This window comes from Lissotriton vulgaris, chromosome 2_1 (assembly GCF_964263255.1).
Source record: "Lissotriton vulgaris chromosome 2_1, aLisVul1.2, whole genome shotgun sequence".
Lineage (NCBI taxonomy): Eukaryota > Metazoa > Chordata > Amphibia > Caudata > Salamandridae > Lissotriton > Lissotriton vulgaris.
In genome coordinates, this window is record NC_141687.1 from 762570978 (window position 1) to 762643066 (window position 72089).

Consider the following 72089-nt stretch of genomic DNA (forward strand, 5'->3'; position numbering starts at 1 on the left):
ATGTAAGGCACTATACAAAAACCAGACTGCAAATGATGTTAAAGTAGCTACAGTGGAATGTACAAGGTTAAAATCATCATAAATAGATTTCATTAATGTACACATTCATATCTACAAAAATATACATTTTATAAATATATACTTATAAAGTTTATATAGAACTCCTTTGTTTACTTTACGAAGTTTCAAACATATTAATTATTATGTAAAATAGCCATTGGCCACACAGTTTGCGTACCTAAGTACAGTCTGTAAATTGCTGCTGAAATAATAAAGCCCAAGTGGGCAAGCACTTCAGATAGGCAACCAAATCCAAGAACTGTTTGATCGATTATATCAACTACCAGAATGTCAAAGGCGAGAACTACCGTGATATGCTCAAAAAGTGAAAAGTGAACCCGAATTAAATCATAATTAATTCAAACATATAGACACCCACGTGTAAACTGCATGAAGAATAAGTGGAAGTGTACCATTAAAAACAGTACATAGTTTCAGTATATAAAGCGCAGATGTGTATGTAGGGAACATATAAAGACATATGGATGGAATTAAACTGATGCAGTGCCACTGAATAAGACTTCAACTACATATATAAGATATCCTAATCTAGTTGGCATTACATCACTATGCAGGTCTCTGTATCCCATAGTGTAGGTTTAATCAAAATAACAGGAAACCATTTCCTAACAGTGCAGAAAAAATTCTGATTTATATACAAGTATATAAATCCTCCGTGGTGTTAAGGCCCATAGGAGATTTGGAATTTAATTCCAGGATATATTTGGTCTCCAATACCCGTAAGGCACTGCCTCTATTCCCACCTTTGCGTGACGGCGGTATGCAGTCAATGGCAAAGTACTGGAGAAGAGTATTGTCACTACCATGTTTGGCCTCAAAATGCCGTGCAACGGGGTATGACTGATCCTTGTTATTAATTGCCCGGAGATGTTGCAGGATCCTCATGTGCACGGGTAGTTTAGTACTGCCAATGTAGCGTAATGCGCAAGGGCACTCCAACACATAGACAACGTATTCAGTTTTACAAGTAATACGTCGTTTGATTTTAACAGGTTGGGGCAAGAAAGGGGTGTTATATTCCTTGACATTTTTAGCATGTTTACATGCTTTACAAGTAAAACATTTGAAAAAACCTTTTTGCTTGGAAAGCCAATTAGAGGGGGGCCTGATTTCAGGATTGCACTTATCAAGGCAATTACCCATGGACCTGGCTTCGCGAAATGTCATTTGTGGGGTATGGTTATTCTTAATCAAATCCTCACCAATGACTGGATCCTTTAACAATAAATCCCAATGCCTCCTAAGTATTTTTCTTATGGCCGCCTGTTGTTTATTGTAGGTGACAATGACCCTCACCTTGTTAGTGGCACCATTACCAGTAATTGGGATTTTAGGGGCCAAAGCACTTTTGCGAGTCAAAGACTCGGTCTTGCGAATAGCTTTCTCTATAATAGATAGACTTTAGCCCCTTGAAAGAAACCTTTCTTTGCAGCTATTTTGTGCCAATTTGCATTCCTCCACACTGCTACAGATACGTTTGATCCTCACCATCTCCCCATATGGGATGCTATTAATCAAATGTTGGGGATGGTGACTGGATGCATGTAATACCGGGTTCCCGGCAGTCGGTTTATGATGTATTCTAGTACAGATACTGTTATTGCTTATGTACACTTCAACATCTAGGAAGACTACAGACGCCTTGCTCATGTGAGCGGTGAACTCTAAATTCAGTTGGTTTAAGTTTAACCTGTTGATGAAGTCTCTGGCTAGGTCCTCTGACCCCCTCCACAGAAGAAAGAGGTCATCAATATACCTCAGCCAGAGAGGGACATGTGCCTTCAAGGTTGCCTCATGCTCTATTTTCAGGACCTGCTCCTCCCACCAGCCCATATGTAGACAGGCGTAGCTGGGGGAGAAGCAGGCCCCCATGGCAACCCCCTTATCTGCTGAAAGACAGTATTGTCAAATGTGAAGTAGTTGTATTCCAAACACATTTTGATCATATCAATCAACATTTTGTTATGAAGCGTAAAACATGCAGGTCTGCGATTAAGATAATGTTCAACCGCCTTGATCCCATCCCGATGACTAATGGAGGTGTAGAGGGACGTAACGTCCATGGTAATTAAAATCAAGTCATCAGACCAGTGGTTGTCATAAATGTTTCTTAGGAAGTCAGAGGTGTCCCTAACATAGGATGGTAATGTGAGCACCCATTCCTGTAGAAAATAATCTACGTATTTGGAAGTATTTTCAGTTAAACTCCCAATAGCTGAAATTATGGGGCGACCAGGGTTTTTTTGGCTGTTCTTATGCACCTTGGGAAGAAAATATATAGAAGGTACAGTAGGATAATCATTGTGCAAGGAAAGGTATTCATCATTGCTAATTAACCCACTGCTTTTCCAAGCTAACAACTTGCCATAATAATCCAACCAAGATGACTTCATCATTTGTAAGTTACTATGTTTATAGCAAGATACATCATTTAGTTGACTGTAAGCCTCCTCCATATACATGAGTCGCGGCCACAGGACAATATTGCCCCCCTTGTCTGATTGTTTGATGACAAGTTCCTCATTGGCCTGTAATTTCTTCATCAGTTCAATGTAGCACCGTTGTTTACAATTCATTTTGGTGCCACCATGATTAGTGACTCTATATAGATCTTTCAAGTCAGAGGTAACAAGTTCATGAAAACGATCCAAGTTGTCATTCATCATTATGGGCAAAAAGATAGATTTTGGTTTAAATGGCGTTTTTGTGGTGCTACCAAAATCCATACCTTCCAATCCCAATGCCCCAATGGGTTCATTTTGATCTTCCTGTAATTGCTGTAGATCAAAGAACAAATCCACATCTCCTGCGGATAATAACGGTGGACTAGTTGCTTATTGAGAAGTCTTGGTTTTCTCTTTATTAGCCTTTGTTTTATGATATTTCTGCAATTTCAATTTACGGATAAATCTGAACACGTCCATCCGGGTTTCAGAATAGTTGAAATTACTTTCAGGGCTGAAAGAGAGGCCAAGAGACAGTATTTGACATTCAGCCTTATTTAATGCGACATCAGAGAGGTTGATTACTGTATTGGCAGTGTACTCAGAGTTTATTTTCGATTCCATCTGCCTCTCGTTGCTTTTTTGGGCGGTTTGTTCACGTTTGCGCTGCCTGTAGCACCTCCTCCTAGCTCCCCGCTTGGCATTTGCGCGCCTTTTTGCTGTGGCTGCTTCTTCCGGGGTCTTAGCGTGTCCCTCCTGTCTTGGCACAGGACATTCATTTCCTCTGCCCGAGACATGATTAAAACCCCCTCTTTTGGCAAATTAGACGGGCCGCCTTCTTCTTCATTTTCGCTTCCACTGATGGCGCTTTGCTCGGAGGTAGATATTAGGGAGGGTGTGCTATCCCCCGCAGTACCTTGTTTCTTGCTTTGATTGGCCACATTGCCCTTGTTTTTAGCAACGCCGTATCTTCGGGCAAATGTAAAGACATTGCCATTTTGATAATCTAGTTTGTCTCTGTTAAATTTAAATGCTTTACGTTTTTTTATTGCATCTTCATCTTTTTGTAATTTTGTCAACATATCCTGTCTCATTTTTTTAATGTTTTCAGTTTCCTCGATAGCAGCAATTTCCACATTGAGCTCATCAATCTGTGCCTGCAGCTTAAGTCTGTCACTAGCTGCATACTTCACCAGAATTCGTAACAGTCTGGCCGATGAATCAAGATTACAGTCTGCCCATTCGCCCAACATTGCAGGGTCCGGATTTTCATAACTTGGGGCCAGGGTGATCCGCAACCCCCTGGGGACCCTGCCCACTTTCAAATATCGAGTAAGCGACTTCTCCTCCCACCATTTTGCTTGCTCGGCACGCATTAGTTTTTCCAAGCGTCTAAATAAGTTCTCTTGCACTTGAGTTCACTAACGGTGCAGCGTCCTGTTGCTGCACCGCCACAGCTGACCCCCCAGCCGGGGAATCATCAAAGATATCGATCGCAGCCTCCTCGGCTTCGTAACACCTCCGCGGCCATGATGCAAATCGGGTGATAAGGAATTTAAACAGTGGGAATTTTTGCAACAAAATTGAAACTCCACACCGAGCACTCTCCTTAGTGGATGATCCGGTAATCTCCTACCTTGCCAGATATCTTCCGGTCGCTCGGATTCCCACACTCCGGCCACCTCGATTCCGGTATCCCAGGCAAGAGTTCATTCACGGTATCCAGGGGCTTCCGTGTGGCTCGCTCCTCACCGGAGCAAAATGAGTACGTCCCGCCGAGACGGGACCAGCTGCTTCCAATGCTGCAACGCCCAAAATCAAGGAGGGGTTATCCGCCAGTGTCGATGAAGCAGTTCGACACCAAAATACTGCAGTACTCTATCCTTCAGGAATCCAATGGACAACACGGACTTAGATAGACAAACTGACCCAATTTCTTTGTGCGTTTTTCATTTATTTAAAGTTTTCCGCCCCGCATCTCATGCCGCCATGACGCGTTTCGGTCCGACCTGGACCTTGATCACATGACACGTTACCCATGGACAGGCGCCAAATTTAAAGTGCATAGTTCACAAGATTACAAGCAGCAGTGTCATCACATTTATAAAACTGGAAGACAAACTATGTAATGCACTATACAAAAACCAGACTGCAAATGATGTTAAAGTAGCTACAGTGGAATGTACAAGGTTAAAATCATCATAAATAGATTTCATTAATGTACACATTCATATCTAAAAAAATATATACATTTTATAAATATATATTTATAAATAAAGTTTATATAGAACTCCTTTGTTTACTTTACGAAGTTTCAAACATATTAATTATTATGTAAAATAGCCACTGGCCACACAGTTTGCGTACCTAAGTACAGTCTGTAAATTGCTGCTGAAATAATATATATTTGTGTATATATATATATATATATATATATATATATATATTCACTGAAAAAACCATAGGTTAGAGACCATATATAGTTAGCTGGACATTTTATTGACATAAAACCAATGAAATTTCATATATAGTTAGTTGCACTAACTATATATCGCGCACCCGCAATCCACTGCTGATGATGTCACATATTACATCATTCATGACATGGTCAGTGACATCACTGATGACATCACTGATGACATCTCAAATGACATCACTGATGACATCACTGATGACATCTCAAACGACATCACTGATGACATCATCTAGTGTCTGTGTGTTTTTGTAAAGTTTAAATATGTTTTACATATTGAAGAATGAGTGGATGTATGGAAGACTGAGTGTGTGTGTGGCTGGCTGGGAGGTGTGTGACTCTGTGCATATCAATGTGTACTTGCATCAGTGATTGTATAAGAGAGTAAGTATGTGTTAGTATATGTGTGAAAAGTATGGTGTTCTGTGTTTAACTGTATAGATGAGGAAATCGAAGTGTGATTGATTCTTCACAGGACTGACTAGGTGTATGAGTGCATATGATAGTGTTGTAATAATGAGTGACTGTATGTATGAGTGATTGTATGGGTGAATGAGTGAATGTGTGTGTAGACGTAGGAATCAGTGAGTGCGTATGTAGTAACTGGTATTGGTGTGTCATGATGTCATCAGTGATGTCATTTGAGATGTCATCAGTGATGTCATTTGAGATGTCATCAGTGATGTCATCAGTGATGTCACTGAAGTATGGTGTTCTGTGTTTAACTGTATAGATGAGGAAATGGAAGTGTGATTGATTCTTTACAGGACTGACTAGGTGTGTGAGTAACTCCATGGATGAGTGGCAGTGTGTGAGTGTCTGCATAGGTGTATGAGTGCATATGATAGTGTTGTAATAATGAGTGACTGTATGTATGAGTGATTGTATGGGTGAATGAGTGAATGTTGGTGTAGACGTAGGAATCAGTGAGTGCGTATGTAGTAACTGGTATTGGTGTGTCATGATGTCATCACTGATGTCATTTGAGATGTCATCAGTGATGTCATCAGTGATGTCATTTGAGATGTCATCAGTGATGTCATCAGTGATGTCACTGACCATGTCATGAATGATGTAATATGTGACATCATCAGCAGTGGATTGCGGGTGCGCGATATATAGTTAGTGCAACTAACTATATATGAAATTTCATTGGTTTTATGTCAATAAAATGTCCAGCTAACTATATATGGTCTCTAACCTATGGTTTTTTCAGTGAATTTTCAAGGTTTTGTAAATGCAAATTCCTAACTATATATGGTCTATAACCTATGGTTTTTTCAGTGAATTTCATTGGTTTTTTAAAAGCTAATATCTATAGCTGTAAAATATATTCTTTATTACGTGACGTATCACGTAGCCACGTGAGACGCCTCATGACGCGTCGCATAACCGTGACGTATCGGTTCTGCAGCGCAAACAAAACCCGTAACGTAAGCGTGCCGGAGCACGCTTACAGATATATATTTTTTTTTTAACCTTAATTAGACAAAATCCACACGTGCACATATCTTGAGGCCTTGCAAAGGCACATCAAACAAACAGTCCCTTCAATTTTGCCAAGTTTGCTGGAAATCTATTCCCTTCATTTTTTTTTTACTGTTTCTCTTGGTTTTCCCCTTGTTACGCTTACCGGGACGCTACCCGGTACGCGAACCGGACGCTCCAAAAACACAAGATGGCGGACTCCCGTTATGCTGCCGGTTAGCTGCCCGGTTCGCGTACCGGGAAGCGCCTCTACCGCGAAAAATCGCGGGGGACTTTAATATCCCCCTCATCAATCCTAGGGGGTCAGGAGGGGTTTACCTTGCCCCCTTTCCTTCATTTCCCCCTTCTTTTTTCACCACATCTTGTCTCTCGAACCTACCGAGAGACAAGATGGCGGCCGCTCCGGACTGTTTACAATGTTGACAGCTACGCTGCCGGTTAGCTGTCCGGTTAGCTGCCCGGTGAGCTGCCCGGTTCGCGTACCGGGACGCGCCTCTACGGCGTAAAATCGCTAAATTTTTTGCCCCGCGGGGCACTTTAATATCCCCCTCATCAATCCTAGGGGGTCAGGAGTGGTTTACCTTGCCCCCTTTCCTTCATTTCCCCCTTCGTTTTTCACCACATCTTGTCTCTCGATCGTACCGAGAGACAAGATGGCGGCCGCTCCGGTTTGTTTAGAATGTTGACAGACACCAGAGACCCAATCAGATTCGCTTCGCGAAGTTCCGTTACGCGTCAGGTACGCGAACCGGGGCGCTAACCGGAGCGCTGTCACAGATATATATATTTTTTTAAACGTTAATTTCTCAAAATCCACTGGAGCACATATATTGAGACATAGCAAAGGCACGTCGGGCAAACCATATCTACAATTTTGCCAAGTTTCATGTAAATCTATTCAGCCGTTCGAGCTAAAAGTGAGTCCAACCGCCCTATGGAAAAATGAATGGGAAAAACACGTTTTGGGACCCCCCTTTGTTCTCAGCCCCCCCTTGACGAAACCCCACCAAATTTTCAGGGGCTGCTCAGAAAAAAATGTGCCATTTTCCTGAAAATTTCAGCCAATTCCGTCCACAAACGCCAAAGTTATTAGACATAGAATTTTCAGAAATCCCATAGAGAAAAAATCCTAACTATATATACCCACTGGCTATCGCCAGTAGGTAATATACATATATAAACATATGTAATTTGCATATCTATATAAATATAAATGCATGCATACATATACATATATGCATACATATGCATGTTATTTACATGAAAGTTTTAAAAACACTAATAAAAGCAAAGCTAAAAAGCCACCTCATTACAAACAGAATGGCTTTAACTTAAACGAGGGCGAGATCTATTGCATTTTCAATGCTTGTTTACTTTGGTTCTATCAAGAAGGCATTCAGATGTGTCACACATTTGCCATAAATTCTGAATGTTAGCACTCTAGTTGCTCATTAGATCACTGTAGTAAAGCTAGTGCTCACCAGGGAAGTCTGCTGCTAATCATGGTTTGCAGCCATTTCCCGCATTTTTTATCCCGCAGACTTTCAGTCCGCATACCATTATCCCGCAAGGTCATTGAGCTCGCATACCATTATCCCGCATTTTTTCAAAACGCATGTGCATTTATCGCGCATGCCTTTACAAAGAATTACGTTTTAAAGGCATGTATGGTAAATGCATTTGCGTTGTGAAAACCACGATGACGAGAGAGGTAAGTGGGTTTGTGTTAATTTTTTTCGTGGGTTAGTGATTGTGTAGTGTAGTGTAGTGTTGTGTAGTGTAGTGTTGTGTTAGTGTAGTGTAGAGTTGTGGTGGTTGTTTAGTGTAGGGTCATGCTGGGGGTAGTGTTTTAGGGTTTACGGTTGTGTTGTAGTGTTTGCTTAGTGTAGGGTCATGCTGGGGGTAGTGTTTTAGGGTTCAGGGTAGTGTTGTAGTGTTTGCGTAGTGTAGGGTCATGCTGGGGGTAGTGTTTTAGGGTTTAGGGTTGTGTTGTAGTGTTTGCGTAGTGTAGGGTCATGCTGGGGCTAGTGTTTTTGGATTTAGGGTAGTGTTGTAGTGTTTGCGTAGTTTAGGGTCATGCTGGGCGTAGTGTTTTAGGGTTTAGGGTAGTGTTGTAGTGTTTGCGTAGTGTAGGGTCATGCTGGGGGTAGTGTTTTAGGGTTTTGGGTAGTGTTGTAGTGTTTGCGTAGTGTAGGGTCATGCTGGGGGTAGTGTTTTAGGGTTTTGGGTAGTGTTGTAGTGTTTGCGTAGTGTAGGGTCATGCTGGGGGTAGTGTTTTAGGGTTTTGGGTAGTGTTGTAGTGTTTGCGTAGTGTAGGGTCATGCTGGGGTATAGTGTTTTAGGGTTTTGGGTAGTGTTGTAGTGTTGGCGTAGTGTAGGGTCATGCTGGGGGTTGTGTTTTAGGGTTTTGGGTAGTGTTGTAGTGTTTGCGTAGTGTAGGGTCATGCTGGGGGGTAGTGTTTTAGGGTTTTGGGTAGTGTTGTAGTGTTTGCGTAGTGTAGGGTCATGCTGGGGGTAGTGTTTTAGGGTTTTGGGTAGTGTTGTAGTGTTTGCGTAGTGTAGGGTCATGCTGAGGGTAGTGTTTTAGGGTTTAGGGTAGTGTTGTAGTGTTTGCGTAGTGTAGGGTCATGCTGGGGGTAGTGTTTTAGGGTTTAGGGTAGTGTTGTAGTGTTTGCGTAGTGTAGGGTCATGCTGGGGGTAGTGTTTTAGGGTTTAGGGTAGTGTTGTAGTGTTTGCGTAGTGTAGGGTCATGCTGGGGGTAGTGTTTTAGGGTTTAGGGTAGTGTTGTAGTGTTTGCGTAGTGTAGGGCCATGCTGGGGTGTAGTATTTTAGGGTTTTGGGTAGTGTTGTAGTGTTTGCGTAGTGTAGGGTCATGCTGGGGGTAGTGTTTTAGGGTTTAGGGTAGTGTTGTAGTGTTTGCGTAGTGTAGGGTCATGCTGGGGTGTAGTGTTTTAGGGTTTTGGGTAGTGTTGTAGTGTTTGCGTAGTGTAGGGTCATGCTGGGGGTAGTGTTTTAGGGTTTAGGGTAGTGTTGTAGTGTTTGCGTAGTGTAGGGTCATGCTGGGGGGTAGCGTTTTAGGGTTTTGGGTAGTGGTGTAGTGTTTGCGTAGTGTAGGGTCATGCTGGGGGGTAGCGTTTTAGGGTTTTGGGTAGTGTTGTAGTGTTTGCGTAGTGTAGGGTCATGCTGGGGGTAGTGTTTTAGGGTTTTGGGTAGTGTTGTAGTGTTTGCGTAGTGTAGGGTCATGCTGAGGGTAGTGTTTTAGGGTTTAGGGTAGTGTTGTAGTGTTTGCGTAGTGTAGGGTCATGCTGGGGGTAGTGTTTTAGGGTTTAGGGTAGTGTTGTAGTGTTTGCGTAGTGTAGGGTCATGCTGGGGGTAGTGTTTTAGGGTTTAGGGTAGTGTTGTAGTGTTTGCATAGTGTAGGGTCATGCTGGGGTGTAGTGTTTTAGGGTTTTGGGTAGTGTTGTAGTGTTTGCGTAGTGTAGGGTCATGCTGGGGGTAGTGTTTTAGGGTTTAGGGTAGTGTTGTAGTGTTTGCGTAGTGTAGGGTCATGCTGGGGTGTAGTGTTTTAGGGTTTTGGGTAGTGTTGTAGTGTTTGCGTAGTGTAGGGTCATGCTGGGGGTAGTGTTTTAGGATTTAGGTTAGGGTTGTAGTGTTTGCGTAGTGTAGGGTCATGCTGGGGGTAGTGTTTTAGGGTTTAGGGTTGTGTTGTAGTGTTTGCGTAGTGTAGGGTCATGCTGGGGGTAGTGTTTTAGGGTTTAGGGTTGTGTTGTAGTGTTTGCGTAGTGTAGGGTCATGCTGGGGTGTAGTGTTTTAGGGTTTTGGGTAGTGTTGTAGTGTTTGCGTAGTGTAGGGTCATGCTGGGGGTAGTGTTTTAGGGTTTAGGGTAGTGTTATAGTGTTTGTGTAGTGTAGGGTCATGCTGGGGGTAGTGTTTTAGGGTTTAGGGTAGTGTTGTAGTGTTTGTGTAGTGTAGGGTCATGCTGGGGGTAGTGTTTTAGGGTTTAGGGTAGTTTAGTTGTTTAGTGTATGCTAAAGGCATATTCGTTCTAAAAGTTTTCGTTATTTTAATTTGCGGCCTAATAGTATATGCGGGATTTTTTTTGCGGACTGATGGTATGCGGGATTTCGTCATATATTCGCTAATCATACTTTCTATGGCAAAATGAACCCCCTCATTTTGTTCCTTTTTAAATTAAATGTTTTAAGAGTTACCACTTTATTCCAATCAAGATGGCTTCAGGTGTGCCATACCTTTGTAATAAGTAGGACTGTTAGCACTCTAGTTGTTCTTTAGAACACTCTGGGACAATCTGTCATTGGGCTATAGTTGGGCTACATCTGGTGATATTTGGGCTACATTTGTTTTTTTTTATCTCTGGCGGCCATCTTTGGGCTACATTGGGCTACATTGGGCTACATTTGGGCTCCAACATATATATAGCCCAATGTAGCCCAATATATATTTTTCAAAGTTAATTTTCGTAAAAACCACTGGAGCCTATATCTTGAGACATAGCAAAGGCACATCGGGCTACCAGTCCCTACAATTTTGCCAAGTTTGGTGTAAATCCATTCAGCCGTTCAGGCTAAAAGTGAGGCCAACCGCCCTATGGAAAATTGCATGGGAAAAACACGTTTTGGGACCCCCCTTTTTTCTCGGCCCCCCCTTGACGAAACCCCTCCAAATTTTCAGGAGCTGCTCAGAAACAAAATGTTCCATTTTCCTGAAAATTTCAGCCAATTCTGTCCTCATAAGCCAAAGTTATTCGACATAGAATTTTCAAAAATCCCATAGGAAAAAAATCCTAACTATATATACCTACTGGCTATCGCCAGTAGGTAATATTTGTATATATATCCACAAACAATGCGCTCCTTCCAGGAGGCCAGGCCCTTGGGAGGTGGTGTGTAATGCTGGCGGAGAAACCAGCAATCAATCCAGATTATGTAAGCAAATATTCACGCACTCAGGAAACCAAGCAGATCGATATTAACTTGTTTTATTTCTTCATAAATCGATACGTTACGCATTTCGGCAGTCCTGCTGCCTTTATCACACCATGGTATCGATCTGCTTGGTTTCCTGAGCGCGTGAGTATTTGCTTATGTAGTCTGGATATATATATATATATATATGTACCCTTATTACTTGCACAGGCAAATAAATACCTAAGCAACACAATCTAAATAGACAAAATCTACCATGCTTCAAATACACTCAGTCACCGCATGAAAAACAACCTACAATCTGCTTCAGCTGATAATAAGAAACAACCGTATTATGTGTCTACCATATCCCAATCAGTCATTTGTATGTCTCTAAACAAATCTATTAGTCTGTCCTAAACACCTAAAATGGCCGCCCATGCATCACGTGATGCATGAAGCAGGTGTGCCCTACAACAATTTAGCCCTTCATTTATATCTGTACTATTTCATAATGTACCTAATACTTCCTGTCCAGTGAACCCAAACTCAGTGGGATCCAACATGCGGCAGTGGGAAGCTTCGAGCCCCTTGGCAGAAGCTCGGGACCTCGGTGTTACCCGAGCATTAGCTGTGCGACTCTGCGATAGCCTACGTTTGTCACGCTGCCCGCGACAATTTGGCAAGGTGCTCCGGTCCTCAGGCCTCGCCCAGCCCCAGTCGTGCACATGCTGCCCGACTCAGCAACAGGCCCATGTGCCTCTTAAGGCAGCCCCTCACAGGAGTCCAACGGCCTGAATGCCGCTACAAATTCTGCTACAACCAATGGTGACTACTTCACAACCTTATAAACAGTCTATAACCAAATAAATAACTGCAATTTAACCACACTTGATGTTTTTATCAAACTGTAACTAACATTCATTACTGAAAACTTCCTATTTATATTCATACACTCCAAATACAATTTATTGAATATAATTATTACATGTTCTCAAACCTTATCAAAAAAGAATTTTATATTTTCTAGTCAAAAAGTTGGTACAATCAACCAATTACCATACATCAGATTACATTGAAAACATACTTATCTGCATTTAGCATAGCCAAAAAAGATGGAAGATGGCTGGGAGTTCAATCATTTTATTGTGCTAGAACTTTATGTTAGTGTTATAGGTTTTTTGAAGGGGCTGCTGAGTGCTGGCCATATTGTTAGCCTCCGGTCTTGCCATAAAATCAAACTTTCAGGACAAATTCTATTGCTTCATCAGGCTGCATCATATGGTGGCTCAATACACAAGTAAGTACATCATGCATGAGCATACCTTGGAGACCCTGAGGTAAACGTCATAGTGCAGACGCGCCATATTTCTTCATCTGCAATCAGTGTAAAAAAACTGTATTTTGTATCTGCCATTTACGTGATAAGTGATGCTCTCTCTGACTAAAACTGAAGCATGTCATCAGCAGAACTACATTTCAGAAATCTAGCAGGACTGATCACTTACATTTCTGCAAACTAATGAGTGGAAAATAGCTTTGGGTCATATTTTCCATTTAAACTTTTTCGATGCCTTCTGAATATGTTGAGATGATTGACTACAGACTGGTCTAAGAGAAATGAAAGGATTCTATAGATGGAAACAACTTCAGGGTGCCTGCGGTGAGGTGAGATTGGGTGACAGTATGGCAGACAAGGGTCATACATACATCATTTGAGAGCAAACAAGGGGGGAAATCCGCCACAGCATTTATGAGTACGGAAACTTGTACTACAGGATTTCTCTTGTAGATACTCTAGTATGCCTTTGTGAATTGACTCCAAAGCATACAACTCCCTATTAGTCAAAGTGCAGAGGGCCCAGTCCTTACTGTTTGTACTGACTGTATCTGATCATAACCCGAATCTTCCCATTTTATTTCCATTTAAGAGACTTTAGGCCAATTCACAAAGGCATGAAAGTGTACATAAAAAAGTGAAATTACTACAGGGCCCATATTATACATTGTGCCCCGGGGGCGCAACAGGCTTATGCGTCTGCTTTGAGCACCCCTGGGGCACAATGTTACAGAAGAGGCCGTAGGCACTTGTGCGTAGCCTTCTGTATTACAGATAGTGCTGGCGCACATGTTGGGCCAGCGCTATCATCAGAGGGCGTTCCCTCATTTGCATCAGGGCGTGGCCTAATGCAAATGAAGGAATCACTTTGCTTCTGTGCCCGCGCCATATTACTGACGTGTGTGCAGAGTGAACCATGCCTTTAACAGGTGTACTGAAAGTGTGCCACAAAAAGGTGGCGCACTTTCAGTGTGCCTCCTGAAGGCAACCCTCTAAGGGGGAGAAATATGGTCCCATGGAACCCTCAGCCACCCCCCTGCAGGCGGGTACAGTCACTCACTGCACCCGCCTTCAAAGGGATATCTAATCTCCTTAAAAAATGAAGGCAGGTTGCCACCTGCACAGTAAAACACGGGGCAGCTTTTAAACAGCTGCTTCGAATTTCTGTTGAATGCGCTGCCCTGGGGACAATAAATGTAGCGCATTCATTCTAATAAGGCACACGTCCTTTGTTTGTGCAAGATGCACCTTTTGAAAGGTGTACTGTGGGGCAAACAAGAAAAGTGTGTTGTGTTTGTAATACAGCCCCAGGAGTACTGTTAAGTACTCAACAAGGTCTTTATGGATATCCAAGTAGTCTTTTGACAGGTGAAACCGAATTTGAACAGCCAGGAAGATAAAGACAGTTGGCAGGTACGAAACTGATGCGCAAAAAAGTATCAGTAAAAGTACAAATGTAATTTTTCCATCTGCGAGTGTAATTGTCTTTGATACAGGTACTCACAGTTTAATTAATCAAGTCTAATGATTCATAATAACTATTATTATTATTATTTAGCAGCTATTACCTGGCACATGCTGGCAGACACCAGACACAGTCGATCAATCTATAGATGATTAGAGCTTGGCTTCTTCCATGTTGCCTGGACAGATCTACTGCATTCCACCTACAATCTATTCATCTGAATTGGCTGAAGCACACATTGTGTTCCATGACACACCTCAGAGCATAGGAGTGACAATGTCTGGCCGCGTACTATATGAGTGTATAAATGATGGCTGGAACGCTACAGACCCAGGCAGATCACTGCCTTCAAATTAGCTGTAATTGCTCAATGATAAACAAAGACTGGAACTGATTGATTAATTAATGTTGACAATCTGGTGTTCATTGTTCAGCACCTCTCACAATACACAAAATTATGGCCCTGATCAGATGTTCAGAGGTAAATTCAGAGCCCTGTACTGACAAGAGTTTGCACAGGGATCTGAATTATGAGATGTGAAATAAGGGTATATATCGGAGGTGGTGGCTACCCCACCCTACTTCACGCAACTCGTAAACAGGGCCACGTGGTAGACATGTGGCCTTTAAACACTGGGCAAACCCATGCTGTAGCACATAACTGAGTTACACAGTAAAACCTGATGGTATGTGTGGCTCTTATTCTCAAAAGTTCATGGTGAACAGTGCAACACTTCTAAAGGCGCACTGGCTGAATGAACATTGATCAATAAACTTGATTTTAAATGTATTAGTAAATAAGAACACAGAACTATCTCAGGAATATTTCTGAATTTGATGAATATGCTTAGACGTATCAACTATTCAAAGGCAAAATCAACTGGTCGTCCCTATATCCTTTCTTAAACAGTGGAAATGATAAACAATGCTGGCTTGGAGTTACACACAAGAGTGCTTCTTTTACATGACCAGCTTGTGTGAGCTTATATTGAAAGCTTTATTATTGTACTTATAGGTTTGTTGGCTTAGAACTATGTTTATTGTGTTTAGTCTGGTGAGTTCTGACGTGTTAGTCTTTCTTGGTACAGGTGCATGTATGTTTTAAGGCTAGTTGTTATTTCTACAGGTTCCCACAACTATATACTCAGCTAAGTGTTATTGAATGAATACATTAATTAATAGCATTTCTAAAGCACATTGCTACCCCAGAAAGAGGCTCATGGCTCTGAAACCCTGAGGATGAGCCAAAACATTTAGGACCAGATGTATCAAGACAACGTGCATTCGCAAACTGTGCAAGTCGGTAAATTTAACCATTTGTGAATGCAAAATAAGCTGTCCACATGTATGAAATGCATTCACAGTTCAATTTTAGGGATTCCCAATTTTTGTGATTCCCTAAAAATTGCAACTCCATATAGGGAATCGCAGGTATCAATTCGCAAATAGGTAAACGCTAAATCTATGTAAGAAGCATATGCAAATTGCAAATAATCACACAATGGAGATTTTGCATGTGAAATTAAACACCAACTGATATCAGGTGGTAATCAGGTATAAACTATATAAACAGGCCCAGGGTCATCTGCATTTCCCACAATGGCTGCTCTCTACGTCATGGTGAGGAGGATGAAGATCCTGGCAGGTTTGCAAAGAAGAAGCAGGAGACAGGAGTGCATTTTTAGAATGTGCATTATTATGTTTGATCAGAACAAGAACTCTTTGATCAATACAGATTAAATTCTGCCATATTATAGATTTAATTTCTGAACTTCACCCACAACTGCTGCTCACACTTGCAGGATCAATGCAAATCCAACCCATGTGCAGGTGTTATGTTTCCGGCACCTCCTACTCTCAGGAAGCTATCAGGGTGGGATAGCTGCAGCAGGATGGTTTCCCAAAGTGCACTTTAAACCTTTTCCCATGAATTTATGGCTGCAATGCTCGCGAAAATCAATGATTAGATCAAATTTCCAACCACAGCATAGGAATTGCAGCTTACTAAATTATTTTTTTACCAGTTAGCACGATTCCCACGTCATTGGCTGCATTGATGAGACACATGTTGCAATATGTCCACCGTCTGCAAATTAATACAGCGTCAGAAATCATAAAAGCACCCAGTCATTGAACATTCAAGTGATAGCAATGCATCATACATGATAACTGATAAAGTAGCCAGATTTCCTAATAGTACACATGATTCCTTCATATTTCGCCGTAGTGTAATTTGCACATGATTTCTTATGGTGAGTTTGGAGAAGGATATCTACTAGGTAAATCGTCTTATTACTGTGCAGTATATAGTTGAGTTGTATTCCTATTTGTCAGTACATCATTATTTGAACTTGTCATTGTAGGAGAAATGAATGGGGGAAAAGCATACCGTATATATACCATTTCATGCAGATTTCGGAGCGTTAAACACCGAAATGTGCATGTTATTCCCCAGTAACTCATAATAGATGTTATTTATCGCACCCAATAAATAACGCACCCGTGGTATTGTTAGTTATCAGGTGCGATCAATAGCACCTAAACTTGTGATCTGGCTCTTAGAGTTACATTACGCTAAAGTTTGTTAAATCTTTTCACACGATTAAGGGCAATAGTTTCACTACTAAAATGTAGCTAAATTGGTAGACATATTTTGTCAAGGCTTTTGTACAATAGGTCCATTTAAATATCTTTGGGTCTGTAAGGTGCTGCTCTGCATTGATTTCTTAGGTCTGGAGTTAGCCAAGGCCCTTTGATTTTACTACTATTTACTTATTTCTAACGGTTTTAGGCCCTCCCTCTTTATTCTTTGGTCTATTGCTGTTGCATTCACCCACTACAGCATACAGCAGAAAGCAGTGAGCTAGCCCACCCCAGCCATTGGCTGACTTCACTGTGAGTGTCAGCATTGTACCCTTTCACAAGGGGCACATCCACACACAAAGTACATCCAATAAGTGCCAAGAACTACTGTAACGACATGTGCTTTTCAACACCAAAATCATTTGTGCTTTCAGCCAATATATATTTTTAGATTAACTAGGGCCTGTCAGCTTCATGCACAAAGCAGTTTGGCCAAACCCATGACAAATCAAAACATGCATTGACAAAGTCAAATCATGGTGGCCAATGGCACATATACTGGCTTTGCCAATGCCTATTTACTTGAACCAGTGGAGGCCACCAAACTATTGAAGACACATTCTTAAACCCAAATAGTTCGAGGGACGATGGAGGGCATTTCATCTGGTCCAAGCATATTTCCACTAAACTCATAGCATGTGCATACTGGTCCCCACAGACTATCAGCCCAGGCAAGTTTTTGACTTCCCTGCAAGACAGATTCATGTAATAAGCTAGAATGGCCCTAAATTATCATTAATTGTCTGGTCGAAGAGTAGCCAGAATCTAAATTTAAGAACAGGAGCACAGAGGAGTGGCGAAGACAAATGAGCGGGAGTTCTGGGATGAGCACATGTTTTTGGAAACACCCTACTTGATGATGACGATATTAGAAGTGCTCAAAATTGCATTTCCAATGTTACTTTTCTAGGGACCTTGCAGTGACCTAGAACGGTTTTGTCCTACATTGTATCCTCATGTTTTCGACTGCATTCTTTTTTATGTTAAGCACCTATAGCCTCAACTGGTCCGGATCTACATGGTGCCTTCATAAGAAAGAGCAAAGACTGTGTCCTGGTCTCACAAAGCAGAAGTTGGGCTAAAGTGGTGGTGTCGCTCTCATTTCATTTCCCTCTTTCTTAACACTTACCAAGTCTCTGACTTGGGGATGCCTCGAGCTGCGTGCCCTGAATCTCAGCTCCCAACCCCTCTGCAAAGCCTCCATCTGAATCACTTCTATTTCTACACTTTCTAATGCACCCACAAAGCACTTTAATTGGATTCTTCTTGGAAAAACAAGTGCACTTTCTGCTTAGTAACTGAAAGGTCTTTGAAGTCGGAGGAGTGCTGGCACACTGCTGTTTGAGCAGTGCAAAAAAGAAAAAAATATATAATAATAGGACGTTAGTATCATTTTATTTTTCTATGCAGGATTCTGGGAAGGACTGGGCTCTAAGACACCGGAGCAGGGGAGGAGTGTTTTGCACTCCTCTTAAGTGCACATGACAATTTGGGCGGTCATCTAGGGGTGGGATTTGTGTGCCGATGCAGCAGAAAAGGTAAGTTTATTCATTTATTTAATCCATCCTCCCACCCCACCACCCCCATTCCGAGGCAGCTGCCACTGAAGTGCTTGCTCGTTTGCTGTCCATCATCCCAGCATTGAGTGGATGTCTGATTTGTCTGTCCCTGTCTAGGTATGGGTGAGGGAATGATTGTGTCCACACCTCTCAGCATCCAGCACCCCCGCCAATAGTCACTCTTTGATTGTATCTCTGGGCCTAATTTAGAGTTTTCTGAACAGGGACATCCACCACAAACATCACTGAGTACACTGTGTGGCAAATCCTTGGTCCACCTGCTTGCTGTTGAGTCAAGAAGACCTTCAGTTTTCTGAAGGCAGTAACCCGCTGGCTCCTCTTTCAGAAATCTTATTTGGATGGCCCTATAGTGTAAGCAGCGTCGGATTGGTAATGAGGGGCATTCGGGCAATGCCCGAGGGGCCGGGGTCCGAGTTCCACCTGAGGGCTGCTTTTGAGCAGCCTGGGGGCTGATTTTGGCGGTGTCTCTGTTGTTCAAATATAACTCAAGCGGCCCAGTGGGTGTCTAAGTGGCCTTTCTGGAGGGAGCTGGGCGCTCATCACCTCCCGTATAGCAGCAACAGGTAGAGGTGTCACCCCTTTTCTCTTGCTGGGCCTCCAATTAATGTAGGCATACTGAACGGGGCAGGGGCCTGAGCAGAAGTGGCCTCACTTGTTTTCAGGCGTTTCACTAGTGTAAACTGATGCGAGCATATTTTTTTTACCCCCCCCCCCCTCTTTTATGTAAAATTACGCTGAAGCAATGATTTGAGGGAAGGCATTATGCAAATGTGGACCGATTTTTTTATGCGTGCCCGGGCACGCATAAAAATCCCAATCCAACCCTGAGTGTAAGGGTTACCGGAGTAAGGGCATTACACTGTCCTCCCTACTTAGGAGTGCACGATCTGATATCCTTTTTTCTGTCCATCACCACCAGGTAAAAACTGACTGTCTCAAAGAGAAAAACAATTACCCTCAGACCCTGGGTGAAAGCATCAGGCTGAAGGGCCATTTGTTTTTCTGAAAAAAGCTTCTGCTTTGTGCCTAAAGGAAGTGCCTTCACAGGAGCCACCAGCCAGTGGTGAACTCAAGATATGGCAGCCTTCCCGCCCATCAGTTAGGCAGACGTAATGTCTTCAACCCTTTACAGCCCTCTTCAGGCTTTCTGCTAGGCTCACGCTATACGAATGTGTTGTATCAGGGCTCGAGTCGGGGTACCACGCGGGTGGACAGCGTCCCCCCACTTATTTTACTGGGGGGACGCCGTTCCCCCTGCCAAACAGCTGGACTTCACTCTTTGGCCTCTCGGGGACGAGGAGGTCGGCACCTTTCGTGACGTCACTTCTGGTCGTGACGTCACTTCCGGTGACAGCGCCCCTCCACTTCTTTTTTTACGACTTGTGCCCTGTGTTGTATTCTCTCCACTATATTGCTTTAGCGTTACAATGTTGATGCATTGCCTGGTTGCCCTGTTGCTGGGTTCTGTACATTCAAATGGTACTGAGAGCTGTTGGAGCTGGATGGGTTTTCACCTCGCTCTCATGTCTGCTGTGTAGCTACTCGACAATAAACTCCTGTTGAACCCACCAACGACTACGAGTATTCTACTACAAAATGCTACATACATGTAGCACATTTTGCCCCTTGATTCCACAGCTCTAACTTTTTATCCCAAAAATTATATATCCCAAGGTTTCACTCTGCCTCATCCTTTTTGTACTTGAGATTTTTATTTCACTAATCTTTCCACTGTCTACATTTCATCATAGGCGGGCTGATAGACTGGGGGAGCCTAGCAGGATTCCAAAAACTGGACTTTAGAGTACACAGAAACATACACGTGCAGTAGTCCACTGAGCTACCCTGAGAGATGTACGGAAACACGAGGTGCAGGCATCCCCCCTGCTACAAATCATGACCGGCCAGGCTTGACTGGTGCTCGCACATTTAATTTACCTTTGATGTAGACATCTGAGAGCTATACTTACTATTTTCACACATAACGACCAATATAATCTGCTTGGAGCCTGTAGTCTGGCTTGATCAAGCCTTGACAATACTGCCATGAAAGCTTCCCCGCGGTGCAGCCGGGGAGATAGTGTTCACTTGTGAACGCTTCAGGATTCGATGCAGTTCCTGGTGAAAGTTTTACAAAAGTACTTGTACCATCCACCTCCGGTGTCCTCCCGGATTAAGCAGATAAGATTTCGGATTCTTTGTTTATCATTTCAGTTCTACAGGTAGAGGTGCCCCAGGGTCGAGGGTGATTATAGCATGTAGACATCCGGGAACATTCAGTGCAGTGAAAATAAATGGGGAAGGCAATTTACCACTCTGGCTTTTATTTGTGGCTAAACGCATCAAGAATCCCTCTCATTCCAAAAGCATTCCTCTTTGTCTGGTTATCATTGTTGTTTTTCTTTTATTTGTAATTGTGGGAATACTCAATGTATGCAGACTTTCATTGAATAAAATTATGTATATTAAAAATGTTTCGCATCATATTCCTAGAAGTCCCATTGCACGACCACTTCCTAATAAATCAGATCGTCCTAGAAATGTATAGCCTTCTGTGTCTCCTTACTAAATACAACTATCAAATTGATCTCATGTTCTGGTAAGCTTTTTCTGAGTTGCCATGATATGAATAGCATATTAATGTTCACACTAACGTATTGTATGCATCTTGACTAGGCAGCTCGAGTACTGTATAAATGAGAGAGGACTTTCAAAGACTAAAAATAATGTCCTGTGCCCCCATTTTCGAAAAGGGATAATTGGCATTTCTTTAAAAAAAGAAAAAAACATAAAAGGCAGAAACTTTTCGAAGGGAGCAGGACACAGTAAATATACTTGAGAAGCGCATAACTTGCACAAATAATTGCAATTCCTCACAGATTGGAAAAAGAAGGGCTTTACATGGGATAAAAACCGAGGGGGGGCGTGGGGGGGAGGGGGTAGGTTCTCTGGAAGAGGTGGGCCTCTATAATTAACTGTGTGGCTTAAACGTATATAATAAAATTAATGTAGCTGCCACTCTACCCACACATTTGCATAGAATCACAACTGCAACTGGAATAAGTAACCATTATTCTGTGTGCGTTGCAGAGAGGCCAAGGATTGCATGACCACATATTATGAACCCCTTTTTGCCCAAGAGATACTAAGTGAAAGACACTGCCTTCAACCACAGCTCAATTGTGCCCTTTATAAACACCTGGATGCAACTCGATTCAAATTATGCACTAGACAAGAGTCATATGCTGTCTGAAAAAAAATAACACAGCATCCTTGCAAAAGATTATGTAAAGCATGAGAAATATAAGCAGAAACGACATGGATTTCGTTTCGTTTTTTTACACTCTAAAATCAGAAATCGGTCAGTGTTCTTGCAGAAAAGTTAAGTACATGAATATAGGGCCTGAAAGGGGGCAGTTTCAATAACGTTTTAAATTATTACCGGGTCTGAGACCCTGAGGGACCTGGCTCACTTAAAGCCCTTTTGCAGGGACTAATATAATGAAGTAAATTCTTTATTAGTGGAACTTGGTATGAAAGATCCATTCTGGTAATCTAGTTTAACTCACAATGTATCAAAACTCCCCTGTCTTTGCAAATCTATTCAGTAATACAAGCATGAAAGGACTTGCTAATACAAAATCTACTTGAAAAGATTTCTATAAAAGATGCATGTACATTGGTGTCAGAGTGTACTAAAGCTCGAAGGAAATTCAGCTGTGATCTGCATGAACCTCAATATATTTTGCATCCCTCCGTTTTGAATTCAGCCAATACTTTAGCCTTCTTTAGTATTCCAGAACTCAATTTCCCAATTCACAAAGCATTTTAGGTCGAGCCTGGGCAGTGCATGCTATGCTTTGCGAGCCCTACTGTATTGGAGAATGTACTGAAAGCCCTGCCCACTCCCTGCTCATATTTGTCATTGGCTTGTGTCATTGCCCTGGTTAAATGCTGGCTTCTGATTCATTAGTAGGCTTGTTAGACCCTCCTTAGGACCACATTGTCTTCATTTGTAACCTCCCATGAGGAATGGTGAGGAGTGGCCATTTTACTTCGGTTGTTACATGGTGGTCTTCTTTAGTCTGTAAGCACTATTTTCTTTAATGAGTTTCTCTTACTGCAAGAGGGTCTCTCATGCGCAGTTTTGACTATCGGCTTGTTTAACTCGTAGCAAACAGAAAACTCTTCAGGGGCCACGGGAGACAGAAGGGGCAACTCAGCGATGCATTTAGGGAGGTCAAAGGTGGTGATGTAAATTTTTTGCAAGATCAGGGATGTTTGTGTTCTGAACGAACATCTATGTTAAATATGAAAGCAATAGGTGTCGCATTTGCGAGAGGTTAAGCTATTGGCATTGTGAATGACAATGCCTTTTATTTATGTTTTAAAAACCAAATGTATACTACTATTATAAAGAGAGAACACACACCTTTGAGCCAGGTAAACTCGGGAACCACAGCGCCAATCCACACACCCGATACATTGTAGAAATTGTCAGGGTGTGCAGATGGACATAGGCGATAAAAAAAAATAAAAAAAACGTAAATTTAAAAATATAGCGCTGGCCGCGACGTGCGTGATGACGAGTGGCGGAGAAGTGAGGAGCACGGGGAGAAGCGGCGGCTCAGGTGTGTCATGACGAGCGGCAGACATGGAGCTGCGGTGAAGTGATGAGCGGGGAAGGAAGCGGCAGCTCAGGTAAGGTAAATGCACATTGGAGTCAGGGCGGGAGGGAGTCAGGGCGGGAGGGAGTCAGGGCAGGAGGGAGTCGGGGCGGGAGGGAGTCGGAGCGGGAGGGGGTCGGAGCGGGTGTGCACAGAGGGACGGGCGGGAGGAGTCGGGGCGGGAGGGAGTCGAGGAGGGAGGGGTTCGGGAGCGGGTGTGCACAGAGGGACGGGCACGCAAGCATCAAATGCTGCCCCCAGCCCCTTTCTGCCCCAGGCAACGCTTGGGCGGGCTGCTAGTCATATCTAAAAGGCATAGTCATTTACAATGACAATAGCTCAAACTTGCGTAAATGCAAGACCTATTGCATTGCAGATGCCTCCCATGAGTACCTGTGACTTATGTTCGAAAAAGATTGAAACTCTTCGTACAAAAGCTTGACCTAGCTAAGGTAATGAGGACTTTCATAGCACTGTATGCAGAGATGTCACTTGTGAGTGTGCAAGTCTCAGAAAAATTCCATATGTCACTATTGGATTGAATCATATACTTTGCAAGTAGTTAACTTCTGAACCTTGCTATGTTATTTTTCCTCAAAACAGTTCGGGAAATCAGATGTACATTTTGGATTTTATTATTTTTATTATCCAGGGTGCATATCCTAGTACATTCCCCTAACCAAACATGTTTTCTATTTCATTTCTATTTGATTTTAATGTTGCATTTTTGTTCATAAACATGTTAATTAATGGAAGATTCTGGTAATCCCATACCTTTTACATTACCCTTTCCTGCTCTCTTTCAAACTTTACCCTTCAATAATGTTTTATCCCACCCTCATTTAAACTTTAACCTTAAAATGTAATCCTATCCTAACTCCTGTCCTTATTTTTATTTCTAATATTTTTTCTCCCAGTAGTATTACCCTGAACATGTTGTATTACAAAGATATAATACAGACATAAATCCGTCATCAAAAGGTTATTCCTACAAGGTCATTGCAGTGAGGTTATCCTCCAAGCAATGTTACTTTTGTTATGCCTTCCTATTTTTATCTGTTTAAACAAAGCATAGTAGTTCAGAAGGTATGCAAATATTAATGTACCACTATTATTTTTCCAGGATAGGTGTCGTAGGGGGGCTTTTACATTAAAAACATGTTTTTTGTGTAAAATCAAATATTCTTTTAAAAAGAAAAATAATAAATAAGCAGAGACCACAAAAGGTTTACATATTGTAATTTTCTCTCATGTACTTCTGGGAATCAGGTAAGCTTAATCGGATTTGCAACTTTTTAATAACAAGTTTGTATTGTTCTTACCCGTGGCTAATTAATCACAACAACACAAAGCAATAAATCCAGGACCTATATAAGCTCCATGGCAAGTTCCGCTAACTCCCACCATGAGTCAATCCTGTCCTCCACCAGCTAGGTTTCCCCCTTCGACAATACTTATATAGGTACTGAAGCAGTGTAAGATGGGATTTGCACTGTGCAAATTGTTGGTGCAAATTCAAGTACAGGCTGCGCTGGAGTGGATAGCCCTTTGTCTCAAACTGAGGCTTAACATCAACTCATCAATCACACTGAAGCTCATTTGGACCCACAATGACAACAGAGTTTAGTAGATTTGCAAACCATGAAGGTTTATTAGCAGGTTAGCAAAGTTACAAACCTAAATCTTTTAAATTAGTCATAAATCAACAATCCCCTTATAAAAGCATTATTTAGTATTCAAAGTCAAAAACAAAGGCAAGTTATTTAAAGATTGTCATATGCAAATTGAATTAGATTCGGCTTCTTCTTAAGGTAAATTCCCTAATGCTAAACTGAGGATTCAAGAGAGTTTGGGAAAAATTAAGCAGCAGTTGTCAGCAAGTAAAGCCTCTAAAGACAGAACTAAACGAACGGTCAATCGGGGAAAATGGGAAGGAATTTGTTCAAAAGTTTAATTCTGTGAGCAAGGACAAAGGCAAGTAACAAGTCTCTTGAGCATGAAAAGAGGCATTTGCTTTCAAGCACAAGCAAGTGGGAATGCATATCAGAAATTCACATTTAAAACATACAACTTCTCAGCAAACGGCAACACATACCCGTGATTCCCAGGATAAGGCTTCCAATCAGGCTTGAATGTTCTCAGATAAGCAAACTTTGCTTGCCTACTCAGCCACCACACAAAGAAGCTTACAGCTGCATAACCTTCAGGAGATAACTCGCAAAGGATGATACTTTGCAGTCAGCCTGTCCCCAGCACAGGTGTAGCAAACTCATTATTCAACTTTTAGTGAAACTCACAAGGGTAAACAATTCTTAGAGAAAGTAAAACAAATCCAACAATTTACTAAATTTGAGCTACTGCAACTCAGGTCCTGGAATGAGAGAATCACAACAGCCAAAATTCACTTTAAATGTTAACATGAGTTGTTTAAACTGAGACCTACATTAACTGTGACTAACTTAATATGAAATCACTTAATCTATAGTTAACTGTAACTCCAAACTAAGTAGCCCGACAACTGGACCCGTTAGAATGTTCATAAGAGCTAAGTTACTCCCTTCAATTACATATGGCCAACTAGCATTGCCCGCGGCATCAATCAACATCATGGAACGTGCCAATTGCCGGGCATTTAAACAGATCTTCCATATACCCGCTCATGCTCGAAACACCTTGGTACGGCTTGAATTTGGGCTAAACAAACAGCGCTATGGACACTGGGCGTCGATTGTTCAGTATTATCGAGGGGTCTGTGCTGCCCCCTCAAACACAATGAAGGCAATCTTGAAGGAAATTTTTATGAAAAGTAACAACTCGTGGGCCAACGGCCTTTTAACTGCTTGCACTGAATTGCACCTTGACTTGTCCAACTGGAAGGATTTTATTTACCAACCTGGAATTTTAAAAACCATTTTCAAAGAAACAAGTAAGACTACTATCCAAGGAAGAGGACATAAAGGAACTAGAGTCCTCCAGTAGTAACATCACACTACTAGCCAGTTCCTTTCATGATAAACTGAGTCAGCCATACCTTGACTCCGCCTTGAACAAGTCTATTTTAAAGCAAATTCTGTCAGTGAGATTGATAGTACTACCGATAAAAGACATCAACAGGCGTTGGAAAACACTAAAACACTAGAGTTGGTTACTACTTGTAGATTGTGCCATAAGCACGAGGAATCCATGACCCACATGATCTGCTTATGCCATCGCTTGAATTATGCACGTCACACTTTACTGAAACCCCTCTTCTTAAAATATGGGATACACACCTGCACAGACGCTATGAAAATTCTCTTTAAGATGGGGTTCCCATTGGAATTAGCAAGACTAGCGAAATTTGCACATAAGGTGAAAGAAATACTACACAATGACTCAGTCAAAGACTAAAAACAAACAGTAGTTTTAACCCATGTTTCATTGCTGTAATTATGAGAATGGCTCAGAAATGATTATGTTTTAGATATGTTTAAGTCTTGTTAAATGAAATGCCCATGGTTATTTATGATCGAACCCAACCAGTTTCTTTTTGTAACAATTTTTATTAATTGAAACAATAAACAAATACAAATTAAAAAAACTGTAACATGGAAATCACATTATGCATATATGCATATATAATGTGCACTAGTACATGTGTTAAGCAAAACAAAAACTAGTGACAGTGCATCACCAATTCCTCCCTCAAATGGTTTAGAGAGACATCCCACAAAACAGTAATTCGATAGCCAGTTATTGACTTCTGCTGCTTACGTCTCTACTCCTCTAAGTCTTTTAGTTCATCATAGATATGATATACTTCTCTCTTTCATTTTCTCCCATTTACCTGCCGGTTCTCCTCCCTCACAAGTTGATCCCTTTCTTCCAGTTATCATTCTGATCCACACTATACAAAGAAGAAGGCATATAGGCAAGATTGCAATAATCAATATGGGGACAAAACAGTCCCCAGTAGGCCACTGTCAATGCCACCAAGCCATCTACCATTTGCAGAAACACATTTTCTAATTGCCTCCCAGGCACCTGTTGCTTCCAACTCCTTCAATTCTTTTGAAACTTCAGTACCTTTATTTACAAACTTACTAATTGCTTGCTCTCATCAGGCACGTACACGCAGCACCGCTGAACATGTGACATGAGACGACTCCGCCCTCCTTTGTGAGTAAGATATCTAAAGCAAACCTATTCTGGAGAACTCCCAGGGCCACTAATTCTTTATTGATAGCGGTCAATGCACCAACTGTGTTGCTGGTCAAGCAGTCAACCAGAGTAGACAGCTTTCTTAACTTTACGACTACAGAAGGATCCATGGTGCCACAGAGGTCATCTACTATTTGTAAAGCACTGCACTTTGCTCTCCCATAAGGCATAACTCCCTTATCATCTATAGTACCTACATGATACACCTTAGGAAACACTAAAGGTAGATAGCATCTGCCTACCCAATTTGCCCAATTTGCAGGGGGCTGAAAGTAGGCTTTTCTCCCACACACATACTATTCTCCCAAACCTTCAAATCTCTATAGGCATTCACTCCAATCCATCATCTGAGGATTTCTAATATTTTCCTTTCCACTCTTCGGTAGAATTGACATCTTAACAAGATTAATTCTACCTAACAAAGACAGCGGGAGATGGGACCAATTCTGGAACAACTTGCGACATTCTTTAGCTACTTTCGAGAAATTTTTAGTAGCAATCTGTTCTATATCACCAACAACATCAAGGCCTAGGTATCTCATCTCCTTACCTGGCCGAATACCTGCAGTAAAGGAGCTCTGATCAATGTTCCTCAAAAGTAGCTAAAGAATGTCGCAAGTTGTTCCAGAATTGGTCCCATCTCCCGCTGTCTTTGTTAGGTAGAATTAATCTTGTTATATGGCCCGGATGCCCGCCACCCCCTCCCAACTCCAATTCCCCAAGGGGAGGAGACAGACACAAGTTTGAGCTTTTGGAAGGCGGGAGGGGAGTTACCCCCCCGGCCGTATTTATTAAAAATATGAAACAAAATTTAAAACATTAAATTAAAACGTTTCATAATTATGTACAATTTTACTTTCATTACATTTTTGATGAAGACATGTTCTTTGGTTAATCTTAACAGATCTCTAATACAAAGGTTTCCTAGCCGAGTCTAGCATCCTGAAAAATGCATACATTCTAAAATAAAATTGTACATCCTAGCATTAAGGGCCAACGGCAAGGTCTTAACCGGTGTCAGATCCCTACTACCAAACTCCCGCCCTCACGGTGTGAGTGGCGCATGCGCAGAGGACTTTACCCTCGTTGCCAACTGTAACTTCCCTTGTCGTGGGGGCCCCCTTTTACTCGACGCCATCTTAAAGGTCGTCCGAGTTCCCGTGTGAGGTATCTGTAAGAAGGACAGCGTGGACTCCCCCCTTCCCCACACTCTCTTCCGCCGGAGCGGATATCCGGCCCCCGGGAAATTCGTAGGAGGGGCATCTAGCCGTCTCCCCCCTGGGAGGGGCCTACGGCCGTCTCCCCCTAGGCGACCCGTCCGTAGTGGGTGCCGCCTCCCCGTGGGAGGGGCCAATGGCCGCCTCCCCCCGGGCGCTCCCATCCATTCTGGGTGGCGCCCTCCCTAGGGACCTTGAAATTACTGCTCACCGATCATGACCTTACCGCCCGACCAAAAAATAAATACGACAGTTATGTTACCTACTAAGGGAAGAAAAATACGCCTAATCTGCACAGCTTGATGATTCATCCACTTTATCATTTCTACAAAGAGAAAAAAGTCCTAACGCACAAGACAAACTTTATTATGCGATACACTCTTTCACTTCTTCTGCAAGGGAAAAAAGGCCTACACACATGTATTCAAATCAAGGCATATATTAATGCTGAAAAATGTGACTGCATCTCTTTAATACATTTGATTATCACCAACAATTACTTTATTTAAACAAACATTGCAAGAAGGGGCTGGTGGGTTGGTCAAAATTGCCGCTTGTTCCGTCGAGGGCTCACGAGCAACGAGTGGTGCAGCCTTCAGAGCACTGGAACAAGAGGACGCTTCATAGGATTCCAGCTCTATTTATCCGTCTGCGGGAGGGCGGGGACCCTCCTCAGGTACGCCCACTGGGCGCGGTCTTCCGGGCGGGTGTCTAGGACAACCCCTTCTGGGCGGGAAGGGCGTGCTCCGGCTACGCCGCTTTGGGCATACCAGCCGAACCACGCCCCCGCCCAAAATGGTTTCCCGGGGGGATCGGGGCACCCATCCATACGTTCGGGGGGACCGAGTGGTCTTCCCTTTCCATATGGCCGGGATGCCCGCCACCCCCTCCCAACACCAATTCCCCAAGGGAAGGAGACAGACACAAGTTTGAGCTTTTGGAAGGCGGGGGGGAGTTACCCCCCCGGCCGTATTTATTAAAAATATGAAACAAAATTTAAAACATTAAATTAAAACGTTTCATAATTATGTACAATTTTACTTTCATTACATTTTTGATGAAGACATGTTCTTTGGCTAACCTTAACAGATCTCTAATACAAAGGTTTCCTAGCCGAGTCTAGCATCCTGAAAAATGCATACATTCTAAAATAAAATTGTACATCCTAGCATTAAGGGCCAACGGCAAGGTCTTAACCGGTGTCAGATCCCTACTACCAAACTCCCGCCCTCACGGTGTGAGTGGCGCATGCGCAGAGGACTTTACCCTCGTTGCCAACTGTAACTTCCCTTGTCGTGGGGGCCCCCTTTTACTCGACGCCATCTTAAAGGTCGTCCGAGTTCCTGTGTGAGGTATCTGTAAGAAGGACAGCGTGGACTCCCCCCCTTCCCCACACTCTCTTCCGCCGGAGCGGATATCCGGCCCCCGGGAAATTCGTAGGAGGGGCATCTAGCCGTCTCCCCCCTGAGAGGGGCCTATGGCCGTCTCCCCCTAGGCGACTCGTCCGTAGTGGGTGCCGCCTCCCCGTGGGAGGGGCCAATGGCCGCCTCCCCCCGGGCGCTCCCATCCATTCTGGGTGGCGCCCCCCCCTAGGGACCTTGAAATTACTGCTCACCGATCATGACCTTACCCCCACAGGCCGGATAGTTGACCGACTATCCGGCCCCCCACACCTCCTAAAGGTCATGCCTCCTCAATCCCACTAGCCATGCTATGAAGTCTCCTATGAGTAAATCATTCCCCGCCCTGGACAGGTGAATCCCATCATTCAAGTAAAAGTGATCACCCCGAATACACCCATGGGGAATGCTTTGCAAATGCGCGGAGTGAAACAATTTCCCAATTTTATTGTTGACCCTCTTTACCGAGTGGTTCAACGCCATCACAGAGAAACCCCCCCGCCAAACTCTCCTGGGGATCATGTGGGTCCAGGCAATTGTGCACCCCGGGAGTCTCTTAGCCAACCAGCTGACTGCCGACAAAATGTGTTCCACTAACACTCATCTTCCCAGTCTTACCAAGTCATTGCCCCCCAGGTGTACTATGATTATAGATGGCGGTGACCTTTGCCGCCCTAAGAGACCCTCCACAAACGACTGAAATTGGTCAAAACAGAGGCCTCCCTTCCCATGGAAGGTAACTCTGAACCCGTATTCCCCAGATGCGTGAGTCGTGTCACCTGCCATGAATACGTCCCCGGCGCGCCTCACGTATGAGTGGCCCACGACCCATACCACTTGCTCTCCAGTCGGTGATCCTCGACCGCTGGTCCCCTGGTGCTGGGTTGATCCCAAATTCCGCCCCGCGTCACAGGCTTGCGAAACTGTAATTCAAACAAAAGACAACAAGCGTGAGTGCATTTCATCAGTCTTTTACAACATGTGCAATCGCACATACCTCTTGAAACAGTTCGAGGACCATCGGCCTAGCTGTTTCACTTCTTCCGCACCCAGACCCCGAGCCGTAGCCTCAGTAGCGGCCCCTATTCTGAATGAGTGGGTCCCAAAATCGCACGGGTTCAAGCCCGCCGCAGCGATCGTAAGCGCCAGCACCCTCTGAAATTGAAATTTCGTCAACGGGGTGCCATCCTTGTGTCTAAGCAGACTCCCTCCCCATGTCGCCGGCCTCTGTGCCAGGTAGTCCTCTACATACCTTATCGGACAACTGGGGCTTCCTCGAGCGCGCTGCACAACAACACTACTCCCTATAGCATCCTGGTCTGTCTTGGACCTGGCTATCGAGACTAGCATAGAATCACCCCGTATTTGAACGTGATCCCTGCATAGGCCTCCCTCTACATCTTTCTTGTTCCTCGCTACAAGTTCACTCACCCGCATAGCCCCATGGAATGCCAAGGCGAAAGCCGCTCGGAACAGAACTACCTCGGAAGTGGAGGAGCATGTCTCATCTAGTTTTGCTAGTAGCAGAGACAATCTTTCTAAACCAATCGGGTGCCTCGTATCCTGTCTGTGACCCTCAAGGCGTTGCCAACCTCGGAGCGCCTTCCTGACTAAAAAGGAACCCGTCGGGTGCCGTATTCCGTGGAGCTGTGCCATGAAAGATATGGCCGCCCTATGTCTGTTGGCAGTCGCGGCTGATCGGCCTTCTCTATGAAGCGCCACTAAGAACCCCAGGAAGGATTCCTCCTGCCCCCAGCTATGACTCCCTGTCGGCCCTAAAAAGGCGCAGTAAGAACGAAACGCTCCCTCATAGGCTTTCCTCGTCCTGGGCGCTAAACTGGCTGCCACGAGGTCCTGTAATCCGGGGCACCGATCAGCCATAGTGCTTCGGGGAACGGTGCCGCCACTAGATCCGCTGTAGGTAGATAGCCCCTGAAAGCCTGCATGTGTGAACGAGAGAGTGCATCAGCTGCATTATTCAGTACACCCGGCACATGCTTTGCCCTGAACTGTACATTCAATCTCATGCAACGTAATACAATTTCCTTCAACAGTCTCAAGATCCACTTGCAGCGTGCTGCCTGCTGATTAATGCACTCAACCACTGTCATATTGTCTGACCAAAATACAACTGAGTGGTCCCTAAAATCTTCTGGCCATGCCAACAGAGCCACCCAAATGGGAAATAGCTCCAAGAACCCAATGTTACCTGTTAGGCCACTGGAGTGCCACCACGTTGGCCATACTTGCGCCGACCATCGGTTACCAAAAATGGCGCCAAATCCCACGCTCCCGGCTGAGTCAGTCCACAAACCCAGTTCGTCCGACGATGTTGGGGGTTTGTTCCACGCCACTCGACCGTTGAAGTCCGCCAGAAATGCCAACCAAATGCGCATAACCTGGCGAACCTCTGCCGACAGTCTCGTGCGGTGGTGTCTCTCCTTGAGGCCGACCATAGCTTGTGCAATGGAGCGTGAGAAGGGGCAAGCCATCGGTATTACTCTCAAGGCAAAGTTAAGCTGACCCACTGTTTGTTGTAACTGGTACAGGGTCACTTTTTCTTTGCCCAGGCATTGTATTAAGGAAGCCCTGAACTTGGCCACCTTCTCCATTGGCAGACGGAAGCATCCCTCCACTGAATCGAGCTCAATCCCCAGAAACTCCAGTGAAGTAGATGGCCCCACTGTCTTACCTGGTGCTAATGGGACTCCAAACTCCTGCATGAGAATGCAGAAGTCCTGCAGTGCCTGTGCACATTTCGCAGTGCCGGCCGGCCCTAAGAACAGGAAGTCGTCTAAATAGTGCATCACTTGTCTATGCCCTGTGGCCTCCATGAATGCCCATTCTAAAAAACAGCTGAACATCTCAAAATAAGCACAAGAAATTGAGCAGCCCATGGGCATGCATTTATCCATGTAATACTTCCCCTGGAACGTAAATCCTAGCAAGCGCTGGTCCCGCGGGTGTACCGGGAGCATCCTGAATGCTGATTCGATGTCTGATTTCGCCAACAGAGCACCGGGGCCCAGGTGATTCAGTAGGGCAACGGCATCGTCGAACGATGCGTACCGGACTGAACAGACATCCGGGTCAATGGCTTCATTCACCGAGGCCCCCCTCGGGGCCGACATATTGTGAATGAGTCTATACTCCCCTGGGTCTTTCTTCGGAACTACTCCTAGAGGTGAACACACGAAATCCGCCACTGGCGGGCATGGAAAAGGTCCTGCTACCCGCCCCAAGCTGACCTCTTTGGTAATTTTCTTGGCTGCCACTGCCGGGTTGTGTTGAACGGATTGCTGATTCTTACAAAAGGGGGTCCCCCGAAAATTTCCCGCCGGGATGTTGAAGCCATATAGGAAGCCATTCCTCAAAATCCGGCGGACACATGATCAGGGTATTTGTTCAGCCAGGGAGTCAAAGCCATGACATCGATGGGTGAAGACGATTGCTTCCCAAGCATCACTTCAATCCTGCTTGGATCCCCCCTTTCCTCCCGAACCACAGTTTCTGGACCTACAGCTACTTTCCGGGTGTGAGGAGTTCCCACAGCCCGCACAAGCATGCCGGAACCTACATGTTCCCTGGGGCCTGTTACAGTTACCTCTGTTGAAACCCCAACAAACCCCGCGCTTGCCCCCATTTCCGCCGGTCTTGGGCTGTGATTCCCCACCGGCGCTCGCTCGAAAGGGCTGCGCCGGCCTTTGTTGAACTCTCCCAGACCCGCTCCCACCCGGCGAGGACGTACCTGCCGATCCAGGCAAGAGCTGTTTGTGCCATGATACCGTGTCGAGGCAATCCCACGTTAAGGTTACATCAAACTCTTTAGACTTTCGAAAGTGCACATCATAACCTTTCCACTCATTCCCCCCGTACATGTTATAAAAATCCATGATCCTGTTCTGGTAACAGGATAGATCGGGCAACACTTCAGGTTTATGTTCCCCCATCACTGCCGTAAATATAGAGAAGGCCTTCACCCAGTTTGCTACGGTCTCATCGACCCTAAATTCTGCCATCTTGGCCCGCCATACGCTGGGGTGCCATAAATCTTTCTGGGTCTTTGTGTACTCTATCTCACGATGGTCGGTCAATAATGAAAACATATTAACATACTTGTCCCCCCATATCATTTCCTTCGTGGCTGCTGGGATGTGCTGGGCCACCCTTTCGCGCCTTGAAGGCACTGAACTCTCCCCCACCATTGGCAATGGGTTCTTACCGGGTTCAACCGCCGTGTCTGCTGTCTTTTCTCGGCCAACCGTTGTCACTCCCGGTGCCACCTGTGGGGAAATAGAAGGAACATACGCCGTCCCGGCTTCTCTTGACTGCCGTAACTGCTCGATTATTAATCTGGCTTCCTCGGCCGGATCCCCCGCAGCCACTGCCCCCCCCCTGTTTTCTTCTTAAGCCAGGGCAATATTGCCGCTAACTGAATGGCTAGTTCTGGGGCATCTGATCATCAGCAACCGGAGTTATTACAACAGGGATTGGTAAACCTACATCTGGGCTCGGTACCGGGCTATCCACCGGTGTGACGGGGTCTGCTGGGGGTACCTCCGGGACCGGGCTTTCCCCGGAAACCGCCCTCTTCTTACTACGCCTCCCCCTACCCTCAGGGGCGACTCCTGGCAAGGCCGAACCTATCACCTTCTTAGGACGGCCCGAGAGGTTGTTCTGGTCTGATAACTGTTTCTTCACCTCTGCCAAGCCCCGACCGATCGAATCTACTTTACCCAGTTTTTGGTCCATGACCGCCATTCGGTTCGACAAAGTGCGCAGTATCTTCTCCAACTCTGAGCTCTTTCCCGCTTTTTTGCCGGCCATGGCTTCGTTCACTCTGTTCGAGTTGATCGACGAGGTCCTAGAGCCTTCACACGCCTGATACTGAAAGAGAAACACCAAAGATTACAAGTTCTCAAAATTGCAGCTTGTTCCGTCGAGGGCTCACGAGCAACGAGTGGTGCAGCCTTCAGAGCACTGGAACAAGAGGATGCTTCATAGGATTCCCGCTCTATTTATCCGTCTGCGGGAGGGCGGGGACTTCCGGGCGGGTGTCTAGGACAACCTCTTCTGGGCGGGAAGGGCATGCTCCGGCTACGCCGCTTTGGGCATACCAGTCGAACCACGCCCCCCGCCCAAAATGGTTTCCCGGGGGGATCGGGGCACCCATCCATACGTTCGGGGGGACCGAGTGGTCTTCCCTTTCCAAGATGTCTATTCTACCGAAGATTACTTTCTTATTTAATATTATTCCTTTATTCTTTGAACCTCTTCCTATTAAAAAATTACAGGCTGACATTAATACTTTCATTTGGAATAATCACCTTGTGAGAATTTCTTGGAAGAAAATCAGGAGACGCAGAGATAAGGGTGGGCTGGTAGCCCGGGACCTGCAGATCTATGCTTGGGCTTTCCAGCTGTCTCATGCTAAGATTTTATTAAAGAATCCATCAGATCATGGAGTTGGTTCTATTTTTACTACTTTATTGGAGGCAGAGGGGGTGAGCCTGTCAGGTTTTCTTTTTAAATTTGGAGATCCTAAGTTTTTAAAAAAAGTCAAACTGAAAGTTTTACGGGGTATGGCAAGAATTTGGGCCCAGTTAACAAAAGGTATCAAAATAGGGTACTATGGTAGTAGAACGCCTCTGTGGGGTCTTCCAGAATGTCCGGCGTGGTTGGGAGATACACTGGCTCAATGTATTAGAGATGCTGGACTTCTGGTATGGGGAGAACTATTCGATGATGGCACTCTGCTACCCTGGGACTGTTTAAAAACAAAATTGGCCCAAACTTTTCCAGATTTAAATACACGCAAATATCAAGTTGGTCCAGTGCATATAAAGCTTCACCATCTCGAGGAACTATGTTTCCACTAGGTAAACATAGTAACCTTATCACTCTTCTAGTTGACAAATCTCCCACTAAGAAAGAGGTTTCATTTTGGTATAAACTAATCCTGGAAGAACTGGATGGTGAATTCTCGCTTCCGGAAAAGCTTTGGTTACCGCATTTAACTACCCCCAACCTCCAAGACCTTTGGACTACATCATTCGGTATGATGTGGGACATTGTCAAACCAGCATGGCTACGTAGAAACCATATCTTCACCATCCATCAAGCATATTATTCGCCCGAACGACTTTCCAAATTCAATCAGGGAAATAGGGTGACTTGTGCGAGATGTGGGTTGTTAGCCGCAGCAGACATACATATGTTTTTCGAGTGTCCTCATCTTTCTTTGTTTTGGGAAGACATAAGTAAGACCCTCTCAATATCACTTGGATCACTTGGCACTAACATTGTTCTAGACCTCACCTCTGTAATCTTTGGCATTGTGGACAGTGTTCCGGCAGCGGCAAGGAAGTTGATTTTCTACACTATTCTGCTTGCTAGGAGAGAGATTTGTAAGAAGTGGAAAGACTCTCTTCCTCCCTCAGATAATGATTGGTACACTTCTGTACTACAGGTCTCAAGGTTAGACTTGGCTAGGGCTGGGAACAGCGACAAAAGATCATTTTGGTATCTTCTGAGGTGGGACCATTGACAGCCTGGGTTTTTTTTGTTGTTTTTTTTTTCCCCCCAGGTCCAATGATTAAGCCATCAACCCCATCACTGGGCATAGCCGGACACTAATGCTACCCTAGCATTTTTTCTTGGCTGCACTCCTGGGATCTCCATATGGTTTTCTGTGTGCGCAAAGCTGGTCTATACACTATTGCTGTGGGATGAAGGCCCCGTTCCGTCCTTATACTCCCCACCAGTCGAAAGAACTGAGCCAGCATGGTGTTTGTATATCGGCAAGATGCACAATCAGAACCTAGGTGGCATATGAGGATATAAAAAAAAAAAAAAAAATGTTTCCTTTCCACTCATAAAACAATGTTTTGTCTTGTTACCAATCTAAACTAAATTTGGGGTGTATCTCAGCCTCCCTTCATTTATCTTCTTCCTTTCCCCACTCACCCTAAGGTTCACACTTTCTATAGTATTCAGCTTCCATCCCCTATCATGAAAACTATTCAATAGGATTCTTCTCAGACGTATTCATCTTACATGTTGTCCCTTCTTTCTGAGCAAAGGAAATATCAATCTTTGTGGGAGAGCCAAAGAAATGCCATATCGTATCTTTTAGACCTGGCATCCTTGGTGTGGTATTCCCCGAAACGTTTTGCTTTCACTCCACCAGTTTACAGAATTAGTTTTTGTTGGTTTGAAGACTCTGTGAACATTACCACTGATAACCAGTGCTAAAGTGTTTGTGCTCACTAAAACATGGTAAAGCTGGACTACACCTAATTGGCACATTGAATTTACTTGTAAGTTGTTACAAGTCATTACTACAAATTAAATTACTGAAGGGCCAGGGGCACTCATTATGCCACCCACCAAAGTAGACTTTTAAAACATGTCTCTGGCCTGCTACTGCAGCCTGTAATGCAGGTTTATGCTATCATTTTAATCTGGCAATGTAAACCTTTTGCCAAATCTAAACCTTCCTTTTTAATACATGTAAGCCACTCATACGATAGGCCCTAACGGTTGATAGGTCAGGGTGCCATGTGTTTCAAATAGGACATGTGTGCTTAGGTTTTACAAAGTCTTTTTAGTGAAAAACTCCTAATAATGTTTTATACTACTGCAAGGCCTATTTCTCCCTTTGAGTAACACTGGGTTACCTTATTACATTAAATACGTGATCATTTTTTATTGGGAGCAGACAGGAATATGGTGTTTACACTCAAATGAATTGTCATTTAAAATCCTCTTTAAAGGTAAAGTCGGATTTTATTATATCAAAATTCAGAAAATGACAATTATAAAAAGTTGCTATTTTCTTCTTTGAGTATTTTGTCCCTTCTATCAGTGTCCTGGGTCACATTATTGTAAATGACTACGCTATTTTGATTTTTGCATTCCTCCAAGATAATGACACAAAAGGGGGCTAGGTGTGGGCAGGATGGGCTTCCCGCCAGGATGTCTGAAGGTGGAGCTATACCTTGCCCTACTTACACTTCAGATGGCTTTCTTACAGCACACACAAAGGACTCTGACAGTACTCTTTTGTCATCACAGACTTCTTGGAACCTTGACAGGGGGAGGAAATAACATTCCAAAACTAGATGTGGGAGTAATATAGGGAGGTGCTTAACTTCAAAGGCTGGCTCCAGGTTTAAATATTGGACCTCCACAGCCACTCTTCACTATACTCTTGGAACTGTGGACATTATAGAAGAAGGACTGCCTTGCCCCAGGAGGACTGCTCTGCTGCTCCCAGAGGGCCATTTTCTGCTTGAGAACTGCCTTGCTCTCTGAGAAGGAGGATTGGACCTCCCCTCTTCCTCACAGGCTAACCTGAGTGACTTCAATGGTCAGTTGGCTGACTCCTTTCTGAGCTACAGGGACACAACTTCTCCAGAGGACTGCTGCAACTGCCCAGCTGACCTGCTGCACTGGACCTGCCTGGACCTGCAACTAGACCTGCCTAAGCCCTCCTGGCCTCTTCTGGAGTGAGTTCTTGATCCCAAGAGGGGCCTTCCCACATCCTTGACTGGCAATAGTAGAGCTTGGCCTAAGATGAAAGGGGAAATCATGAAGTTTTGGGCTCTTTACGTTTCGGAACGGGTCCATTTGCACTCAGACTCCGCTGCCTGCAACAACAGTCAACGCAAAGCTCTAGTAAACCTGAATGCACTTCAGCAACCAACGGCAATGACCGGCAATGTGAGATTTGCGCTACCTTGACCGCCTGAGGTGACTGCCAACACAAAGCTCTAACAATCACCGCCTGTGAGGGCCAACCAGATCTTTGCACTACAGTGACCACAGTCCAGAACGATAGGCCAGCTCTCCGCGCCACTGTGATGACTATCCACAATGCTCTCTCTGCTCCTCGTGGCCTCCTCCACCGCAAAACAGAACTCTTCGTGCCAGACTTTGAGATGATAACTTTTTCAGCAGGACTAACATGATTCCTGTATCCAGCTCTCGCTATATCGCGAACGGCCTAAACTTGTGATGTTTCCCCGGTTTAGCACGACCAGAAGACCGCGAATGCTGCTTTGTGCTTTTAGGTGCTAATTCTACCCAAAACTTTACAATTGAATATCTCCGGTTCTACTGATTGGATTTTTGTTGTTCTGGTATCATTTGATTTATCAAAATATACTTTATGTTTCTAAATTGGTTTGGGATTTTTCTTGTGGTGTGTTTATTTCTGTTTGTGTAATATATAAATACTTTACATTTTGCCTCTAAGTTAAGACTGACTACTTTATGCCAAGGCACCAAAGGGCTAAGCACATGCTAATTTAGTGACATTTGTGGTTCACCCTGACAAAGATTGGGGCTGTTGCCTAAGTAGGGCTTCCACCCCCTCAACCAATAACCCAATTTCTTACAGTGTCCATATACCAAGCATTATAATGGGGGTTCAGATGTTTGTACGAAGGCACCCGATAAAGGGCAGAATCAAAATTTAAAAAAATAATACTCAAAGCAACTCTGATGATAAAGTAGATTGAGGATTATACTACAAGACAAAGGGTATATGAGGGGTAAGCAGTGGTAGGTCACTCAGTCTGCAGTATATGCAGGCTAGTAAATGCAGATATAACAATCATGTGCATGCATGACACTGGAGTATTCATACAATAGATTTAATGAACCATTATTAGTATACTTCCCTTGGTAACATCTCCATATTAAGTCTAAGTGAGTTACATTAGTCTTAGCTATGGCAGAAGCATGCAAAACAGGAGGATGTAAGTCCACCAATATAGCAATGATGAAATTAACCAAGAAACCTGCCATGATGGTTATTATCACTCTACATTTGCTAAATGAATTAGACACTATGGTTTCTCCAGACTCAGGATTCAAGGAGAGCAAAAATAAAAAAGCAAATCAAATTCTATGTATCATCTCCTACTTGTGCCAATTGACAAAACATTGATTAGTTCAAAGATTGAGTATATGTTTGATTATCTTCAGAGGTTATCCCTAATCCTACACCATTTTCCTCTAAAATGACAAACCTACTCAATATTGGAACCTGGGCCTTAAGAAGTTTCACAAGTTTTCCGAAGAGTTCAGTTGGTTTGTAACAGATTACTTGGATTGAATAAAAAAATCTAGCCCTATTTATAGAGGCTTTTCAAGTACTTTCGTTGGTCTCATGTGTTCTCGAGACAAGCACACTCTCAGCAAAGCATGTCCGTTCAGGAGCAGAGTACTTTCGACTAAGCACCTGTGTTTTGTTTGACCTCCTGATTACTGGCTGTTCTTCGCTCCCTTCTAGCTGCACTGCAAGGCCCTTCTTTAGACTGAAAGGTATCATTCACAGTCTCTTCAGCTTGGTTCACTGTGGCCACTCCAGACTCATTCACCACAGGCTTAACAATTGCTTGCACACTTTGACACTGGGACACTCGGGCACACTCCCCCCTCTGATCATTCAGGTTCTTTTAAAAAAAATGTATTTTATAAAGTTTTATATAGCGCGAACCAGATCCCAAGGAATATCAGAGTGCTTTACAAAATGATGAAGGTAGAGTATTGCTCCAGTATCAATAACAAAAGAATGCCAAACAGTTGTAGTCACCAAAAATCACATACTAGTGATCCATAACGAGAAGAGAAGGAGAATACAGCTCCAGTAACGATATCAAATAAGGATACGAAACAGTTATAGTCACAAAAATCACAGACAGGTGGTACACAGCGAACAATGTATATGGTGTGTTACTCTTACAACGCATCTATTACAACGTAATGCTGTTACAACGCAGCTATTACATCGCAAATACCATTACAATGCATGCCATTACAACGCATGGCATGACATAGCAGATGCTATTACAACGCATACCATTACATCGTAAGTATTGGTAAGTATTTTTTTTTTTATTATTTTATTTAATATTTTATAATTGATTTAATTATTATTAATTTTTAAAAAATATTTATTTCGTTTTTAAATTTTATAAATTAAATATATTATTTTAAGTAATTTTTAAAATAAGTATGAGTATAGGAGTATATGTTTTGGGGTACTGATGTATATGTTTTGGGGTGTTTGGGTATTTTTAGGTTTTAGGGCAGTGTTTGGGTTTTGGGGTACAGGGGTGTTTTTAGGTTTTAGGGCACGGTGTGGGTTTTGGGGTACAGGGGTGTTTTTAGGTTTTAGGGCAGGGTTTGGGTTTTGGGGTACAGGGGTGTTTTTAGGTTTTAGGGCAGGGTTTGGGTTTTGGGGTACAGGGGTGTTTTTAGGTTTTAGGGCAGGGTGTGGGTTTTGGGGTACAGGGGTGTTTTTAGGTTTTAGGGCAGGGTTTGGGTTTTGGGGTACAGGGGTGTTTTTAGGTTTTAGGGCAGGGTTTGGGTTTTGGGGTACAGGGGTGTTTTTAGGTTTTAGGGTAGGGTTTGGGTTTTGGGGTACAGGGGTGTTTTTAGGTTTTAGGGCAGGGTTTGGGTTTTGGGGTACAGGGGTGTTTTTAGGTTTTAGGGTAGGGTTTGTGTTTTGGGGTACAGGGGTGTTTTTAGGTTTTAGGGCAGGGTTTGGGTTTTGGGGTACAGGGATGTTTTTAGGTTTTAGGGCACAGTGGGTTTTGGGGTACAGGGGTGTTTTTAGGTTTTAGGGCAGGGTTTGGGTTTTGGGGTACAGGGGTGTTTTTAGGTTTTAGGGCAGGGTTTGGGTTTTGGGGTACAGGGGTGTTTTTAGGTTTTAGGGTAGGGTTTGTGTTTAGGGATAATTACATTATATTTACTATTTAAAAATTAATTAAAATATATTTATTAAATTAAATTAATTATTTTACACTAATTACATTTTTAAATTAAATTAATTAAATTAAATTATTAATTATTATTAATTTAATTTCATTATAATAAATATGTACTTTAAACTAATTACTTTTTTTTATTAAATTAAATTAATTACTATTTTTAATAAAATTACATTTATTTAATAGATATTATTTATTTACTAGGTATTTAATTAAATTAATTTAATGACAATTTTAAAATGTCTTTTAATTAAATTATTTTAAATAAATTAATTACAATAAACTAAATAACATTTTTTTTAAAAGGTATACTTACCTATACTTACGATGTAATGCCATGCGTTGTAATAGCATTTGCGATGTAATGCCATGCATTGTAATGACATGCATTGTAATGGTATTTGCGATGTAATAGCTGCGTTGTAACGGAACGCGTTGTAACACAACGCGTTGTACTGACACCAATCCGCAATAAACAGGTCAATACCAGGCTGCTAAGAGGGCAAACCATACATCCAGAAGGAGCAGAGAGCAAAAACACAGGATGATAAGAAGGATGTAGAGTTAATCAAATCGGCCAGGTTAAGGTAAGAATTTGTTCAATAGGAATCTTTTGACTTCAAGTTTAAAAGCAGTTATTGATGATATTCTGCGCAGATCTGGTGGAAGAGAGTTCCAGATTGTTGGTGCAGCACCTGAGAAAGCTCGACGACAAGTTCTCTTTTTATTCGTGATACATGGTTTCAGGAGGAAATTGTTAGCGCTTCTTGAAGATCTCTTGCCACATGATAATTCAAGCTTTTGTGCTAGGTACCTGGGGGTGTTGTCATGCAGGGTTTTGTGTGCAAGAACGATAATCTTTAACTGGATTCGGGCTTCGTAAGGCAACCATTTAAGAGACTTTAGGACTGAGGAAATGTGCTCATTTAATTTGGTACCAGTAACTAGTCTGGCCGCACCCTTCAGTGCTGGAGGTCAGCTGGTCAGTGCTGGAGGTCAGCAAATCATATCAGTGATGTATGTAAAGGAGCTAATCACTTGACGAGGACACTCAGAAATCTCAAGCCATTCCTTCCACAGAATAACTTCAAACAAGCAGTCCAAGCATTGGTATTACTGAGGCTGGATTATGGCAGCGCTACACTCTGTGGCCTTTCCAAGTACACCCTGGCTCCATTGAGGTAATACAGTGGGCAGCTAATTCAACTGGGTTTATGGCTCTGAAATCCCTTTTCCAGATCTTAGATTTCGTTGGATGAGCCTTCCTCAACTTCACCTCCAAGTTGATATAGAAGAGAATGCAGTGGTGGTCTGACCAATCAGAAGGGGTAATAGAATCCAGAGTGATGGACTGCCCTTTCGAGATAATGAGGTCTAAAGTTTCACCTTTGTTGTGTGTTGGTTGGTCACAGTTCTGCTTAAGATCATGATCCTTCAGAAAGTCTTCATGGCAAATAACCGCTTGGTCATTAGGATTATACCAGTGTAGATTGAAATCACCAAGAAAGATTTGGGAAATGGCTGAGTCGACATTACTTGAGATGATCTTCAAAGGTTGTTCAATGAAGGGGAGGTTGTCTCCCGGAGGGTGATAAAAGGTGTGAAGTTTGCAGACCGGCCGGTTGTTACTTGCGATATTGAGACAAAGATATTCACAAGCAGAGGGAGAAGACTCTTTGTGGGAAATCAAGAGTGTGTTCCTGTGAATACAGGCTAGGCCCCCTCTAATCTTACTAACTCTATCTAGCCTAATTATGTTGTGAGTGGGAGGTACAAGGAGGTCAACAATAGGAGTGGAGGCTGTATTTAACTAGGATTCCGTAAGGATGATAATGTCAAGGTCATTGTGTTGAATTAGGTTGAATATTTCAGAGGCATGTTTGCTGGCTGACCTGCAATTGAGTAGTATACATTTCAAACGTGGGGTTATCGTGACTGAAGGAGTCTGGGTGACATTCACTCGCATGAGATTGTCTTTATTAACGACTCTAAGATTATGCGGAAGGTCTCTATGCCAGGTAGGATGGATAGTATGTATGTGCTTTGGTGGGGTCAAGTTGGGATTGGACCTAGTCGAGTAAGAGTTGAGAACGTCATTAAGACCATTGGACGTCAAGGTCTCAGCTCTTCTGGGCCATGTGGGTGCGTTGGCTAAGGGAATGGTTTGAGAGACGGCGGCGGCAGCTAACAACTGGCCCAAGCAATCACTATCACTAGGGGAGGTTCTAGGCTGATTTTCAGAGGTGAGAATGGAAGTGATCATTGGGAAAAATTCCTTTGAAAGGACTTTTAGATCATGTAGTTTGGTAGTAAGAAGGTGCAGCTGGAGATATATATCATCAAGGCACGCACCAAAGTCTGAAAGGGGTATAGGTAGTGTTGAGAGAGAGGGGGAATCTCTGTGTAAACCTGCGTGCACTAAGGTGGTGGATAGTTGTTCCTGGGGAGGGAGTTGAGCATGTGGAACTAACGGTGTACTGTGAACCTTGGGAATCAAAGATGTAGCATTGGGGACAGTGGTCTGACAATATCTCTGAAGGTCCTGAACCTTTCCTATCTGAGATCAAGGGTCACAGCTCCCAAATCCCGTACCTCTAAACCCCAACTAAACGCCTCTATCCCGATTCCTATACTACCCCGTCTCCTCCTTGAGAGAAACTGGGCCGCGGACTACCCTCACCACCTCCCTCAATTCCCTGCTAAACCCTCATCTTTCATAGTCGCCTCCCCATCATCGTGCCTCTTCCTTGGTTTTAGTCCTGATGCTCACCGAGCTTCCTCCGTGGGGGTAGTGTCAGCCGCGGTGCGCTCTGTCGGCCATGGGAGGAGCTGTAAGAAGAGGCCTCGGTCCTGTCAGACACAGAGCCTAAAATGTCTAAGCGCCTCCATCAGCGGTCAGACCCCACGCGGGGCAGCTCCAGGATGTCCGCCCCCTGCCAGTGAGACTCGATCTCCGTGATGTGCACCGCGCCCCGCCGCCTGTCGTTCAGGATATCGAAGAGGGTCCGAAGGCTCTGCAGGAAGGCGCAGAGCAGCCCGTCCGTGCCCTCCGGTGGCACCAGGGGCACCGGCCGGTGGGGGTCCGTGCTCAGAGCAGCAGCCATGGAGCCCCGGGCCAGGGGGCTCGCCCCCTTTTGACCCCGGGGATGCCGCCTGTGTCTGGCGCAGGCGAGGGAGAGGAGGCGCTGCTACACAAAGCTCCAAGGAAGATGCACAGCCTTCCACCCGGGGCAACTTTCTTCCCACATGAAACTCTGTTTATCGCTCTGATGAGAGGACCCCTCCTCCTTCCCTTTAAACTTTGTTATTGACTTTGCTGCCTCCCGTTCTGCGAATAGCTGCCTTGGCGCCTGTGGTCTTTGTTCCCTGACCCCTGGTCTCCAGATCGAACTCCTCTGCCCCAGCTCCTCATGGACGATGAGGCTGTGACTTTGCTGCGGACTGCCTTTCTCTCCCCGGACTTGCTGGCTATGGCAGCCCTCTTCCTGGACTTTTGGACTTGGACCTTTGCGCTCCCCGCCATTTTCTTTTTATGACTCGCTTCTTCTTCTACCTCTCTCCTCCACCATTCTAGCGTTCTCGGACCTCCCCGTCTGTCCTAGCAACCTTTCTATTGTCTCTCCTGTTGCCTCTGAGACACTCCTTGCTGTCTTACTCGTTATTATCTGCTTCCCTCTCTCGTTTGTCTCACTTTCCTGCCCTTCTCTGTCCCTCCCTTGGTGCTGTGACTGCATCCCCCCTCCGACCCCACTTAAGGGAACTCTGCTTTTCTGTATATAGAGATAATTCTAATCATTAGTATTTGCAGTAGACCTTTGTACTCTCTACCACTCCTATGTGACTCTTAGAGTATATCCATTCATATCCCTCCCCTATGTATGTAGAGATAACTCTAATCACTAGTATATGCAGTAGAACTTTGTACTCTCTACCACTCCTATGTGACTCTTAGAGTATATCCATCCGTATCCATTCCCTATCTATATAGAGATAACTCTAATCACTAGTATATGCAGTAGACCTTTGTACTCTTTACCATTCCTATGTGACTCTTAGAGTATATCCATCCGTATCCCTTCCCTATGTATATAGAGATAACTCTAATCACTAGTATATGCAGTAGACCTTTGTACTCTCTACCATTCCTATGTGACTCTTAGAGTATATCCATCCATACCCCTTCCCTATGGATATAGAGATAACTCTAATCCCTAGTATATGCAGTAAACCTTTGTACTCTTTACCATTCCTATGTGACTCTTAGAGTATATCCATTTGTATCCCTTCCCTATGTATATAGGGATATCTCTAATCACTAGTACATGCAGTAGACCTTTGTACTCTCTACCATTCCTTTGTGACTCTTAGAGTATATCCATCCGTAGCCCTTCCCTATGTATATAGAGATAACTCTAATCACCAGTCTCTTCTTTGTGTGACTTTACATCTTGTACATTTGCAATTTTTTCTGTTTGTATCTTTTATGTAACGCATGTAATCCTTAGTCCTTATGTTTTGCAACTGGTTCTTATGTAAAGCGCTCTGACACCTTCGGGTAAAGTTCGCGCTATATAAAATCGCATTAAATAAAATAAAAAAATAAAAAAGGTCGGGAGCCAGAGATGTAGCGGTAGCCACCGTGGTCGGACCAAATCTCTGAGGGTCCTGAGTAAGTCCTACCAGAGATCGGGGGTATGACAAATCATGGTCGGAGTAAGGCATTTGTCCATTCATCCGCGTGGTATGTGGCGTGGAGGGAGAGAAGAGGGAAGGATGATCAATTGAAGCAGGCAAAGATACAAGGTCACATGGGGATCTCTCCACGTACGGAGCAGAAGGGGTCTGACTAGCTAACTATAATCCAAGAGGACTCGAAATGTCCCTCACAGTTCGGAAGACCACTACACTTCACAGTGTTTGTCATCAGGATGACTAGAAAAGGGGCACAGCAGTGGGGCTCCAGACATGACTAACTGACATGTTTCTTCACCAGGACTTGTCTACAAGGCTAAAGTCATAGCACTGTTTGCTCAGAAGGTGGGTCACCGCTTCAAACAGATCTGAGACTGAACACACTACACCAGCCAGTCTCTTGCCGTAGTCTAAAACCATATCATTTGTAACATTCTTATTCACAGCTGCAGGCACAGCAGGAATTTTCATGGCTTTCTCCATAAGAATTTAATGTGAGAAAAGACCTTTCCTCCGATTTTGAAGTGCTTCAAAGACTCATCAGCACAAATGGAAGGGCATCCAGCCACTTAAGGGATGTAGACGCAAACACTTTGGCAAATTGGGACTTCAACATTGCATTAATCTGCTCAACAATACCTGATGCTTCAGGCAACTCTCTACAATGAAGTCTCTGATTCAATCACAGGGCTGTACACAGCATGTATATAATCTTGTTGTTAAACTGATTCCCATGATCTGACTCCAAAGAAACCCAGAAGGCTGTACCTATGGACCAACTCCCTCAACAGTTTGGCCACAGTGAAGTTGCCATTCCTCCTATTTGTGTACACTTCCACCTACTGTGAGAAAATATACACCACTACTAAGGTGTAGAGAAGCTCTTTGAAAACGGGCATCCCGACCAAATCTAGTTGGTGCTATTGAAGGGACCACCTGATCACCCTATATGACTCATTGTTACTACGGTCCTTCTGTCCACAGTTAAATGGTGACACATTGTTGATATAGGTTCTCAGACATTATATGGAAACAGGTATTGAACAAGTGCATCCTAAACACGTTCAAAATTGCATCTCTCCCTACATGGGTTGGGCCATAAAAATGTGTGGCCATGTGGGACATAATAGCATCCGGCAAGACTGGTCTCCCATCTGTTGTAACCCAAATCTCATCCTGAATCGTCGCACACCCTGCTCTGCCCCACCCATGCTATTCACTTTCTAGGACTTCATCCTGTGGACATTTGACCTTTTCCCACGCATCAGCAACAGTCAACAAGATGCTCCCAGAAATATCATTTTGTGTTTCCATTCAGTGTGCAAGACCCACGAGTGCAATATATGGCAGGTGTCAGCTGTTACAAATTCACATCTACTCTTGTGTGCAGCACATTTTACTACAGCTATTGCAAAGAATCAAAAAGGTCCATAACATTATTTCCATTTTTAGTAGTAGAGCTTGAGGAAGTCATGTGACCCCTCTGGGATCACAACTGTCTGAAATCACGGACTACACCAAACTTGTATTGACTATGAGTATAAATGGAGACTCTCACATTGTTAGAGACACAACAGGCTCGAGTAGGAGCAAACAGTTCAGCCACCTTTGCTGAAAGTACATGGCTCAAATAGGAGGCTTCCACTACACCTTCTATGGCGCAGACAGCATAGGCTGCTTTCAGAACTCCTAGTCTGTCTCTTAAACAAGAGCCATACAGAAACATCGCACAATCAGGCTCTTTTAGAGGGATGTCTTAGATATTGGATCTTGACTTGATACGCAATTCTGTAGCATCCAGAACGTCATGGTCAATCCTACCGTCATACTCATCATTCACAGGTAAATGAAATAGTGCGATAAAGTTGAGACATGTTGTCCAGGTAGATTATATCCACAAAAATTGAATGAGGAGTTAATTCATACATGAAATAACATTTTCAAATAAGACCCACGGAAACCATGTTGTTCTTGCACAGAGTTGAGACAGGAGCTATTCCGCAGAGTGATGTTATCCGCAGCGAGAATAACCTGCTTGATGTATGTAAATCTAGTATTTGTCATGTGTTGCATTTGAGTGCATGTGAGCAAGATCTCAATAGCATGAGGAACCATAACTGTAAGAGGGTAGCCCATATCTATAAACTCACAATGCTGAATGCTGACACCAACTGCGGTCACCATCTTTAGTCAACTGGCAATTCTGTGGTTACTGAGCCAGAAGTGGCAGACAAATAGGTGGCTGGGTGTTTAGAATTGTCATGGGCCTGTGTAATCACAGATTGCGAGTGCCCATCTTTAGAGTTCAAAACAAAGCCCCTTGCATAGTCAGATCTTCCTAGAGCCAGTGTGCGGCAGAGACTTTCTCTCAGCTCGAGGACTCATTCATTGTTTGTCCCATGGTAGTGGATCAGACACATCTTTGTGTGTCAGACTCTGTATTGCCTCTGGGGAAAGGTTTTGAATACATTGGTGACAGTAGTCCACCATTCTCAGAAATAGTGATGTCTCTTTGCATTGTGAGAGGATTCATTTCCAGTATGACAGAGATTTTCTCAAGACACCTTTCCAGATACTTTTGGAATATGGTGTTCTAGATACAGGGCTTCCTTCTGACAATACTGCAATTTGGTGGGGGGACTCTTTATGTCCATTCTCAGCCAAATGATTCAACAGGCCAGTGGTGCTTATGTGCATGCATCTTTCATTTTCAACGCCACCAATAGGTCGTCGATGTACTGAACCAGGACTTAGTTCCTCTGCAACTGCCAGGTCTTCAGGTTCTTTTTTCGTATTTGATTGAAGTGCGAGTGGCTTTCGGTATACCCTTGTGGAATTGGCTGTCCTCAAGAAACAGAATGGGATCAGGTCAATGATCATGAATCACTTAGCATGGCAGGGTATTTCAAAAAGTATCACAGCAGGATTTGGTACCACAGGACAACATGGGACAGCAATATTTTTTACATTTCGCAGGTCCTGCACTATTCTCCACTTTTTATTTGGTTTCTTAAAACCCATTATTAGAGAATTACAGAGGCTCCCTGGTATCCCCTTTAAGATGCCTTGCTCTGGCAAGGACTCAATCATAGGAGTAATTCCAGCCATCACCTCTGGTGAGAGGTTTTATTGGGACATTTGAGGGTACTCTGCATTCTGTTTGATTGTTATTCTCACAGGTTCAAGCATTTTATGGAAGATTTTTTAATGGAATTTTAGTATCATATCAATATATTTTATTGCTCTTTTTTATCTTTAATGTAGGGCAATTAAAATGCCTTTTTATGCTATATAATTATAGTGAAATAAAGAATATTGATTGATTGATTGATTTTTATTGTCACAAGTTCAACATCATTGATGAGGCCAATATCTTTGCCAGTATAATCCCCGACTTCCTCCTTCTCTGATTCCTTCAAGTCAGAGGGTAGATTTTTTGTCTTGTCAAAATCCGTAATAATCCAATGGATGACTTTGTGTGCTCAGTTTAAAGTCTACATCCTCAGTGTGTCGGATGCTCAACACCATCCATTATACACTAGATCACACAATTTAATTTGCAGAGAAGATTCAATGCCCAATGGATTGATTGGTCTCGAATTGCATACTACACACTGATGGTTCACTTCAAGGAGACCTATCTTCTCTGAGACTTTAGCTGAAACAGGATTCAAAATGTTCTTGTTTGAAATGCCTACAACTTGGATTTGTTTTCCTGAAATGGCTATTTCTCAGACTCTCTATACCCTCCATCCTCTTCTATACCCTCCATCCTCTTTTCGATCTCCTTGTCTCTCCTCCCCACTTTCATCCTCCATGATTATTGGCACGCGGCTATGCCATCTTATATGACTACCTCCTTTCCATGTGAATGTAATGTTTTGGAATTTTGATGATTAACACCTTAGCTGCGTGTAAACATTTCTCCCCAGTGCTGCGCTGTCCATTAGAACTAGTGCTGAATGGACGTTCAATGGTCGTGCGCAGCACTGGGGAGGTAGCGCTGCTGACGACCATTGGCCGTCAGCAGCACTTAAGGGGTTAATGCACACTGTGAACTATTTAGTGTATTGTATATCAACCTTGTAAAGCGCTCTGATACCTTCCGGTCCAGTAGCGCTATATAAAACTCTCTAAATAAAATAAATAAATAAAATAAAATAAATACATTCCCACAGTAAAGTAGGTAGCACAGGTGTCAATCGAAAACAACAAGGGGTGGCCATTGACCTCTCCATCCACATATGGGATACTCGTGTCTACTTCAAAGATTGTGCCAAGCATGCAATCTTCCTCCCCTTTCAGGCACTCTTCTGTGTAATTGGTCGGAACTTGGGTCTCTGAATCTATAGAAGATTAGAAACTGTTGTAAACTGTCAGAACATTTGAAGGGGTTTTGCTGAAACCTTGGGCCATTCATGCTGTTTTGCAATAATAGGACCTGGGGAGTGTTAGGGTCCTGCGGTCTTTGTAGTTGCATATTTTGAACTGGAAACACATTCAAATGCCTCAAATTGCATTCAATTTGGATTTGACCTACATTTCCGTTTCCAATGGCCACCTTGTTACAATAATGAGACAGAGTAGTCTTTTTCAACATGACTATGTCCATCCCTGAATTTGTGTCAACTGTTATACCTCGCCCTCTACTGTGTGGGACACATTTGCATTTTGCATCATCTGACCACCACCCTGATGTCCACCTCCCTGCCTTCCAGTACCATTCTGAAACTCTTTCTGTGCTGACTTTGTTTGAGCCAACGTAAAATCATCCTTGAGTCTCTTCTATCTCACTTACAAATCATCTCTGCAATACTTTGCGTATCGCAGAATTTCATCATACAGCTTCGACTGCCAACAAATCATTTTCGTTTTCTTACTTTTTTGGATCAACACGAAGATCAGCAGGCTCAGAAGGGATGTGAATCTTGATAAAATACAAACACCAAATGATATAGTAAGTAAGTACATAGAAGTAATGCAATCATCAAAGCAATTAGCATTGGTCACTGCTTACCAAACTCCTAGATGGATTGTGGTGTTGTAAGCCCCACACCAGGATATAACTGTCGAACACCAGATCACCAAGGAGAGATGGTATTTTCAGATGAAGCATAAATAAACAGAACAAGGAGCAAACAACAATAATGCTGCCTAACACTGCAACCATGAGAAAACTGAAACAAGTAGAAAACAAACTATCCAGATTGTGGGAAGCCACACGACTAACGGAAAGTTGTCAGACAGCATTTGCATACATACCTAAGGCTTAAATACTCCTGATGCCTAGGTTGCCTCAGAAATAGACCCCAAAGTGGGAACACAAACGGGTTAGCAATAGTTCTTCTATCTAGTTTCCATTACTTTGTCTTCCACAGCTTCGAACCAACATTGTAACCAAATCTACTGCTATGTGCAAGTGTAACTGAGACACGTGGTCTACTCTGTCTTTTTGCTCAAGCTTTCTCATCACTTTTCACTTGTCAGTATGTTGCCGATTCATCATTCAATTCGATAAAACATCTCCAAGTATAACCTTCTTCATACCAGGGCAGGGTATCTCTGAAGGGGGCCCTTAGCTAATCCTTCATCTCTTTTATCCATGTTTTCTGCTATCACCTTAATTCAATTGTTATTCCACATCAATCGGCTTACTTGGTTTTCCAAATGTTCCTAGAAGTGTTGGATTTGCTCCTCCATTTCTTTAATCAATCCCAAATTCTCTGCTTCATCATCTAAAGTCACCCCCATTTCTCATACCATGTGTACCCTAACCAAGAGTTTTTTTTATAATAATAGCAAGGGATCTAAGATTTAATCATGCTCTTTACAATGTCTGCCCTGAGAACCTGAGATCTCTTGTCATTGAAGCATCGTCTTTATCTCACTACCTCTTCCTTGGACATGGACTTGTAATCTGAGGTCCTTGACTCATCCTGATTTCTAGAGGTCTTGGTAGGTCCTTCATGGAACACAGACTGGTATAATTTGTTCTTTGCTTTTCTTCCCTTTGCTTGATGGTGATATTGGCCTAGATTCAACGGCAAAAGATCCCAACGTCTTCAAGTCATTGAGACATGCATTGGCTGTCTCCTGTATATTCCGTCTCATGGCAAATAAAGTGTCTCATTGTTGTTAAGGGAAAGGAAGTAGTCAGAAGCTGCCACGAAGAGGTGGAGGAGTTTCAAAAGAGCCTTCTTAGAAGCCAGTGAAGAGGAGATTTGATGTTCTAAGTCAAAAAAAAAAATTTCTTTTTTAATAGGGCTTTTGGATGTATTGCCCTGAGTCCAGGGCATGCATCAGAGAGTATGGATTCTGCAGAGGAAGACACACAAGGCTGGCAACAATAAACTGCTCAGAAACAGTTACTAAAACGTCTACTGATGATCTGACACTCTGGCGCAGTGCACTACTAGAGGGAGTGACTTGTGTGGTTTGTTTGCTTTTAATATAATTAGTTATGCATACTTGTCACAGAATGCAATTATTACACGCAGCACAGTGCCAGGGACGGACTGGGACAAAAATTGGCCTGGGCACGTAATTAAAAGAGAACCCGATTAGCGAACCATATAGCTAAAAAAGTGGCCCGCATTTACAAATCAGGCCAGTTTTGAACTTGTAAAGGCAAACGGTATGGATATTTTGCAAGATATGGGTGACTTCATGCAATGTTGGAGGTAATATCAGGGAAATAAAAACATGTGCAACTGCCCATAAAAGCGGCCCGCAAACTGCTAAAGAATTGGCCCATACACAGTGATCTGTCAGACCAGCCCATTGGGCACTGTCTGATTGCCCTATAGGCCAGTTAGACACCTGTACAGTGCCAATAATCTCCGCCTGACTTTCTATTGATGCTTGTTATGCTTATGCTTTACTGTACCCTGTCCATTTACTGTATGTCTCTGGCCTTTCCTTCCGTTTTCATTATTTCTAAATAGTTGCGTTAGTCTGCAGCCAGCATTATGCTGAATTCCTCTTTCTTTATGGCTCAGGTTTCAGTGTTGTCAAGACTTGTTAGCTCCACTTCTTCAACACCTTCAAAATAGGAACATTTGTCAGCAACAACTTCAAGAATTTTCGAAGCTTGGGCTCACTCATTCAAGACTGAAATAAAGAATGACTACAACATGTTACATTCTAGACAAAAAGAAGATTATAGAGGAAAGGTGTTTTTAATAGTGACTGATAAAAACTAGAGGATTGATGGGGCAAAGCCAAAAATAGTTGACAAAAAGCAGGATGTCAAATAATGAAGTGCAAGGTCTACAGAATCAGAGACTGATATAACCTGCGTTTATGAAGAAATGCTTTGTGTCATTGTCAGGCCTCAGCTGTTGTGCTTTCCTTTGCATGGTTTTGCTTGAAAACCCCTCTACATTGTCCGGTACTCTTGGTATTGGATTACCTCAAATCACATATTTGAGAAATTGGGTTGTTGATTTGGGGGAGGGGGTTGGGTGCTTCTCAAGCAACAGCCACATTCCTTGTCAGGGTGAACCACAAAAGTCACAAAATTAACCTGTGCTTAATCCTCTGGTTGTTTGGCACAAAAGCAGTCAGACTTAACCTAGATGCAATGAGTAAATCATTTATGTAGCACTCAAACAGTAATAAAGTGAAAATACAACAGAAGAAATATCCAATACTAACTAGAGTAAAATATGATAAATTATTTGACACCAAAATAGCAAACATCCAATTGGTATACCCAGAGATATGTGATTTCAAAGATTTCAGTTAAGTATAGCTCCTAAAAGCACAAAGCGCCACTCGCGGTTACCTGGTTGTGCGAGACTGGGTGAAAGTCACAAGCTCAGGCCAACCACGATGGAGCCTCGGCCATATACAAGAACCAGGTTAGTTCCAGTGAAAACATTACCTTCTAAAGTCTCGCACAAAGAGTCCAGTTTGTGATGGAGGAGACCAAGAGGAGTAGGGAGAGAGCGTCGTGGGTGATCCTCGCTGTAGCACGAAGTGCAGATCTTGCATTGCCGTCATTGCTGGCGGTTGGTGTGGCATGAGGAGTCAGGTTCCCTGGAGCTTTGTGTTTGCAGTCGATAGGATGGCACAATCTTGCCGTGAATGGACCCGTTTGTGGTCACGAAGAACCCAAAACCACAGAATGTCTTCCTTTCTTCATGAGGAACTCAACTAATTCCACACCAAGAGTCCAGGACCTGAGGGGCACCTTTTGGGGACCAGGAACTCACTCCAACGGAAGCCTCAGGCAGTTTGAGCTGCAGGGGCAGGCAGAAGGTCAGCTGGGCAGGTGTGGAAGGACTCTGTAGCTTGTTATGTCCTAGTAGCTCAGAAAAGGAGGTCAGTCAGTTGACCCTTGGAGTCACTTCAGCATGGGATGAAGGGTGCAGTTCCAGGCTTCCTTCTCAGCAAGCAGGGTAGGCCTCAAGGAGCAGGGCAGCAGGACGTCCTTCTTCTGTAGTATCCACAGATCCAGGAGTGTACTGAAGAGTGGGTTTGAGAGACCCCTTTTTATTCCTGGTGCCTACTTTGAAGTGGAAGAAGCTTCAGGAGTTTTCCCCCTGAAGAGTGGTCTGGAATTTCCTGGTTCCCTGCCCTTGACCCAGTCTGTCTAAAGGCACAATAGGCTAGTCTGAAGTCTTTTGTGTTTGACCTGTACCAGTGACTTTGAAGTTCAAGTGTGGAAGGTGACAACTCCACTCTCCATTAAGCCAGGGTGGCCCATCCTACCAGCATCCAAACCCTCTATTGTGATGCTATCTGAGAGGAATACCCATAGGCCAACTGCCAACTTCACCAGGTCATGGGACCCAGAAAACAGGCTGCAGGAACCAAATGCCTAGGACAAGGATATGGCAATTTTCTAAAAGAGGCATTTTCAGATTTGTGACTTAAAATCAGACTTTACCAGCAAAAAGGATTGTATTTATTTATTTTCTTTTTTGCGCTTTTCCTCAGACACCAAACAGGACTTTCCTACCTGCTCCCAATCAATAGTCATCATTTATTAAATGCAATAGGGTAACACAATGTTATCCTACAGGAGAGTTAAGCCTTGCAGTAGTGGGAAATGAATTTAGGAGCTTTTTAGTATCAAGACATATAAAACTAAAAAGTACATGTCCAACTTTTTTAATACAGTGCACCCTTTGGCTACGGGCTGTTTAGGGTCTACCAGAAGGGTGACTTAGACGTATTAAATAGGAACGGTTAGTCCTGGCAAAGGTTTATTTTGCAGGCCTAACACATTTAAAAAGGCTAGTTAAGTGGGTGGCACAATAAGTGCTGCAGGCCCCCTAGCTACATTTAATTTACAGGCCCTCAGTACAGATACTACCACTTTGTTAGGGACTTACAAGTCAATTAAATGTGCCAATTGGGGGTAAGCCAACTTTACCATGTTTAGAGGAGAGAGCACAAGTACTGTAGCATGGGTTTGCAGTGGTAACGTGCACAGAGTCCTAAATCCAACAAGAATGGGTTTAGAAAACAGGAGGATTGAAGGCAATAAGTTTAGGGTGACCCTGCAAAGTGGGCCAAGTCAAGAACATAAGACACCAAGGTCAATTGAGGGAGTAACAACCTTATTTTTTGCCAAAATGGTCTACTGTACCTGAAGCTCGTCTCCTGGCATTGTTTTGTATTGAATTGTACCTCATTTATGTATTATTTTATAGCCTGTTGTGGGGTGTGAAAGCAAAATAACATACTGGTAATATGCTGCCTTGTGGGAGTGCTTGACTTTGGTTGCAGCACTTAAGATAAAGGAAGGAAGAGTGAGAGACTGATGTCATGTGCTCAGGCTATAATTAGCTGACTACTGTAGTCTGTGTTAAATGAAAAGTGATTGCAAATGTATCTACACATACCCTGTGAGGCATATTTTTTTGGGGCAAGCCACCATGTTAATCTTTTGGGTCTGGGAGGTAAAAAGATGAGGGCAGGGAAAAGATAGATCTGCCTAGATGCCTGCCCCTCTCTCCTCATGTGCTTTCTGCCAGTCCTAAATCTAGATTCTCTTCTTTCCTTCATTCCCGTCTTCTGGTAAGAGGATCATGGGACGAGTATGTACCACCCTCCTTGGACATGTCAATTACATATGTACCTGATCGCCATGGTAGGCATGCTCAGATGTTTTGAAATTTCCTTCCAGTTATACTAAAGCAACAACCAAAGGAAACGTGTTGGCTGGACATTTTCAATTGAGACAAAAATATTATGTGAAACACTGAAGAACTTGTTCTGAGTTTGGAGACAATTTTAAGGGAAACTATGTGGATAATAAATTTGAAAGTTTATTGGTGTGTTGACTTCTGTTTGGATATCAGACACACATGCTGACTCTGCTTAAAGGCCCTTCGGGTAGCAGGCTCTCTATTAGGGAAGGGTTGCATAGTACGATAGTCTTTGCTACCCAAGTTTGTTGTATTAGTGTTCTTTTAGTTCTTTGTAGCACAATTGTGTTGTCACATCCCTACATACTACAGGTACTTTAAAAAAGAACAAAGTAAACTAAAAGAATGAAGCACTAGCTTAATGCCCTGATCATTTCACCTACTATAAAGCACTGCTTTAAGTGCCAACAAAAATATTATTTTTCTTCCTGAAAATTAGGGGAAGCTGCATACAATGTGAGTACTTTATGAATGGCTAAGTGTCAGGGGATGATCAATCAAAGTGCCCGATGCTAGCCAGGTCAGCAAGAAGGAAAAGGGACCTTCTCGTTGATTGTCACACAGAAAGACCTAAAAGAACAGAAGGCACAAAAGGCTAAGAGAAAGAGTTGAGCGGGATGAAAGAAGTCTGGGGCTGAGAAGGAGGGGCTGGCGGTACAACCTGAGTGAAAGAACCAGTCAGCAATATCATCCCAATCAACAGGACAGGGCAAGTACTTCCAGTTGACAAGTAGCAGCAGTGGGTGTCTCACTAGCTGATGTGTTGTAAACATCCCACTCTATTCAGTTTGTTCACCATTAGATTTTTCTGCACCTTTGTTATATCCTCCTTCCAACTTTGTGTTTCTTATATGTAGGTGTTGAGGCTCTGTTTGTATCACTAAGGCATCTGGTGATTCCACCATGTCACCCACTGACCTGCCTCTATTGCTCCCGAATTTGGTAAAGGTCTCCTTGTCCTGCCTGGGTTTTGTTAACTGTCACTATCTGGAACATAGTTGTAAGTTCTTGCACTGCTTGAGATAAGTGATGTGTGATTGTCCTAATAATCCAATGATTATTCTCAGATTCCTCAAAAATTCCACCCTTCTACTGCGGGCTGTTACATTGATGACTTGTAAAGAATTACCCTCTATTATGAATCCAGCAGACGAAGATGTGCAGCTGTATTTTGTCGTCTTTCTCTCTCTAATCTCTTGCCCCATGTTCTCCCTGCTAAATTCCTAAGAGTTCAATTGCCTGCCCTCATAGGGAGGAGTTTGGTGGAATGTCATCAGAACCTGCCTAATGGGGGGCGTGGCTTGGATGCCGAGGAGGTAGGCTGCGTGAGCCCGGAGCTCCGCGCCCGATCCCAGACATCCTGATTATCCACGCGAATTCCAGCGAAAATGGAAAAATCTGTGATTTAAAGGCACCACGGAGGCAGCGGCGTTCAGAGTGGGCGACCTGGAGCTGTTCCTCGTCCTAAAAATCGAACTCTAGCCAATGCATCGGGTGTGATAGACATTGATCTAAGATGGCGCCCTGAGGCCTGGACGATTGTCGCAATCGGCGGAGGTGGCTTGAGGCCCGGTTCTCCTGTTGATCCAGTACTAGCGGTGATTACCGGACCGGAGGGCCTCTCTCAACCCTGTCAGCAAGTACGGGTGGCCTTTCCTCGCTCTGGTGGCGAGTTGACGGGGACACGAGAACACAAGCAAATTCTCCTGGGAGGCCCCAAAATGGCGGCGGCTTTGTGACGACGACCCCGACTCTCCGCGCATAGATTGGCACCTCGAGACCCCGTTGTAGCAGTGGACTTCCGGGAATTGGCCCCACGGGTGAGGTCAGAGCAGTGTTCAGTGCCCTGCGGGTGTCTTAGATCCCTGCTCCTATCGTTCGGGGAGCTGTCCAGGGGCGAGGTCCTGCAGTGCGGACGCCTGTGAGGAAATTAAAAGGGATCCTAGGAGCCAGTGCCTGCCGCAGCCAGGATGGTGAAACCAAAAGGGAAGGGGGACGGAGCGGCTGACTCGGAAACGTTGGATGGAGCGGACCGTGACCACCCTGCTCTCCAGCGCATGCAGGACCGTTTACTAGAGGCCATCACGACCACAAAAGACGCCCTGCAGCAGGACATCGCCCAGGTGGCGATGGGTCTAGGCCTCCTGAAAGCGGACCATGACAAGCTTAAGGACAGAGTCAAGAATGTGGAGATATCTATTCAAGAATTGGCCCCGGATCACGCGGCGGTGAAGGCACAGATGGCGGATGCTCTGGACAGGCTGAAAGTGCTGGAGAGGAGAGCCGAGGATGCGGAAAATAGGAGTAGGTGAAACAACGTTTGCCTGGTGGGCCTTCCAGAAAAAATTGAGGGCGATGACAGGGTGGGCTACCTCGATAATTGGCTACGCACCGAAGTTGCGCCAGAAGGACTATCTCCTTTCTTTTCCTTGGAGCGGGCCCACAGGGTTCCGGCCCGACCACCGGCCCCGGGCCTGCCGCCTCGCCCGGTGGTGATTAAGCTGCTTCACTACAGAGATCGAGACTGGCTACTACATAGGGCGAGGGAAGCAGGACCCTTCCAAGTTGACAATAACAAAGTCACCCTGTTCCCGGATTACACTTTTGAGACCCAGAGACTCAGGGCCAATTTCCTGTCGCTCAAGCGTGAGCTTCGTGGGGAGGGCATCAAATACTCCCTTCTCTTTCCAGCGAAGCTGAGAGTAGTGGTGGACGACAAGTCGCTTTTCTTTAGCATCTCGGCGGACGCTTGGGCATGGTGGGACACGTACAAGGCTGGTACGGACGGGGCTAGAGCCAGGGCGGAGGAGGCTCGAGAGAAACAGCCGATCAGGAAGTCACAACGCATTCGCAAAAATCGGTGGAGGGCTGGGAAACCATCGATGTTACAGACGGAGGCAGAGAGGAAGGCTGCCCTACAGGCGGTGGTGGACCTCTCTGGTACGGCGAGGAGCCAGTCCGGGAAGGGCACGGACTCGGAGGAGCAGGGCACGGGATCGGAGACGGAACTTTCGGAATTCGGAGGGGCCAAGGGCCCCGTCGTCATGCCTCAAACGTCTGGGGAGATAGTCGAGGCCTGAGACGCTGGACTTGGGGAGCGGCCTGATGGTCGGACACTGGGGCGCTGCACCCGTGTGCGCAGTTTTCCGCTATATGGGACTTCGTGAGTTATTCATGGGGGGATCATGGGGCGGGATATGCGGGACTGCTTTGTTTTGACGAACTCCTTCGGCAGCGGTCCGCGCCCTACTGGCCCTTACGGTCATCGCAGTGGAGACTGCGAGTATTAGTGCCTTTCTTTGAGGGGATATTTAGTTGTGACAGTTTGGATGGGTTCACTTCCATTTGTGGGGGGTCCTGTCCTGGGGGGGTGGGAACCGAGAGTAGTTGGGGATGCTCAGGTTGGGTTCGGAGGGATGTGGGGTTCATTTGTTTGGAGAGGGAGGGGTGGTCAGTATTATGTTGGCATTAGCGCATGGTCGACGGATGTTATTGTTCTGTCTGTGGATGCAGGGGGGTATGGCTAATACAGGGGCTCTGAAATGTGTAACCTGGAATGTGCGGGGTCTCCACACCATGGTGCGTAGACACAAGGTCCATGCGTATCTGAAACGTAGGGGAGTGCATATAGCTTTTCTTCAAGAGACGCACCTCACCAAGCAGGAGGGAGTAGCGCTGCAGAGAAGGTGGAGGGGGCAGCTATTTAACACGACATATTCGGCCTTTGCGAGGGGGGCCTTGATTTGGATACGGGCTGGGGTTCCCTTCCAGGTCACTAAAAAAGTAGTGGATCCAGAGGGTAGATTTGTGGCTGTGGAGGGGAGACTTAGGGGCCGAATAGTGTTTCTTTGTAGTGTATATGCTCCGAATGTAGATTTGCCCGCTTTCCTGGCAGCGCTTTCGGGCAAACTGGCGAGTTACTTGGCAGGGCCGATGGTTATGGGAGGGGATTTCAATTCCGTGGTGGATACTGTTTTGGATAGATCCCATCCCCCATTGCACTCTTCCCCAATACACAGAATAGCGAAACGAAGATTAGATTGGCAGGAGAGTTGGGACCTGGTAGATGCCTGGAGGACACTACACCCTACCACGAGAGATTACTCCTTCCATTCTACTTTACATGACCTGCATGTTAGGTTGGATGTGTTTCTGTGCTCTTCGCATGTGCTTTCAGCAGTGGGAAGCGCGGAGTATCTGGCCCGCACGATGTCGGACCACAACCCTCTGTTGTTGTCCCTGAACTGGATGGTGGAAATCAATTGTGTCCCAACATGGCGGCTACAACCTGATACCCTGGATGATCTGCTTTTTAGGGAGGCCTTGGGGGAGCGAGTGACACGCTATTTTGAAGAGAACAGTGGCTCCACCTCCTCTAGGGCTGTGGAGTGGGATGCGTTTAAGGTGGTGGTCAGGGGTCACTGTATTGGGAGCGTTGCAGGTGCTCGTAAGACTTTGTTAGATGACCTTGATAGAGCGGAGCGGCGGCTGAGGGAGAAGGAGAGAGAGCGCCCGAACCATCCTGAGCTCCAAGAGGGGGTTAGTGACGCCAGAGAAGCAATGGCGGTGGAGCTAGAACGGTTGCGTAGTTTCGACCACAAGGTCTATCTGACGAGAGCGCATGCGGAGGGCGATAAGGCGGGGACGATGCTGTCATGGCTTGCCAATCCGATCAGGCGGGGTGCTCCAATCATGTCTGTTCAGGAGGAGGGGGGCGGGCTTTGCCACACCCAAGCCGGGATCCTGGAAAGGTTCAGAGCGTATTATGAGGGTCTGTATGAGAGCGGGCTGACGGGCGGGGCGGAGGAATTGGACACCTTCCTTGGAGGGTTGCAGCTACCACAGATAGAGCAATCGGAGGCAGAGGAGCTGGGTAGGCCTATAACGGTTGGAGAAATAGGGTGTGCAGTGAAACAGGTGGCCAGGAATAAAACCCCAGGGCTTGACGGTCTGCCGATCGAGTTCTATAGCAAATATTTGGAGTACTTGGCCCCGCAACTGCAACTGGTTTACAACGAGGCACAGTCGCGAGGTAGACTCCCGCGGTCAATGTGTGAGGCCCTTATGATCCCGTTGTTGAAACCTGGTAGAGCGAGTGAAGCCCTCTCATCTTACCGTCCATTATCTATGCTCACGACGGATTACAAGATACTGAGCAAAATCCTGGCGAATAGATTGTTGACTCACATGACAGGCTTGATCCATAAAGATCAGTGCGGCTTCATCCCAACGCGGAATACCACCCACAATATCCGTAGGTTGACTAGGCTGCTGGGAGCTCGGTTGCCGAAGGGGGCTACTCCTTTCGTGCTCTCCATAGATATCGAGAAAGCCTTCGATAGCCTTGAATGGGAATATCTATACGAAGTGATGAGGTGTTTCGGACTAGGGGAGGGCTATATCAACTGGACCACAGTCCTATATACTGAAGCCACGGCTAGAGTTAGAGTGGGTTCACTGATCTCGAGTCAGTATCCGGTGCGACGCGGCACTAGGCAGGGGTGCTCACTTTCCCCCCTTTTGTTCACGTTGGCAAAGGAGCCTTTTGCAGCGGAAGCCAGGTCCGGCCGCTATTATAAGGGGTTGGTCTACAGGGCCAGGCCACATGTCATCTCGTTGTATGCGGACGACTTGTTGATGTTTTTGGCCGATGCGGAAGGGGAATTGCTGGGTGCGAGACGTTTGCTAGACTTATTCGGGCGGATGTCGGGCCTGAAGGTCAATTGGACCAAGTCTTGCCTGTACCCGCTGAGACGGGGAGAGCCATGCCCCCTCACGGCACAAGAACTCCGGTGGGAGCCTCATTGCCTGCACTACCTGGGCGTCTATGTGTACCACACCCCAGCGGATATGTTGGATGGTAACATCACTCGGTGCATTAACACCTTGAAAGGGTGTATGGATTTCTGGGCTACTCTCCCACTCTCATTGGCGGGCCGGGTCTCTTTGCTTACGATGGTGGCATTACCTAGGCTATTATATTATTTTAGAACTCTCCCGATATGGGTACCCGGCTCAGTCTTTCGACGCCTGAGATCGCTGATCATAGCGTTTCTATGGGGCACGGGTCGGCGGCGAATAGCGCTAGATACCCTCTTGCGACCCAAAGATGAGGGAGGCATGGCGGTGACTGATTTTGAGTGCTATTACCTAGCGGCTCAGCTGCAGACTTTCACACAGGAGGTCGCGAGGGTGTATCGAGGCCCGGAGCACACTAGAGATGAGGGCACTCCGCGGCATGTGCTTGCGTATATTACGCTACATCAGAAGTTATTGCTCAGAGATCTAACAGTGGAAGAGCAGACGTTCCGACTTTGCTGGAACCGGGCGCGCAAACGGGCGGGAATCCGCCGCATGTATGCTCCGGAGATCCCGTTGGGAATGGTCACAGCCCTGCCTCATGGTGGGGACTGGTCGAGACTGCTGGGTTGGGAAGAGGCTGGGGTCCAGATGCTGGGTGATTTGTATGAAGACGGTGCTTTGCTTCCGTTCCAAGAGCTACAGGAACGTTTCGACCTTCCTCGGGGTGACTATCTCTTACACGTGGCGGTAACGGGCGCCATGCAAGACCACTGGGGAGAGGGACTGCAGGAACCCGCGACCTCCATGGCGTGCCAATACGCGATGATGGCTGCGGGAACTTTTAAGGCGGTGTCCTGTTTGTATTCCAGAATGTTGCGGGAGGCCCTGCAGCCGCTCACAGCTCTAAAAGCTAAGTGGGAACTGGACCTCCAAATGGAGATTCCTGACGCCACTTGGGGCCAACTATTACGGAGGGCGCGGAAGAGCACGAGAAACGCTAGATTCCAACTCATACATTTTTATATTATTCATAGGGCATACCTCACACCAGGGAAACTACGGCAGTACTTTGGAGAGGAACAAGCGGCCTGTCCTAGGTGTGGTACACTGGGGGCGGATTTGGGACACATGCTTTGGGATTGCCCTACACTGGGGGAATACTGGCAGGAGGTCGGGAGGGCTTTAAACAGCGCCACGGATAGGGAGATACAATACACTAAAGCAGTGGGGGTGCTGCACTGGTTTCCACACACGTCTAAAAATAAGACGACCAGCAGATTCATAGACATGGGGCTGATATTGGCGAAGAGGGAAATAACCAGGAATTGGAAATCGAAAGTGGGGCCCACATACAAACGCTGGTATGGTGAATGTCTGAGGTGGGCAGCCTGTGAAAGCACTTTACGATACCAGATGGCTAGGAGGACTGCTGATGATGATGATGAATGATGATGAATTGGCTTTTATAAAGCGCAACTTACACTCCATGGAGCATCTTGGCGCTAGGAACGTCACGTGTCATAGGTGAGAAGGAGAGGGAGTTGTCCGAAAACAGAAAGGAAAAGTGGAGAAGTGCTTAGTACAGAGAGGGTGAGTGATATTAAATTAAATTAACGCTAGACATAGTGTGTCAGTGGCCTTAAAAATCCATGTTTTAAGGGCTTTTCGGAACAGATTCTCTGAATGAATCAGACGCATCTGGGGTGGGAGCTTGTTCCAGGCTCTAGCTCCTAGCACTCCGATGGATTTTCCACCTTTTGTGGTTAGTCTGAATTTGGGGACAGCTAATAGGTTTAGGTTGGATGATCTGAGTGACCTGGAGGGAGTGTATCTTCCAAACCTTTGGGATAGGTATGAGGGGCCCGACTGGTGGTAAGCTCTGAAAGTGATGAGTAGGATTTTAAATAAAACTCTCTTATGAATGGGTAACCAGTGCAGGGTTTTGAGTGCCATGGATGCAGATGATTTCCTGGGTAGTCTTAGCACTAAGCGGGCAGCAGCATTCTGAACCATCTGCAATTTGTGCAAGACAGCTTTGTTGGAACCTGCATAAATGCTGTTGCAGTAATCTAGCCGCGATGTAATGAGGGCTACTGCTACCGTTTTCCTGGCTGTCAAGGGGAGGAGGTCAAAGAACCTTCTGAGGCCTCTAATAATGTTGAAACAGGACCCTGCCACAGTCCCTGCTTGTTTTTTGAAGGATAGGGCTTCATCAAACCTTATCCCGAGGTTGCGGGCTGACGTGATGGTATTAGGTGGAACTTCGGCGTCTTGGGGCCACCAGTTGTTAGGGGAAAAGAGGTTATTCTGACCAAAAGGGAGGATCTCAGTCTTGCCTGAATTGCATTTAAGGTGGTGAGTTCTCATCCATTCAAAGGTTGCGGTGAGACAGTCTCTCAGATTTTCTTCTGCTTTAGTTGAGTTGTTGTCCAATACAAGGATGAGTTGGGTATCATCCGCGTAAGATATTGTACTGATGTTGAATGATGTAATCAGTTCAATTAAAGGGGACATATAAAGGTTAAAGAGAACCGGGCTCAAGCTTGAGCCCTGTGGTACCCCTGTTGTTAAAGTGTTTTCCTCTGAGCAATGGCTTCCTAGTATGGTGATTTGTTTTCTATGGCTTAAAAAAATTTTCAGCCATTTGAAAGCGGTTCCTGTTAGTCCTGATTCTGCCAGGCGGCCAATTAATACGGGGTGTGAAACCGTATCAAAGGCCGCCGATAGATCGAGCAGGATCAGGACGGCCTTTTTTCCTTGATCCAGTGCCATCTTAAGTGTCTCTACAGTATGTAGAAGGGCTGACTCTGTGGAGTGTTTTGCCCTAAAACCTGCCTGGTTAGGGTGTAAGAGGTGATTTTCCTCCAGATGTTTAGTCAGCTGTTTGTTTACTGCTGCTTCAGTCAGTTTGAATAGCAGTGGAAGCAGCGAGATTGGGCGAAGGTTAGAGAGTGTGGTGGGATCAGCTAGGGGCTTTTTCTGTAGCGGTTTTACAGCAGCACGCTTCCATTCAGATGGAATGACGGCAGTGGCCAGAGAGGAATTTATGATGGAATTTATAATTGGGTTTACCGTATCTACTAACATGTGGAGCAGCAGTCGGGGGCATGGATCAAAAGGGGAGCCTGAATTACAGGAGAGGATAGCTTGTCGAGTTTCATCGAGGCTAATGGGGGCAAAGTTATTTAGCTGAGGTATACTGTTGGATAATTGTAAATTTTCAAAAGCGGGGGGTTCTGAAAGATCTGGGAAATCTTTGGTGATATTTAGTATTTTCATTTCAAAGTAGTTTGCTATGGAATTACAAAGTGTTAATGACGGTGGTATCTCCTGCCTGAGGATTCTGGGATTCATGAACTCATCAACTATTTTGAAAATTTCCTTCTGTTTGTTATTGGACAAATTGATGGCTTCTAGGAAGTGGTCTTTTTTGGCATTTTTATCATAAAATGATATTGTTTCCTAGCGGTTTTATAGGCGAGAGCTTCCGTAACATCATAGTTATGGCGCCATTTCTTTTCAAGGGATCTGACCTCAGTACGTTTGTTTTTTAAAACGGGGGAGAACCAGGGTGCTGATTTTTTATTATGTTTTTTCCGTAATTTTCCTGAATTTGCAGGACCACAGAAGTCTGTGACCCATTTACAGAAGTTATTATAATCGGATTCAGTACATCCGGTAATGGACGGTTTAGATTCCTCTGCGATGTGGTGCAGATTAGGTGAGTTTGCAAGTTTGCCATGGAGAGGGCAACAGCATGGGAAATGATGGTGCAGGCGCTCGGGGATGATAATGATGAGGAGGAAGGAGAGGTGCAGACTCTGAAGCGGACAACCCCATTAGCGCACCAGGAGCACACCTTTTAGCGAATGTTTAACTCCTCCTTGCACACACCAGACCTTACTTTTCTCTAGGATTCTACTATAGCGCTGCCACGGGGGGATGTTGGGGAGTTTGGGGAGTTTGGGGGGGTGGTTGATAGGGGGTGGGGGAGGGGCGAAAACTTAAAAACAGTCCGCGGTTTCCTGTGTTTCTGGAAATGGACATTGGACAATGAAGCAGAGAATGGACTCACTGTACTCGTTGCTTGGTCTTCTACCTGGAGGCTCGAGTAGCATGTTAGGGGAGGCGGAATGATTATGTGCCATACTGCTGTATTGCTATGCTATTCACCAATGTGTTGTCTATGCAATTATTTTGGTACTGCAATAAAAACGATGTTACAAAAAAATCAGAACCTGCCTAATGCTTGGTTGAGTCCTGACCCTAATGCTAGTGCTATGTGTGAAATAAATATCTTGCAACATCACTCTTTGAGGTACCCATCAATCTGAATATAGTCTGTCGTTTCTAAGCACTTAGCGGAATAAAGCGCACACTTGTATGATATGACTTACCTTTTAGAGAAAATAGATACTCAGGCCCAATGCAATGGGCGTCCTTTTAAACATTGCCCCATTCACTTCGAGATACTGTGAGTATACCACGATGTCCTCTGTTCGTTGAGCCGCCTACATCTATTGTAAATACCTTTGCAAATATAGCTTAATGTACTTCTTTTATCCTTCTCACTCAGAGTATCTGAATTTTATTTGGGGAACACACGTTTTGAGGCTCAAAAACTGACACTTCCTTGTGGCCCAAAAATCATGTTTCTCTAAACAATGATTATGATTAACTCATAGCCCCACTTTCCTTGTACAGTTTGATTACAGACCATGGAATTGCCTTGTTAAGTCTCAAGCTGTGCTGCCCTGGTACTTCTAACAGCTACTCCCAGCCAGGCCACAACTCTATAAAGAACTATCATGTCCTGTTTAAGACACTGGCTTCCTCTAATTCCCAATCAGGACTAGCAAAAGCATCTAGGTACGGTTTACCATAGCCTTTTCAGGCTGTAAAACATGCAGTGTGTTAACTCAGAGAAGAATCTACACACTGGAGGTTGGGAACATACTCTCTATAAGGGTTTACAGTTACCCTAATATTCCCCCATGTGAGAGTAAGCTTTTACAGTTTGAAGAACTCTGCAGTGGTGGATGGCACAGGTAGGAGTGGTGGAGTGGTAGGGCGGTCGGGCGGGGCGTCTTGGGGAGCGGAAAGTCGACAGACGACGGGCTATTTAAAATTAAATAAAAATGGGGGGCGTGGCTAGCAGCCGATGATGGCGGCTGCCTAGAAGGAGAGCTCCGTGTTTAAGGCGGCTCCCAATTAAATCCGAACATCTATCCGGCATTAAAATTACCCAGGCGGGTAGGCAGCAAAGCCCAGGACCAGGCGGCGGCGATCCGGATTCGCCGGACCTCAATCCGAGGTCAGGAACACCAGTTGCAGTCAGCGCCCCGAGCGGGCATGTGGGCGACCTCCGGACCGGGAGGCACAGTAAACAGCGAGCCGACAGGAAGTGGCTTGAGTCAGGCAGCCATCCGCCGGAAACGACCGATCGCGGAAAACGCCGGGGCACTCAGAAGCCGAGCCCTCCAGCATCCGTCACCGGACCAAGGGAAGCCGATCGGCCGGTCAGGAGGCCCAGCGGAGGTGAGGGGGACGCTCGGTGAAGGCGGGCTCCAGCGCCCGGAGCGACGACGGGGAAAACTGACGCCGCCATTTTCGGCGGCAGCGGCCAGGGCAACGGAGCCGCGCTGCCACCGTGTAAGTACGGCGACCCCCCCCCCTGGACGACCAGAGAGCCTGGCAAAGCGCAACAGACCCGAGGGAGACCCCACCCCAGAACCGACAGGGCAACGGCACGGGACACCCGTCCCCGCAGCAAAAGGACCCATCTGGGAGCAACCCGGACCCCCCCCCCTCGCCATTAGGGGACCGAGCACCGAAAACTCCGGTGAGCCAGGGTCGCTGTAAGCGGTGGCGGAAGGGGCAGAGGGAGTCCTGCAGAGCGGCAACAATCGGCTGCGCGCCCCACTAACGAGTCGGTAACCCGGCCGGCCACCACACACCAGATCTCGGGCCCGTGCACATCCGTAAACTTAGTGGGACACCGCAAGGGGGCCGCAATCCCCCCCCCATAACCACAGCCGGGGCCCAGGATAGATCCCCAGTAGCTGGCAAAGAACGATAGCTTGGCCCAGGCAGATCCAGGATGGCTGGCAAGGGGCATAAAGGCGGAACAACACAAGCACGCCTAGATCGCTTTGCCTATGATAAGCCCGGCTCCCCCTCCCCCTCGCAGGACGCCAAAACACAGGGGAGCAAGACGACCGAAGTGACAGGGGGCAAGAAAGCGACCATTGACGACGTCATGCGGGCCCTCACGCAGGTACAGGCTACGGTGGGGTCGATTTCAGCCGAGATCACACTTATAAGGGCGGACTTCCATAAAATGACAGAGAAAGTGAACAGTATGGAAGTCGTGACCAAGTCCCTGGTCGAGGACGTCTCGGAACTCCAGATTAGTATGGAACGCATCTCGAAGGAGAACAAAGAACTACGCGACAAGCTCGATGACCAAGAGGGGCGCTCGAGACGGAACAACATCCGTATTATTGGTGTGCCGGAATCGGAAGACACGAGGGCTATGGACCTATATGTCGAGAAATTGATCAAGGACACTCTGAAGCCCAAAGGACTCTCCGCCTTCTTCACAGTGGAAAGGGCGCACCGGGTACCGGGGGGACGCCACAAGACAGGAGCTAACCCCAGACCGATCATAGCAAGGCTCTTCAACTTCAGGGATCGAGATGCCATCCTACAGGCGGCGAGGAACTCGCCCCCTATCAAAATCCAGAACGCGACGCTGGCATTCTTTCCTGATTACACGGCCGAGGTGGCGCGGAGAAGACGAACCTTCTTTGAGGTCAAAAAAGAACTCAGAGCCAGGGAAATCCCGTACTCGATGCTCTTCCCGGCCAAGCTTCGGGTCGTAGCAGACAACGGGACTTGGTTTTTCGAATCACCGGAGGTGGCGCAAGATTGGCTGGAGGGTTGGAGGGCGGCGGGCCCTCGTCGCTCAAATAGACAGAACAAACACCGACCAGCAGGCCCCCGGCAGGGCTCACAAGCCAACGACGAAGATCCAGAGGTGCATTCCCCTTTATCCGACCGTCAGGAGGACGAAGCGAACGGGGATCTGTAAGACACAGCCATGGTCCGACCGACCGGAACACGATATGACCAGTAAACGCCGCCTTGGACACTGGGCGGAAAGGCCTCCGCAATTGAAGATGGGGGCCGCTGACCACGGAGAAACCTTCACCCCAGCGAGCAAGTACTATGTTAAGGGGTGGGATCAGGCACTCTGCTGAGTTGGGGGGGCGGGCAGTTTTGAGTCCGTTGAGCAGGGGGGCAGGGAGGGGGGGAGTTGGGGGTAGAAGGGGGTTTTGGTTATTAGTTTCTATGCAGGGACAGGTTAGCTACGATGGGGCACACGAGTATATGATGGTATGGTCACAATGCAACATACAGGAACACTGCACAGACCTCCTGGCCATCCCCGAGCGTAAATCCACAAGCCATAAACCAACACAGGATGGGGGAGGACACTAACATAGGGCAGACGTCCCCGCTACTCCTCATGTCCTGGAACGTAAGGGGCCTGGGCGACAAGATTAAACGTGGGCTGGTACTGCAGAGTATAAAGAGGCTACAACCCGCCCTGGTCCTACTACAAGAAACACATCTCACCGGCACAGCTACAAAGGCCCTAGACAGAAAAGGCTACAGCATGATAGTACACTCTGGGTTCACAAGGGGGTCCCGGGGCTCCGGGATATTAATTCATCGCTCATCCAGGTTCATAGCCCAATCAACGGCGACAGACACACAGGGACGCTTTGCAGCGATACACGGCCAGTGGGAGGGGAAGCCACTGAACGTGGTCTCGGTCTACATCCCACCAGCACTACACAACATAGCTTTCCCGGAACTGGGGAAATTCTTGTTAGGTCTTCCTGAAGGGGAGCTTATTATGGGGGGAGATTTCAATGCAGTGGCACAAGACTCCCTAGACCGACACCCAACGCGCATGCGCATACCAGGGCCCTCCAAACTGCATGACTTCATGGAAGCGCAGGGTCTAGTGGATGTGTGGAGGCGACTGCACCCAGATGATAGGCAATACACATACCATTCAACAGTCCATGATAGCCTGTCGCAGATAGACTATTTCCTGACGTTGGGGGGGGGTCTCCTCACTTTCACTGACTCCCAAATTAAGCCGAGAGGGATCTCTGATCACTCCCCGCTTACACTGACTCTGCTCAGTCAGAGACAATCCCACAGACGACTTTACCCTATTTACCCGGGCTACCTTAAGGAACCGGGCGTCGCTAAGGCCTTGAGGAAAGGCACACGATCCTACCTTGCAGAAAACGTGGGGTCCGTGGAGTCTCCCACTGTACTGTGGGAGGCGTACAAGACAGTCCTCCGAGGACAGGCGATCTCGGCAATCGCACAGCACAGACGCACACAACGTCGGGAGCTAACAGACCTAGAGGAACAACTAGATAAGGCCATACGAGACCACGAGGGGAACCCGACTGGAGACACCCAGCACACACTCCGACTGGCCCAGCAGAGTCACACCGACTTTCTGCGCCGCCGGGTGCGAGACAATATGTCCGCAACTGCGAGCAGGGTCTACGACATAGGCGACAAGGCAGGGAAGCTTCTGGCGTGGTTGGAGAGGGCACGGGGTGGCCAGCGGGCGATACTACAACTGAGGGACCCTCAGGGTGAGGTACAAACCAGTCCGGCACAAATAGTGGAACTCCTAGCTGACCATTTCCACTCCGTATACTCCCCTGACTATGAGGTCACACGGGAAATGGCAGAAAACTCCCTTGTGGGAGTGCCGACCCGCACTCTCTCCCCAGAACAACGGGACGAGCTCGATTCCGATTTGACGGAGGAGGAAATACAGCCAGCCATAGCAGCAATACACCCCGGGAGAGCACTGGGCCCCAATGGTGTGCCAATAGAATGGTACAAACTCATGTCCGAGACACTGTCCGCGCCACTGCTCGATATGTTTCAGGAGTGCCGGGAAAGGGGACGGCTCCCCCCTGATCAGCGCACAGCCACAATAGTCGCAATACCTAAGCCCGGTAAACCCCCAGAGGAGTGCGAATCGTATCGCCCGATCTCCCTCCTTAACGCAGAGAGTAAAATCCTGGCGAAACTGCTGGCCACCAGGCTCATGCCCCTTCTGGCGCACATTATACACCCGGACCAATCGGGCTTCATGCCACACCGCAGCACGGCGCTGAACCTGCGACGGCTGCATGGGGTATTGGCCCGAGCCCCGCAACTGGAGGAAGCGGCAGCGGTACTATCGCTCGATGCCAAAATGGCATTTGATATGGTGGAGTGGCGCTATCTCTTTGCTGTCCTGGAGCACATTGGTATCGGCCCAACGTTCATATCGTGGGTCAGGCTACTATACACCGAACCTATGGCTAGAGTAACCGCAAACGGATACATATCAAGGGAATTCCCGTTGGCAAGGGGCACGAGACAGGGGTGCCCACTCTCGCCACTACTGTTTGCCTTAGTGCTAGAACCCTTGGCCACAATCCTCAGGACCACCCAGCTGCTGAAAGGTATACAATGGGAAGGCGGAGGCGAGGATAGGGTTTCCCTATACGCTGACGACATGCTCGTTTACCTCACGGACCTCACGACCGGAATCCCGGTCTTGCTGGCTCTATGTGAAAGCCACGGCACGGCCTCGGGCTATAAACTCAATTGGTCCAAATCAGTGATATATATGGTG